The following is a 60,948-nucleotide window of genomic DNA, read 5'->3' on the forward strand; positions in this document are numbered from 1 at the left end:
ACTAAATTTGCCCAGTTTGTGACAACTAGAAAATTGAGAACGAAAAACAACTTCTCAATTGTAATCTATACATGGAGGAACGAAATAATCATGATTAAAATATTAAATACAATAAAATCAACTTTAGGACGGACGATGAACACCTAACAGATATACTAAGAAGTTAAAATGACAAAATAATCATTGAGCTAGGAAAATTCGTCCACATCTGTTTCAGGTTACGACAAGAAAAAAAAACTAAAATACCAGATGTCTAAACCAATCACAAAATAATTTGTTTTTCTTTACATTCAAATGTTTGTGATTTTATTATTGTTACACATTGCTTATTTTTGTTACTTTATTGTATATAATCTTATAGCTGAAGACTGAATTTGCTCAGTTTGTGACAACTAGAAAATTGTGAACGAAAAACAATATCTTCTCATTTGTAATCTATACAATAAGAAACAAAAAAAAATCATGATTAAAATATTAAATACAATAAAATCAACTTTAGGACAGATGATGAACACCTAACAGGTATACTAAAAAAGTTAAAATGACAAAACAGTGAACGAAAAACAATATCTTCTCATTTGTAATCTATACAATAAGAAACAAAAAAAATCATGATTAAAATATTAAATACAATAAAATCAACTTTAGGACAGATGATGAACACCTAACAGGTATACTAAAAAGTTAAAATGACAAAACAATCATTGAGCTAGGAACATTCGTCCACATCTGATTCAGGGCACGATAAGAAAAAAAAAATCCTAAAATGCCAAATGCCTAAACCAACCACCAAATATTTTTTTTTTGCTTTACATTCACATGTTTGTGATTTTATTATTGTTACACTTTGCTGGTTTTTTGTTACTTCGTTGTATTTCCAACCAAGATCCCACGCATGAATACGGTTTCAATTTTAATTATTATTGTGCAAATTAGATGGTTGGATATTGACATCATGGTCAGTTTACCACCTCAGTTATCACATCGTGCTTTGTAAATATTTGAAAAGCTCAGTGGTCACAGATAGTGTTGCTAACGCAGCACACGCACGCACTCTTTCGAAGGGGGAACTAGCCATGTTGTGTACGGCCGCAGTGAGTTGAATTGAAAAGCCCGCTTCAAGTTGTGTACGTAGAGTAATAGATTATTATAAATTATATTAGACATAATCATAATCGCAATCAAGAAGCAGATCTTTCCTCACCGATAAAATAGCTACTTATTGCTGACCCGTGTTTACCATGTTGTTAGGACAATTTGATTCATGGCATTATTCAATACAGGAGTTATGAAACGCGATCAGACCCCATTAAAACAATATCACGCGTCGTGCGTTACTTCAATAATAACACCCAGCTGATTTGAAGACTATATAGTTGTGTCTTCAATTATTATTTCAAAGGCGAATATCTTTCACGTATACACTATAAACATTACAAACGGTAACATCGGTGTAAAGTATTTATTTCGAGAGCAAGTCAACACTGTTCATAATGAAAGAATCGACAAAAATGGCAAAATAAAAGAAATATCTAATCATTCGAACTACAACGTGCATACATACATACAGTATTTTGAGGATCGTCGATTGATATTACGCCATATTGCAAGTGATACTATTATGAATGAAAGTGTTAACGAAATGTAATGTGCACGCACGCATTTCTCGTCCACCGGTGCCCCAGTCACGTCAAACAGTCGATTTACGAGAGTTTAAACAATGCGGTCAGGATATTATAATTGTATAGTGGAATCTGTCTAATGGATATGCGAGTGCTCTCTGTACATCTTGGGAATAATCAAAACTTAGCGCATTTTATTAAACATGAATTAGCATACAAAGTGTATGCCATTATTACTGGTCGATGTTCGCCATTGAAAATGCGTACGTGTTTACCGTCAAAGAACAAACTACGCACCATCTCTATAATATGAAACATTTACGATTTCTTGACCCGCTTCCAGTTTGCTTATTGAATCTACAATGATAATAATAAAAATTCCACTCCTTCTTTCCAATATAACTGTTTATTTTAAATTAGTGGTAAAGACATAATCGAGTATAATTTATAAGCGGAGTCTGAATTTGTCAATGGTATACGTTATTATACGTACTGTGATTCAGTAGTTTGTTGGTAAAAATGACAAGTTTGGTATTAAAATATGTATAATTTCCAAATTTGGTTAATTTTGTCTTAGAAATATGGGTCAATTTCTCGAGCTAGTAACTACAATTGTCTCTTTGTAGCCAAGCCATGGCCGTTACCTCGAACAGGAGATCGCCTATAATGTTTCTTTTTTGTCGTTGATCGTGGAAATTTGAATCTGGTGGTGTGGTTAGTTGAGTGATTTCTTTTGCCAGGCTGCTAAGGATGTCAGCGTAATTTGTGACGAATCATAGTGCTTCATTTAATTTGGTTTTGAACCATTTGAAGAGAAACTCGTTGTTTGAAGCATCGGCTATGGCTCTCAATGTTTTTGAGGTTGACTCTGTTTTTCAAATGGGTCAATGTATTTAATACATTCTGTTGCACGTTCGAGCGGGGTCAGCCCCTTGTCATAGGACCTTTCAAATGTAACGTTCGTTCTTGCCTCTTCTAGTATTTCGAAATCGTGGATACTCGAAATGCTGTTTAAAAAAACGATGAATGATAGTTTGCTGAGTACTGCCATTTTATTAGTGAAGAGAGAATGAACTGAATACTTAGTTTTGATGTTTGACTGAGTAAAGATTGAATCCTAAAATTTCGCGATTTCGGTCGGTTTTCCAGTTATTGTAAAATAAACCTTCAAAACTAAACTATTGATTGATGCATTACATTCGAGCGGTACACTGAATTACCGATGATATAAAAACGATCAGAGTGGTGGAATGTTTCTCGTCTACATCGATCACAGATATAGATCGACGGCGTGCACAGTCTTTGATTCGGCCTGAATTGAGACAAGGCGTCATACACCCTTGAGGTGTGCCTTTTTAGACAAGTGAATTGGTGACGGACTGGAATCATCATACTGCCTGGGTCAGATTCATGTTGACTGAATCAAGTTGACCCAGTTTTTATCCCCCAAATAGTCAATTTCGAGTATAATCGTAACATTGACACGGAGAACGCGTCATTACGAGATTGAACGTGTTTTATTTCAAATCCCTCCGCTGCGGGCCATGTTTTTTTTAATGACGTGGAAAATGACGGTAGTATTTTAGCAAAGGCTAATTGATAAAAATAATTTAAGCACAGTCACTCTACTAGGAGTCACTCTACTAGGACGGTTAGGAAGCTCTATTGGTTAAAGGTGTGAACGAGCAGCTTCTGAGAACCTATGCTGGTCTCAAAAACTATGACGTATTTGTCATTGGAATGCACTATTTTTCACCATTATTTATTGCGTTCGATGTTGCTCGAGAAGACCCTCGAGAAGACCGTGAACTTTTTTAAATTGTGCTTTATTTTTACATCAAACTACAATCTCAACTGAACTGTGACTAGGAGTGATATTGTATTTTTCAGATGAGCATTCTTTTGCAATCTTGAAGATGCTTTACTCGAGAAAAACGGTGTTTTGTTGACAGTCTCTTTGTCTTGATCTCTAACAGTCTTTCGGTCCGTAAAATAAACCCCTCACTCAGTTTAGAAACAATTTTATCGCTAAAAACATTGATGTCTGCAAACCTTTACAATATTCCTTTGTCCATTCTCGTATTTTTTGTGTGTTTTTAGAGTCACTTTATGGCGAAGTTTTGCATGTTTTCGTCTATGGAGGTGGTCGCCGTGTTGCTTTATTGCATAGTTTTCATAGGAGGTAATTGGACAAAAGAGATTTTTGATTGTCGTGCTTTCATATCCCTCCATTCGCTTTATTTGACGACTGATACAAATCCCGTTCAACATGTTTTGATTCAGTCGAGACAGGGGCGACTTTTGGGGGAAATTCACTAATATAGTATTCTATTAACTATTTATAATTTCAGAATGCCATACAAGACAGCAAGATTTTCTCGCGAAAAACGTGTATATACAAAGCATGTTCATTTCCGCATTTGAGACTGCTCTTCGTTGAAAGGTCAAAGTGCCATGTATTGCAATGCTTTGTGGGGGAAAATGACGCAACTCTCGCACTGTCTCATGATTTATCGCGTGTTTTCCGTCGCCTGTTTAATGCTAATGACTTCTTAACTCGTTAACACCTCTCTTGTTTCAATGTTTATGGAGACAAGGGTGGGTACAATAGAATGACGCGGCGCTTCCTAACCGTCCTAGTAGAGTGACTGTGGTTTAAGTCAGTGAATTGACTGATAGTGTCGGGGTCAACAGAATGTCGAGTCATGTTATCAGTATCCCATACACGCAGGTCGAAATTCACGCTTTCAACTTGAAACTCGATATCCCTCAGGCTGTTTGTGAGTGTTCATGTTTTAGATAACATAAATATACCAACATCTGTTGTTTATCATCTACGTGGGAGGTCTATTTCACGTTGGGAACACTTAGGACTAGACACGCCTTACATTTAATCTTGTGATTGAGTTCAGACTGGCATTCACAAGTGTGCTTCGGAATGATACACATCGCTTATATCAAACACCGTTGATATTCGCGAGTGGAACGCGTTGGGCCACTTTCTGTCTGAAATACCCTTACCACGAAGACTATTATGACTCGTACGGTAGTCATGTCATGGAATTTATAAGATTTCTCGTACGTGGATCTACAATCATCAAATACTTTCAAGCCATGTGTTGCCAATACGTCCTGTATGACTCGTAGTGTCCATGAGATGAACTTTTCACGGAAGGTCAAACTTGGTCTACCGCCTTTGAATCTTTGGCAAGAAGCGAGGACATATTTTCTTCGTCGGGGGGGGGGGGGGGAAACGAAAATCGCTACGTTACACCGTAAACTCATTCCGTGTGATGATTATGTATGTCAAAAGTTATTCTGTGAAACGATCAGGTAATTATACATTTTAACTCATAGTAGCGTAGTCCGCCATTTTTTGAAAAACAAACTGTACGTCGATCAACCGATTTTGCATACTTTGCATTTTAGCGGATTGATGACCGCAGTTTTACGGGATAATTCATACTATTAAATTTTCAACACATAACTTATACTTTCTTTATATAACTATCGGTTTTTAATATTATCCTCTCTTTCTCTCTCTTTCTTGTACGACAGATGAGCGATTCTGATTATAGTGATGGAATAAAAAAAAAAGTGTACAGACTGCTTGACTCATTGAAAGGAAGTAAGAAATGTAAAAATAAACAACATATGTATATATAGAATGAATTATTTTTTATTGATCAATGTTTACTATTATTGGCTTTTCTCGTTTCTGTGTTTTAATCGAATCGTTTATGTACTCGTATTTTTTGTGGCATTAAAAATAAATTTAACCACGCCGCACATTTACATGTATCTACGTATTTTTCGAGGTGTTAACAAAGAAATATTTAATCACGCTAAACATTTATACACTACGCAACTATTTTCCTTACTCACATCGTATGTTTTTTTGTGACGTTAAAAAAATACTCAACCATGTCATAAATATATACTCCATGTCAATATTTCATTCTTGTTTACTTCTTTTGTGCAATAAACTCCATTAGTTTTCAAAATGACGTGTATTTATTAACGTGTGTGTGTGTGTGTGTGTGAGCGCCCTCTACGAAACATTCTGAAAAATCTTTCGTCCACGCCTGTCCAATTAAAAAATAATTAAAAATAATTAAAAATAATTAAAAATAATTAAAAAATAATTAAAAAAAATGATGGTAATTTATGCAAATGTATTCACGATGACCTCGACACGACCTCGTATTCACATCTATTTTATGTATGCAAATGTATTCACAATATCCCATTGTGACGTCATCCTCATTCAAATGATCCCCTTTAAGGCATTGCTCCTCATTTATGCTAATTTATGCACGAATTCCCATTGTGACGTCATTATTTATGCTAAAGCTGGACTATAGGGACGACCATGAGGGCGCTGTTCGTATGACGTCATCGCATCCGATTATGAACAGCGCCCTCATGGTCGTCCCTATAGTCCAACTTAAACTACTTATGGTTATAGTTTTTATTGTTTGCATCCTTGTAATCGTTTTAGAGGGTCTATGGTTTAACCATAGACAGTATAGTAGTATAGTAACACCAATGTCAAACGCCGTATGCCCAACGTAAGCAGGGCTGGAATATTATGATGAGCAAGTAAACAATGACGTCATATTTACTTCCATGCGATGTCACTAATTAATTGAATAAAATGAAAAGTTAGTTTCAGACGGCAGTAATGTTTCCGTACATGTTATATTCAGTCTGTACCCCGTTTTCGACAAAATATTTGAATATTTTTGTTTTCATAGTGCACGAATCTTATTATGTTATTGTTTACCGACTATGCTCGTTTTTTATTTTTCTCTGCCACGCATTTCTTTTCAAACAGACTTTGAATCCGTATGTTCTCTCGTCTGTCACCATCTTGACAATAGCTCACACTCTTTCAACCGGAATTCATGTTTAAGGTTGTACCCCGTTTTCGTCAAAATACTCGAATATTTTAGTATTCATGATGCATGAATCTTCTTATTATGTTATTTTCCACCGACGGCCATTTAGAATACCCATGGAATACCGTAGGTGACTCTCATCAACGAAATTACGCAGTCCGCTTCATTGATTGTTTAGTTTGATAATTTATAAACATATATTCAGTGTGAGACTGTTGCTTTCAAGTTGTGTGAATACAAAGATGATTTAAACTTGTCCCTTCCGTTACCAACGTATTCAATATACGGAAATAGCATGTGTGTGCGTTTGCGTGAGTGAAAGATGCAGGCGAAATTTCTCGTCAGTTCTATCATGGAACTATAAACCCCAGGAAGAACAACGAAACTAAGAGGATTAAAAAAACCTTTGTCTTAGTTTATCTTACAGTGCTTTCGCTTTTGTTTCCACGACATTAGTCATACTCCATGTTAGTTGCCGCCGATACGCCCGTATCAACCGCTTTGCTGGAAACGGAAAACTTGAAAAAAAAATGTCCTATCTGCGCAGTAAAATATTTCGTTCACTACGCATGCGCAAACAAGTCGGTCTGCAGGGTGACCTTCAGTGTACCGGAAATCATGCAACGGGTCGGAGTTTTAGCGAGTTTTCATAATTTTTAATGTCGTTTTTAGATTACTTCTTGTTTTTTTCAACCCTCGAAAAAATAAGGTTGCGAAAGTTTGCGAAACATGGGGTTTGGTGAGCTGTTTGTTGTTGCGATATCCCGACTAATTCCGTGTTTCCCTTCGATCGCCAGAAGTGGCAATGTGTTTTTTTTCCCGTTGAATGTCGATCATTTATCAGTGTTTTTGTCTTGGCGCCATTGTTTTTTTATGCTATAACCGGCACAACTCGGTCACGTGATCTCCCGGAGTCGTCCGATTGACTCCGAAAATGACCGATAGTCGGAGATAAACGTTCATTTGCGTAAATCGGCTTATTTTTTAATGCGACAAAATAAACAGTCAAAATAAACATTCGACATCGCGGCAACTATCATAGTTCAAAGGAAACGAAGTGGTTGTTCTTCCTGGGGTTTATAGTTCCATGGTTCTATTTATTTCGAACGCGCGTGGTCGGCGCCTTTGATTGCGTTTATTTTGTTCTTTCATTCGCGAAATCTATCACTGACACAGTTTATTTTGTCATGTCTCACAACTGAATGTCCAAGCTGACTATGTTTTGGCTGTATATAGTTTTGTGGACAAGGGAGGTCATCTTGGTTGCCTAATTAACTAATTAAAATACCTGTCAGGCATCTCTACCTTAACGAGAAATCGAAATAAATATTTAGTTTATGTTAACGGTTAGTTTAAAACAGCTTAACTTTTTTCCAGCCTACCCTGCTACAATAGAATCGCTGGAGTTGCTTGTCCTTCCTACTATATTGTCTATGGTTTAACTCCGGGGTTACGTCCAAACGCCACCCTCTTGACTGGAGATCTGTGTTAGAAAATAAACCTTTGTTGTTGCGGTGTACGCAAGAAGATGAACTACTTATGTTTTTAACATCACTTCATCTATTAACAATTCACCCCTAGACGTGATAATTTCATTTCAATAGTAAAAATCCGTTCTCAAAAATCCAAATAATCACAACCTCACCAAAATTCATTTTCTATTCTTACCCACAAGCCACACCCAGACCATTCATCAAAACGAGTGGTCTGTGGTATACTAGTACTATGACCCATGCCGAGGACTTCCTGTTTGTAATGCTATATGATAAATCACGTGAAATCAAAGACAATTGTCTTTGGTGAAACCAAATGAAAATCATTCTAAAATAACGTACTTATACCCAATTGATTCTGGGGAAAAATGACATTTGCAATAATAATCGACGGGTAGTAACGTTCGGTTGACAAAATAGACGATACAACAGTACTGATTGGACCTACATGAATGCTACTCTATTTCACATAACCAAATGTTGTTGTTTTTTGCTGTTGTACATTATCTTCGGTAATAACTCCGAAAGTGAAGTCTTATATCTTCAGCAGAACGTAGCCGTTAAAACTTGCAAAACGAGTCTGTTTCGATCCATCATCGCTTAAGCAGCATACAATTTATTTATTTTTTGACTCATTTTAAAAAATACGAACGGTGTCAATATTTAAAACTGCATTTTGTCTGTCTCTAGCGTGCCTCAGAATGATATAGATCTTGGCCGATCGTATTTTTACAAAGGACCTGAATGTACAGCACTAATTTCACCCAACCTCCTGCTCGCTTCTGCTTTTCGATTATCATTTTTAATCGCTTTTGCAACCGCCTGTTGAATAATTTTCGCTTATTTTTTCGAGCGCGCGAACCCAGAAATATCGCCCGTCTGCATGCTCGCATTTTAAATACATGGCCGTGGCATCAATATGTTCCTGGTGTATCTGCTCTCTGCCCTAAGGAGTTAGCATTGCCTGTATCACGTAATTGTCTCGATAATCATGTTGTTGAAACGATATAGCAGCCCTGGATTCAAACGGAACACAGTCCCGCTGTACGTTCGCGAACGAAACAAAGTATGATGGTTTGGAAGTGTCGTTCGAAATTAAATAATGGTTAATACTCATTGAATCCTCAAACTTTAGCACTAAAACAACCATTTCGACAACTCATGTGCCAGTGTTCAGTGTTTGAACAAGCGGTCAGTGTTTTTAATAAGCGAGTGAGAGAAAAAAGGGATAAAAACATGGTCGTGTTTCCGGTCGGAAATTAAGTGATATGTTATAAAATGTTATAAAAGCGAAATATTGGGCGAAATGAGTATTGATGCCCATTTATAGCTTGACATGCGTCACCAAATGGGGACATGGTTAGAGTTGGTAGTACCATTATAGTTCCATGGTAGTACCATGGAACTATTATAGTTCCATGGTAGTACCATGGAAGGTACTAAGCCATGGTAGTACCAGTACTAGTATACGCGGGGAGGGAGTCCAGAGAGGGAACAGCCAGCATCCCTTTTACGGGAAAACCTGAAATATCGACGGATTTGTTTCGTTCTCACATGTAATATTAGGTTTTGCGGGCTTCTGAGTTCAAAAATGATGACTAAATCAGCTAAAAAGCAAGCGTTTAGAAACATACCTATTCAGAAGTTGGTTTGCCAGTACTTAATCCATTTTTAACACCTAGGCTACTCTATTGACATTGGTTGTTTATTGCATGGATTTGGCACTTGAGGTAGCTGATAAGCCGTGTCGAAAACGTGCACAAAGCGACCATTCTGTGCACGTTTTCGACACGGATTAAAAACCAGTTGTAAGCACAAATTTTCATATGTACAACAAAAAGTCGTCCAAAATGCATAGGATAGTGCAATATTCAAAGATTTATGACGGGAAAGAATGTGTAAGCTTAACGATTAACTAATTTGAGTTTAATTCAATGTTTTTAATGACTTCTGATTTTAATTTGTCGTTTGTTAGGTTTCTTCCAAATCGAAACAAAATTTGGAACTGAACTCGAGTGAGAGCGCCCTCATGTGTTTGAAGTGTCTGTCTATTTATACACACTTTCGTCTGAATTTTGACTAAAAATAAGTGGTTAGATTTCTTAACCGCCAAACAGAATTTTTTTTTTTTTCAAAACCACAATATATTAATTCTTTTTCTTTGATATTCAGAGCTACAGGTGTGGTCATTTAAACAAAGTATATTTTCTTTTCTGAAAAATTTTGTTTTGTTCACATTTTTTATCACATTTCTGACCTCAATATGAAAAGGGCAAAAGTTGCAATACTTATTATTTATCTTATAACAGCCATCTCCAAAATGTGTACCCTCTAAAATAGTGTATATGCTATACATCAATGTTATACATTCAACAACTTTCAACTGAAAAAAAGATGGCCACAAGTTTGTATAGTTACCGAATTCTTAGATAGCAAATCTAGAGGGCAACATCTTTTGAAATCCAGCATTTCAGCAGTACTAAGGAAAGGTTAAAGGGTTAAAGTTGCAGCTATTACCCCTTTAAACGGTCTAACCATGATAAAAGTATAGACAGCAACATCATTCCATAGAAACTGGTTGGAACCTGCTCACTGTTAACTATGTGAATCAACTGAACGGATTAATTCATATCTAAAACGTTTATTGATATTAGGTACTCTTTTTTTTATTGTCAAAGTTTTGTTTATGACTAAACAAGTACTCATACATTTCACTCATACATCACACATTATATGAGACATGCACGTGCATTTGTTTCGTGGTCTGATTAACGATAGCCGAATGGCGGCCATTTTAAACCCGAAAATACATCAAAATCGCATATTTTCACCGTTCCGGAATCCAATCTCAGTTATGCATGGACGGAATTTGTTTAAATTTGGTAATACATAACAAAGTACATTAAACATAATAAGACGTTGATGCACGTCAATTTCTTTTCGGATCGGGTTCAAAATGGCCGATTGGCGGCCATTTTGTTTTAAAGAATTCAGTTCTGGATCCATATCTGAGGCGTGTCACACATGTGCATGTTCATTGTTTTCATGAATTGATTAATGATGATAGATAAATGAATTAGAAAAATATGTATTAGTTTTTAAGGAGGTGTAAATAGAAAACAGTTTAATGAAAATAAGAAAAATCATTCATTTCATTTATTAATTTGTATTCGCGGCGGGAAAGTTTACTCCATACGGTGTGTGGTGGCGCTGTACATTTGGTATGAATCAGTTGGCCGGGTTCAAGTTTGTATCGGGGTTTGTATGTAACTTTAATAAGTAACCATGGAAGTCCCTAGATCCAGTACGTCGATGATATATCAATGCATATTCTTTTATTTCAAAAATATTTTTAAAGTTAAATATTGAGAAAATTTGTATTGATCGACAACCTGTAACCTGACCTGCAACCTGACCTGTAACCTGCGTTTTGTTGCTGCCGTTATGGTTGTCGTTTGTTGAGCTACTGGATCTGCAAAATAGGTGAGAACAAACTTTTATTAATCTGTCACGATATGCTGGATGGCCACTCATCATATCAGTTTATATTTCTGTTCAAAGTTTGTTTTATGCCGACGGCTTGAATTCCGGAATATAATCTTTCGTTTTGGAATACTAGTAGATCTTAGAGATGTATTTCTATTTCGTGGCGTATGCCCGGCCATGGAGGCAAAACACTGTAACACAAGGTTTCATGTACTTACACTTGAATCACTAGCCTGAGTGCCAGTACTGTCCGGTGCCTCTACAATTACAAAACTGACTATCCCATGTGTCAACCGGATGGTAAGTGGGGGCTTATTATGGTAAATATTAGAGGTTAACACAGTCTGAGATGACTGTACACGGTCACTAAAATGACAGGGCACAATGTCTGCTCTGCATGACTGTGCATGTTCCATGGTATTTCTGTTCTGTTGTAACTAATGCCTTGATATAAAAACGTCTTTACTGTCTGTGCCAAAGGTCTCACCACTTGGTTTATATTCCCTGACCCTGGGTTAATTTATATTCTGCATATAATAAGCATATACCAATGAATTATTCCATGAATATAATATTATAAAAACTAAATTTAATACAATCTGCTGAAAATTTACAGTCAAAATATCATTCATGTTAATACCAAATGTTTTTTAGGGTCATTTTTGGTCCCAATGGAATGAAACTAATTACTGAAAGAATGAAATTTAATTTTTATTTGGTCCAAATTTTTGCAATGTAGTCAAAAATTTAAAATACATTATAATACTATGAACTAAATTCAGTATTCTCATTGGTAGATCAGTATCACATGCATACCTCACAGCGTTATATTGGAATTGGAGAAACGTCTTAAAGCGATTAATTGCGATTATCTTGCCATAGACTTTTTTGGGGGGGGGGGATTCATTATTGCTTAAATAACACGCCTCAGACTGTCACAGTTTCACCAATTATTGTGCACATCTCCATTCTTGCCCTGTTATCATGCAATAATTGGTGGAGTGTCTGCTTTTATTTCCTAATTGTATTAACGACTTATAATATATGCAATGCTGATCCCATGACGTGATTATGTCAGTATGGGTAAAACATTTGCAGTGCCTTCCCAGATCTCACCTGCTGATTCATCAAATAAGTTTGTCACAAGACTTATTCTACATTTTATAGTAAATACATGTATCACACAGACAGGAATAATTATATTTGTTAATGCCAAGCCAAGTTAATTCACCATAAAAAGTATATTGCTACGTATGATATTATTTTCTTTTTGACTCCCGTGTGCAAAGCACGAAAGGGAGTCTTTGCAGTTACCCTGTCTGTATGTCTGTATGTCTGTATGTATGTATGTCACTTTTTTTGTTCCACCGTTATCTCAAGAACCACTAATCAAATTTTGGTGAAACTTGGTACATAGATGCTCTGGGATAATGCGCAGAGTTGATTAGGTTTTGGTAAAAATCTATGAATATTAATTACCTAATTTGCATGATAATTAGCTGATTTTTAGCTGTTCCAAGACTGTTCCACTGATATCTGAAGAACCACTCATTGGATTTTGATGAAATTTGGCACATGAATGCTCTGAACTAGTGCGCAGATTTTGATTAGTTTGGGGTAACTATCTATGAATATTAATTACCTAATTTGCATGATAATTAACTGATTTTAAGCTGTTCTATGACTGTTCCACTGATTTTTGAAGAACCACTCATTGGATTTCAATGAAACTTGGCACATGGATGCTCTGAACTAATGCGCAGATTTGATTAGTTTTGGGTAAAAATCTGTTAATATTATTAATTACCTAATTTACATAATGATTAATCAATTTTTGGCTTTTCCACTGATATCTCAAGTACTAATCATAACATTTCAATAAAACTTGGTACATAGGTGTCATATGACACTGCACATACCTGATAGTTTTTAGGGTAATATCAGTACATATTATTTACCTAATTTGCATAATTAATTAATTTTCAGCTTTTGATATTTCGAGTAGTAATGATCACGTTTCAATGAAACTTGGTACATAGTTACTTGAGGACTGTGCAGAGATCTAATTAGTTTTTGGGTAAATATTTGTGCATATTAATCACCTTATTAGCATAATTAGTTAATTTTCAGCTTTTCACCTGATATCTCAAGTACTAATCATCACATTTCAATGAGACTTGCGACATAGATATTCTAGGACTATGCAGAGACCTGATTAATTTTGGGATAAATAATTGTGCCTATTGATTACCTAATTTGCATAATTAGTTAATTTTTTGCTGTTCTATGATGTCTAAAAACCACTCATTGGATTTCAATGAAACTTTTAAAGAGTACCCATCACATTTCAATGAACGTAAGACTATGCACCATATTAGTTTTTGGTAAATATTTATGCTTCTTAATCATCTAATTAACATAATTAATACTGATATCTCAAGTATCGATCATCACATTTGAATAAAACTTGGTACATAAATGCTCTAGGACAATAGACAGTCTGATTAATTTTGGGTTAAAATCTGTTCATATTAATTCTCTAATTAGCATAATAATTAATATTTTTTTGGTTCTTATCACATTTCAATGAAACTTGGTACATTGTGCAGACATTATTAGTTTTACACTTAAGGTAGCGAGACTATTATTTGTGTTGAAAATTACGATTTTCACATTTATTTATTAATTGATGAAATGCACTATAAACTTTCATATGATAAAGTGAACATAACATAGAATGTCATGTAAGTTGGTTAAAATGTATATTTTCTGAAGGGAAGCAAGGCAGACTCAGTAGTGTTTTCCAAAATCAACAACACAGGTTTAATCTGTGTGCCTATAAGTTTCAAAGATAAACTCAAGACAAAGCAATGTTAGGATGTGTTATCAGTAGCTATCTGACACACAATGAGTGTTTCCAAACATTCAAGTGGTTTGTCTCCGCCCCTGTTTGTTTCACAGATTAGTCATTTGCATATGAATGTGTCAGACACAAAGTCACACAGCCACTGAAAAAAATCATTGATTTTGGTGTTTTCATGTGCCGAATTTATCCAATTATAGCTATCCCATTCCTTTATTTTTTTGGTTTCTAATAGCCTTACACATTTGGATGCCCCTACACATGGTAAAACAGACCTTGATGGGAAAACAAATTGATTGTGCCGATAAACAAGCTTGAAAATCTTTGCTGTTACTTCATGGACGTTTTCTAGGAGTTTATGTTTTTCAAAATACAAGGTCTTTAACAAAAAATAACGTATACTTATTGTCGTCGGATTAACACCAAATTTTCACAGCTTTAAGGTGACAATGAGAGGAACTTGAATGTGTTCAGACAAACTATTTCATCGATTATTTCCCAACGAGTTGTGGTTTGAGTTGGGGGAAATATGACTAAAACAGTAATTGAAATTCAGCACACTATTTTTTAAAACGCGTTGCTTGAATAAAACTGACCAGACACATTCAATTTACCAGACTATTGAACAACTAGGAAAAGTGAAAAAAATACTTCTTATCGCCAGCATAAATGCGTAATTATTTTTTTTACAGAAAAAGTAATTTTTCACCTTTGATTGAGTAACGCGTCGTAGAATGCAGATACGGGCATGCAAAATACACTTGTGAAAAGCTTGAAGTCTGGCGATTCTAAAAATATATACTTTTCCGGGTCTATTTGTAGTCATTTAGTCATAATTAGAAGATGAAAACAAGTATGCAAATAATAGTCCCGCTACCTTAAATCTGTTCATATTAGTTACCTTATTTGCATAATTAGTTTTCAGCTATTCCATCAATATCTCAAGTATAAGTAATTTTGAATTAATTTTTAATGTGTCTCCAAAACTCTCAGCACACGGGAGTTCTTTCTAAGCTTTCTTTGATTATTTATTTAAAATTATCATTATGTAATATGTCCTTAATATAATATTTATTCCAACTATAAATTTATTTAAAACGTTTCCCAGCTTTTATCACTGTCCAAGGCAAATAAGGCAGAAATGTACAAACAAAATTGTAAAAATTGCTGTATAGATATTTAACTTTGCTATGACTAGGACAGCACTGCCAGAAATGAAGGAAAATCTCCTTTTCATGTGTTCAGTGTTTTAACACCATAATGTACATGATACAGGCACACATAAATTGGTGTAAAATTTCCCATTATTATTTCATTACATCACAGCACTTAAAGAGGGGGGAGGTCGTCGCACAGATGTTACCAAACATGTCATCCCAGTCATACTCATGATTCCATTAGAAGAGCGCATTGAATTGTGGGAAAATCAATGTTTATCAACACAAATGTTTAACAGGCTAAGCGCGACAATGACCACCCTTTAAAAAAAAAAAAATATGACCTTTGACACTGATATTAAGGAGACGCCACTGGAAATTAACCATGTTTTTATTATAACATGTAATATTTGACAGGATGATGAAAATAATAGGCCACCTTGCAAAATTCGTAAAAACATGAGTACAAAATGGAGAGAAAATTAATGTGTTTTTTTTCTACCAAATGTATGACATACTCTCTAGTATTAATGAAAATTACACGGATACTATTTGCTTTTTTAATTATCATGGTACTGTACAATGACTTCCTTTCAACCATCCCTGAATTCTCCAAAATTGGTTGGGACACTGTCTATTTTCCATTCTATGTCCATGTGTTTAATCAACATGTCAACACAACATAATAATTTCCATGATGTGTATGTTTATTATTTGACCTCAATTCATTTCATTACCATGAAGGACACAAACTCAAAACTCTACAGTATTTGCTCTATTAGTAGCACATACATTTATATGGTCAAAATAGGTAAACATTATTGATTTGTTTACGTTTTTATGTGCTTTCACTAGAGATGCTGTTCTAATAGAGCAAATGCGGTACATATACAGATAACTGAACTTGTTTCCATGGAAACAATGATAACCCCTTGACAGTCATTTTGAAATTGAATTGAAAATTAGTGAAAATGCATGCATTAAAAAAATCGTGAAAAGTTAATTACTACAATTTCTTCTTCAGATATTCATCTAGTTACAGAGAAAAAATTACCATACTTCCAGTATCAAAAGTGTTGGCTACTTCATCCTTCAGTGTATCTAAAAAGCAAAAATACTAATTCATAATATATGATCCATTGTAATGTGTATATGCACTCTAATGTCCTAGTTAATCACACATATTTTCACATTCATTCATTTACAGTGTCCAGTGGAGGTACAACAGATACACGTGTCAATAATAGTTGAATAATCAAGTACACAGGTATATTCAAAACTTTGAATATTAACATTAGGCCAAAAAAAAATTGTTTTGTTGCCTCAGCGACCGGCCGAAAAATATGAAATATCGGGCCGCGTTTTTTTTTTTTAATATGCCCAAATATTGAATTGAAAATTCACCATTTTAAGCAGTAAAAAAGTGTTTCCTCTAAAAATTAAGGATCCCGGACCATTGTTTGATCCCCAGAGTCCCCGTAAGTGGCGACTTTGAACCTTGGGTTGATCTGTATTTCTCTGACATGTTCCGACTACTATGAAGTCCATATACCTTGGCTATTTATGATACTCTTAGTTTTCACGAATTTAATCAGATTCTAATCAGATTCAATCTTATTGATATTAAAATATAATGTAGCTGTAAGCTCTATTTTTTAAGCTCCGCTGTCGACTTTGTCGAGCGGAGCTTATCATATAATTGTCCGCCAGCATCCGTCGTCCATGTAAACTTTTACATTTTTGACTTCTTCTTGAAAACTACAAGCCTGAATGCTTTGATACTTGGTGTATATGTACCTTGGGTAGACCTCTCTGAGGTTTGTTCATTTAATGGTGATATCTTCAATTCTCTAATTTTGGTGAATATTTTTGTAATTTTTGGAAAAAGTGATATTTTCGACTTCCTGTTAAAAACTGCAAGTCTGATTGCTTTGATATTACATATATAGGTACTACATGTGGACCTCTCTCAGATTTGTTCATGTAGTGATGATATCTTCAATTCTCTAATTTTGATGAATATTTTCGTCATTTTTGGTAAATAGTGATATTTTCGACTCATTGTTATTCTTGTTTATCTACGACTTTTTTTTTGTCATAAATGAATAGTTTTACTTGCTGTTACTAATATTTTTTATATCATATCTCTGCTGTCATTAAAAAATAAAAAATAAAATTTGAGCTATATACATGTACCTACCCCAACATCAAAGTTTAATCAGATTGGATCAGATTATATCTGATGCCAAGATCCAAGTACGCTATGGCTTTTGCCCATCCTATTCACACATTGATTCCATTATCATATTTGCATCACCCATCGTTTGTAATCACATTGTCAAGTTATCGTATTGCCATCTCAAAGTTATCGCACACTTCGCACGCTTCAATCGTGTTTTCACAGTTGTTTAAATAGATTATCCTGGCCATGGTAATTTTATTCTCATAATTTAAAGAGATGACCTTGTACACGTAACAATTACAAAAATTAGGCAGCATTTAAGGTTTCCTTTTTCTAGAGTAAGGCTAGATTGCTACTGATTAAGATGATTAAGATTTGCGATGCAAGCATCAAATAATGTGTGGTGCTAATGAGATCCATTGGCAGCACGCATGCAATAAATGCAGGACCCTTATGCGATATATGCACAACCCCAATGCGAAAATTACATTGTGCACATACAAAACAGTGACATGTTGCATGACATCTGTACTGTGTCGGTATATTCAATTTTAACCCAACATGATGAATCTTTTATCTGATAATTAGGTATAATATCATACATTTTATTTAATTAACATAATTTATTAAATATTTCAACTTTTTATCTGAAATATCTGATTAGATATAATTATTATACATTTTATTTAATTACCATAATTCATTAAATATTTCAACTTTTTATCTGAATATCTGATTGGATATAATTATTATACGTTTTATTTAATTAACATAATTTACTAAATATTTCAACTTCACTACCAGCAGATCTAGTAGCCAAATGGAGAGGAGAATGATGGCACCTCGACCTTTAATGGTTGCAATAGCAGTCACTTCTGTTATCAGCTTTTTCAGTTATTTAGCTGCATGGTTGCTGAGGAAATCAAAAAAGGAAAAACCAAGATTTGGGCAAGAAATTCGAGATGAGGAATTTCTGCTAGGCGATGATGTCATCCAATGTAACCATGGTTCCTATGGTACTGTGCCAAAACGAGTGCTTCATGCAAGAGGAGAGTAGGTGATATTTTGTTGTTTTTTATTACTTACTGGTTCAAACCAAAATGGTCTTCATACTTGTAACAGTACATGTTAATGTCATTAGTTATAAAGGTTTGAGCTGAATTAAAGATTAAGTTTTGGGAGAAAAAGTGTTTGAATTGCCCTGGAAAATGGCACAAATTTTTTTTTTTTTAAATCCATATATTATTATTAATATGAATCCTAATACTGTTGAAGCATTTTGAAAAATTTATATTTAATTTATAATAGTGAGTTTTCATATGTGATAATAGTTTTCCATTACTGTAAAAACACTTTATTTTCACTTGGAATTAATTTTTCGCTATTTTCGCTGAAGGAATGATTCAGTGAAAATAAAATCAAGCGAATATTCTTTTTTTCCTATATTTTACTAAATGTAAAATCATCATCAAAAATCAGTGAAAATAAAATCCATACAAAACACCCAAAAAGTCTTTTCAGCAAAAATTAATTGCAGCTAAAATAAAGTATTTCACAGTATATACAATGGGTAGTTCTATCCCATAATGCATTGCATATATCTGCAGTAACATGCTCAGTCAAAAATTTGAATTTGATCCTAACACCAAATTATTGAACATTTGTATCATTCTCATTTTTTAATTTGTTTTGGTTTCTATGGTAACAGTACTTATTTAGATGTATATGATTTATTTAATGACATGAACTGAAATTTCAGTATGCCAGTGTCCCATAATGCAACAGGATTTTCTACTCCTCAAATAAGATTTGGTTCCATACACTGATATAAACTGTTATTTTTATAATATATCATTGTCCATATATGGGCAATGCATTATGTCATTGGCATACATTATTTATACAATAATGAATCCCCCACAATGCCTTATTGGACAAGGAAAAGGGTCTACGGCAAGATAATGATATTAACTATAGTGACCATGATAGTGACCCTTCTCCGAATCCAATATGACACCGTATTGGGGGGGGGGGGGTCATTAATGTTATTATAAATCACTATCGCTAGAATGCATTTTTTTATGATCCAATTCATTATGGCCAAAAATGCATGAAAATTACACATTTTCACTATTCTGAATCTTTGTAATGTGTGGACAGATTCTATCGAAACTTAATTAGTACATGCGTTGAACATAATTGGACCTTGACTCTCATCATTATATTTTCGGATTGGGTTAAAATGGCAGTTCAGGATCCATATATCTGAACACATGCATGCATTATAACAGATATTACGGTATTATCTTTTGATGTAGATTCCTTCATGAGATTGAAGAGTCCTATTTATTATGAGGAAGCACTTCTCAGTGTCGGTGATTTTGTTGGTGCTAACATTGAACATATGGTGTTTGTAGAGAACACAACAACAGGTATAATTATTACAAAAATTGTCAGAGAATTTATTCCTGCATTTACTCTATTAGTAGCACAAATATATAAATAAGTCATATTGGCTTTAGTGTGATGTATGTGACAGAAAAAAAGTTAATTCAATCGAAAATAGTGTTGTACCCCCCATCACCATAGAATTTAATAGGTGAATTGTACACCTATATAAGTACTAGGTATATAGGCCACCCGCCTCTTTATGTTCTGCGTTTGTGCACCGTGATTCATTGGCAAGAAGCAGTGTTTTGTACTCGAAGATAAAATATTGGTGTAATTTCAAAGCTGTTAATTTCAATATACATGAATGTTAATTTATGGCTATTGTTGATTAGCTAGCAACATTTGTTATTACACTTTGGCATTCTGATTGGCAAAAATGTATGTGAATTCATAGTGCAACGGCCTATGGCCTAGGTACCCTATGTCATTTCAATCTAGACAATAAGTTCTGGGTCTGGGTTATTGTTAAGGAAGGCCTTAGTAGATAATAACCATCAATGAATATCATAGGTTAGAGGTCAATGAACTCAGAATTCCTAGTAGCATGCGTCTAACCCTGTCAAAACATTATCAAAATGATGATTTGCTTCCACTATGTTCTACACAAATGTTCACAAAAAATACAAACATTTCATTACAATATTATTTCCTCCATGTGTAGCTGTATGATTTGACCTGCAACAATGTCTTTTCACCTGATTGGTCATTAGTCTGATTTTATAACCAATCAGATATCAATATGGCATTTTAAGGTACTATATTCTAATTATCTTAGCGCCAACAAGGCCTGGTCTGAGACAAGTACCTGTGGTTTTTCTTTATTTAATTGTATAATGGCAATCATACAAATTAATTATTGACAAGAAATAAATTTATATTTCAAAATATGTATGAAAATATAAATGAAGAGGGTGTCAATAGATAATATAACCACTATATAATAATGTGATGGGGATTTATTTATATTATTATTATAATAATATTTATATACATACAAACTTATTAGGTTATTCACATTTGATCTTTGATTAAAAAACACTTAAATAGAGCTAATGAGTTAATGATTTGGCTGTGAATGTTATCCAAGGTTTCCTCAAAGTTGCATTTGTCACATTAAAAATATTGAAACTTATGAGTATAAAAAAAACAACACTAAATCCAAATCAATCTTTGTGGGGATTCACCTCTTTGCATGGCTCAATCATGTTTACACATTTTGGATAATTCTCAAAATGCATAAAATCAAACATTTCTGCAATTCTAGAACAAGCTCTTGGTTGTGTGTTTTATTTAATTTTGGTAAAAATACATTTGACATTAGAGGACCTTGATATACATCACTTTGTTTTACAGATAAACATTTGAACAAAAAGTTATAAAAAACAAAGTAGAAAAAGTGCGCCCTCACATGGCAGAATGTTATTTTCCTTGTTTGAACAAAGAAATTGCAGTTCTGGAGGGAAAAAAAGCCAAAACTAGCACTTTCTTGGCAGGCTGGCAAAAACAAAAAAATTGAGGATGATATCCTTACTGTGTTATATAAATGTGATTATCGGTATCTAAAAAAGTCAGGTTTTATGATTGGACAGTCAAATTTGGGGCATTTTAGAGGGAATGGCCACTTAGCCAAATGTGAACCCGAAAAAGGAAATGTCTTAAAATTTATGGGGTGTGCGCTTAGCTGGGCATGGGACCAGACAGACAAAATGTGACATTCTTTCTAGTTATTGATCAAAAAATTTACAACTTTCCACATTTCATGTGGGAAATTGCAGACTATAAATGAAACTATTTTTTAAATGGTGCCTGAAGCTGCACCTCAATGGGTTAATATATGCAGATTGACTGTTGATAAGTTTCCTGTATGCTGATTGGTTACCATGCTGTTTATATCTTTTCAAGGCATTAATACAGTCTTAAAGTCAATGAAGTTCAAGAAAGGAGAGAGTATCTTGATAAGTAATTTGACGTATCCTGCTGTAATTAATACAGTGAGAGATGTTTGCAGTGATCCAGAATTAGGTGAACCTTTATTTTTAACTTATTTATTAGAAAATACATTTGATACTATTGATTTATTTTTTGCTAATTTACATTTAATTTGCAAAAACAAAGTGTAAGTGAATATAAATTGTATTTTTCATCAGAAGATGAGATGCTTCTGTTAATAATTGCCAAGCATTTATAAGACAAAGATTTAGGCAAATATTCTGATATGAGATGAAGATTCCATTTGAAGTTACATGAATTGCGAGATGGTCACAAAGTTGCAAACAATAATTGTATATTTCTTGAAAATACTAACTGCAAATGAGTCTGCAAAAATAATTAGTGTGTGTTTCAGTTTTTTACCTTGCCCGTACCATCAAAGATGGAAGGGAAAGGTATATTAAGGGAAAAATTTTGTCTGGCGTTGTCGTTGTCGTCGTCGTTGTTGTTGTCGTTAATAATTGTTATTGTGTGCATGATAACTTTACTAATTCTATTCCAAACTTCATCAAACTTGGTCACCTTGTTCATCAGTATAAAGTCTTCCCTGAGTTTGAACAACAGATGTCCTGTATGAAAATATCATGCAAAAATTGAGAAAAACTGATAAAATATTTTGACTGTTTCTACTTGACTGATCACTGGTGATACACATCAAAGGTCACTGATCTCAGTGGAAATATGCATTGTTGTATGTGTTCAATGAAGCAAATGATTTATCTTGTAATAATATCCTTGGTAATGTATCTCAGAATCCCTTACTGGGTTTCAAAACCAACTCATGGAGAGATTGCACAGTCTGATACACATTTGCAAACCTACCAATAAATCTTTACAGAAAACAAGATGTCAGAAAATCAATATAAGCACTCCTATGAACTGGGTGCCAAACTTTGATCAAGATCTGAAGCTAATAGAAAATCTGTTTAGTTCAAAATTATCAAATCAAAAACAATACATAAAAAATACATAAAAAGCAAAACATTTCATCCACATTTTAAAAAGAAAATTGTTCTAAAATATATGTATTCTGTATTTGACAAACAGTTCATTCGACAAATGAAAACTCACAGGAATATGTTTCAGCTATTAGAACAGATTGATAGTCTTTAAGAGTTCTTATAATACTAGTTTAAAAACTCACTTCAAACAAAGATTGCAGTGTTTGAAGATGTAGGTTCTCAGGGGGCAACAGTACTGTTGACTTCTCCCTCCACTGGACACCAACTAACTATTTAAGTTGATTTACATACAAAGCAGAGCTTGCAACATGATAGCTATTCATAAAGGGTGTTTTTTGTTTTTTACTGTTCATATAATACAGTAGTCACACAATGAGGCAGTTCATATTTGTCTCAGTGAATCATTAATTTTTGACAGACACCTGTACAAAATACTTGGACAAAAGCCAGCTAAGATTTTCTGTTATGTTGCATGTTTTATGAATCTATTCACGTCTAAATGCAGCACTTTTTTTTGCAATGAGGCATTTGTTTTTATACTAAAATATCTGAATTACTTTGAATAAAGCTGGAAATTATGTCCCTTAAAATAATTAAACAAATAAGGCACAAATGTTTTTGTAAGATATTTACATCTTTAAAGGACATTCGGTAGACTGATTCCCCACTGTTAGTTCAACCCCAAAACTTTTTTATATTCAAAATTAATTATGACAATGTATATTTATATTGAAACAAACTATGTTAAAGGGAATTATATTATATAACAAAGGTCACCAGAGTTCAACTATGTTTTTCTTCTGGTTTTGATTCACATATAGCGCGAGTTGGATGATAACACACAATCTATTCTGTTAACACAATTAAACCTTTCCAAGTGTCCACTGTGCTCTATAACTCCATTAGTCACAAATATTGAATGTGATAATGAAATTTGTTTTGGGAGATTATTGTCAGGATATTCATCAACAATTTCATCTGCGACTAATATTAGTGGGTTAATTATTAGCATATGTTGGCTAATGTAGAATCCTTGTACATTCCACTTGATTTATACCGGATGCTTTCCTCAGACTGTATTGTATTGATAATGCTGTAAAACCATTTATTCACCAGTACCGTATTTTGATGCTTTTATCGTTATGTTCACTTGAATTTATTTCAGCAGATTTTACTTATCGCCAAAAATAAGGAAATTAAAAACCAGCAAATTTATAGTATTGTGAATACAACACGTGTTGCCACTAGAGGGGGCTATAGCAACAGGTTTTAATTTTTATTTTGATTAAAAGAGCGATGGTCGTCATGCCATGCATGTGTGACATAGATCTTATAAAAACCAGTACAAACTGAGACGTTAGTACTAGCTTTAACTATGTAATTGCTTTGCTGATTGAAAGGTATCGAAGGAGCCACCAACGATAATTAGTGTATGTCACGCCCAGGTTAAAACTTGTACTTGCGATTTTGAAGAAGAGTGCATTAGATTGGAAAAACAATCATCAATACTAATGTCGCGCATACATGGCACGACGAACACCGCCCTTTTTAAAACAAGTCTATCAAGATTTAAATCCAGTTATGCTGTGTTTAAGTAAACTTCCTGCATCAGTGGCCATGATGCACCTGTCATTCTTAGGTATTTTCACTATGCCATTGGGTATTTCACAAGTTTTTTAGTCTGTTTATGGTCAAGAATTTTACATACTTAAAATAAATGTTGAATTTCCCTGTTTATTTGGTACTCCCCCACCCAGTGGAAAACATTGATAAATGTATAACTACCGGTATATACATAATGTGTTAGCGAAAAATGTTACATCCCTGATTGAAAATATTTTGATATGTATGTTGTGTATCTTTCATCATAACAGGAATGTCGGTTGTCACACTAGACATGAAATTCCCAATTCGCAGCAAAGAAGAAATTATACAACAATATAGAGATATCTTGGAAGACAATCCATCTGTCAAAGTTGCAGTCATTGATCACATCGCCAGTTCATCTGCCATGGTAATGCCAATTAAAGAACTCATAGTAGTTTGTCAAAGTAGAGGTGTACAAGTGGTAATAGACGGGGCACATGCACCTGGACAACTACGACTAAATCTGGAAGAGCTTGGTGCTGATTATTACATCGGTGAGTTAAATAAGAATATTTGGTCTGAATTAAAGAGGACATATGTCGTCTTCAACTTTTCATTATTGTGGGTTGATGCCATTAAGAAATCGAAAATGCAAAAAAAAAAAATTGTGATATTGAACAATTTGCTGAGAAACAATGTGCCACAAATTTGGTTACTGTGGTGAAATTACTTCTTCATCTAAATTTAGCTGGGTGACTTTGGATGACAAATTGTTACCGTAATTGCTCTATTATTTCTTCATATATACATGTACCAAAAATCATTAAAATATTACTTATTTTGACCATAGACACACCCATCATTTATGTAAGCTCAGGCACTACTAATAGAGCATTTTGAAATGAAAAAAATATGTCGAGTTTTCAGTGTGATGATATACATGTGAAATGAGAAGTTCTCTCCCATAATGCAATGCATGCCTTTATTCGACTCGTAGTGTCTACAATCAATATACAAGGTTAATTTTATATATTTTTTTCATGGCCAATCTTTAGCATCTAGATTTTCTGCTTTTTCAATAATATTAACATATTCAAATTATATTCAAAATGTGTCACATGGGACTCACACTTAACATTATGTCCTGTGATGACTGGTGCATAAAGCTTGGAGAGTCGTCACCTGTGCATGTGAGAGATGACCATAGTGTGTCATTGTTTACAACCAAATATCTACCCATGATCCTTTGTACGGTTAGTGACATTGTTATTGTTGATTGGAACATACATGTATGCACAGGTGACAGGTAACGACTGCCGCTTTAAGTCGTGCTGAAATTAAAGTTGAGGTGCGATTCAACAGTACTTCAGAGATATATAGCACCTGTATGACACAGCAAAGTATGCTTAAATTTTTATGGCCATTACATTTTTTCTTATTTGCTTCTCTAATTTCTTGTCTTTGTATAAATATTTAAATATATATGCAACTCACACTAGTGACATTCATGATGACATCTTGAGACAGATGTTAATTGGCCATGTGGAGCCAAAGCTGAGGCTACATAGATACTCCACATTCTCCAAACAAAAAAGGGGGAATTGGTGGGGTTTTTTTAAACACAGAATGTCACAGAGTAATTTGGTCGTTTCATTCCTGCTTACTGAGGTTGGATGCTTGTATCATTTGTGGATTCCGGATTTGCTATTTGTTGCATGTAATTATAAGCTGACCTGTGTTACATATTCATTACTGTGTCACTCGCCTGCATTTGTTGCATTAGCGGTACTCCACCAATATTCACGCACTGAACTGGAGGAACTGTGCCTACTACCGGTAGTTTATCTGTTCACTAGTAAACTCTCACAATAATTACATTCTCACCATTTCTGCCTCAGTTTCCATACTATGTATGGAACTGTAATTGTATAAAAAAAATTGTAGATTTGGGCTTTATCTTTACCTACTGGTATATCTATAAATCTTTTCCAAATAGAGGGTGGTCTTCGCTTCTGATCTAGTGGCTAAGTACAAATTCGACCTGGAGAAGGTGTAAAACCCAATTGGTTAGCATTGTTACCATAGTGACGAGAGAACAGAGAACTAGCAGAAGCAGTTCTACTGGTTCAGTGTGTGAACATTGGTAGAGAGAGATAATTATATGAATGTAAACAGATCTCGCCTTTTCTCCCAGATCATCTGCTTATATTTTCTTCTCTTTCACTTCATCAATCCGCTTGAAACACAGCAGTATCTGTTTCTCAGATCATCAATGCACCTGTTTATATTTTTACATACCAGGTAATTTGCATAAGTGGATGTTTGCTGTCCGAGGAAGTGCGATATTATGGGTACATCCAAAACACTACAAGTCTATCAAACCACTGATTACAGGTCACAATTATCAGCAAAGTTTGTTCAATCAGTTCTTCAATCAGGGAACACGCGATTCAACTCCTTATTTCTGTGTGCCAGCTGCTATACAGTTCTACGAGGAGATTGGTGGATTTGTAAGTTCACATTACTTTTCTTCTCCATCACATATATTTACAGCCATAAAATTAATTTTAGTTCTAAACTTTAACATGTTTTTACTTGGGTAAAATGAAAAATTGAAAAACAAACCCCTGATGAGAATGGTTGTGTCCAGAAGCACCAGTTGTTAGGATTGAAAGTACCAAAACAACACCGCTTTGTTCTAGTCTAATTATATCGAACAAAATTTATTTTGGGTTCTACAGTAAAGTGCTAGTCAACAAAATTTTGTTTGAAGCTCTTGACTTGTCCTGTAAATTACTTTATTTTCACTTGGAATTTATTTTCGCTGAAGGAATGAATCTGTGCGGATCAAATACATTTTTGTGATGTTTCATTCAGTTTATCAAAAATCAGTAAAAACTAAAAGTATTTTACAGTATGTGTACTGTAACAACTACGCATTCTCAAAATATCTGTATCAGAAGTTACTTGCTAATAGTCAAACATCAATGAAGCAGTTCTGTGGATTATAGTTGTGATTGAGTTTTCACCATCTTCAGTAATACTTTGTGTTTGGTGATTGAAGATGGACTATATTACAAAATTAATATTTAATGTAAAGCATTTCCATTAAGATTAGTCTGAGATGCACTTCAGAATCTTGTTTCCTGTACAGCCCTTTCAACTCTGGTTACCGCTGCATTTGGGCAAACATTGAACCAGTCACTGGTAGCATAGTGGTTGTCGCTTCAGACTCATGATCAATAGACCCAAGTTCAAATCCTACCTTAGGCTGAATATCAAAGGATCGACCCCTACCCTGGGTGAGTGTGCCACAGACTCAATGGGAAGGCCAATTCACTGGCCGAGATTCATTCACTAGTGAATGTGACTTTGGGGGAAGCTTGGTTAAGGTCTGCAGGTGCTTGTGTTCGACCGAGCCTGTTTGACGCCAGGATAGCGCATTAAGATTGACGCACAGCCCTGTCATGTAGTCCCAAACATGAATACGACTTCTGTGGCAAAAATGCACTATGTGTCAGCACTAGCACTTGCAATTTGCACATACAAAAAAAGGCAGGAGAGACAAGTGACACTCAATGTCCAGAAAAATATTTAAAAAAAACATTGAACGTTATATGATTCCCTAAGTTAGTGAAGTTAAATTCAGCGAACTCTCGTACCAGAATATAAACAGCAATGCATGATGGGATTTGTTAGGGAAGATTTTTTATATTTGATTTTTGGTGAATTTACAAAGAAATGGGTGGAGGGCCTAATACTGTTAACAGTACAGCTGTAAGATGCTTATATGTAACCTTGTATTTCTAAATATATTATATTTTTGTAGGAGAAAATCACCAAATACAATACAGAATTACTTCACTGGGCAATGGAGTTATTGAAGGAATCATGGAAGACAGAAAGTTTTCCAATACCTGACAGCATGAGGGCGCCCTTTATGGGAATTATTGCTTTGCCAGAGACCAGTAAGGGACCTATAATGAATACAGATTCCAGGGGAATTGCTCAGCTAGTGGACAAAATTTATGAAAAATACAAAGTTCATGTTGTTATTGTATATCACCAGGAACGTCTCTGGTGTCGTTTGTCAGCCCAGGTTCACAATACTAAAAAAGATTACCTGAAACTGAGAGATGCTGTATTAGACATGTTATAGACAGTCTAATCTCTTTTCATTGTATGCCTAATATGGCAGGGTTTCTGAATCACATGATCAACTATATGCCTAATATGGTAGGGTTTCTGAATCACATGATCAACTATATGCCTAATATGGCAGGGTTTCTGAATCACATGATCGACTATATGCCTAATATGGTAGGGTTTCTGAATCACATGATCAACTATATGTCTCAGGAATTTTTTTAAACAAGGGAACAGGGGCGCAGCGCCCCCTTACCCTGGGGAGCATATCCTCTGGCAACCATAAAATTCTGATTGACCAGGGATCAGTGGCCAGTTTTCAACTGTGACCTGTCTGATAGTAATTTTGGCCCCGAGAAAGCCATAGAATGCTCCATTTTAACTTAGAATTATCAAAAACTCCACACCCTGGTAGGGAGAACCCTATCTCTCCCACTTGGTGGCGCCGCTATTATTTACCCAATAATAAGAACAATAAGAAACACTGAAAAATAATAACAAAAGTAAGCCACACACAAAAACAAATATGGAGAAAAACAAATGGTAAGAAAGAAGGGTAAAAAGGAAATCAGAAAATAGCTTAGTGCTAGTAGTTTGATTTCCAATATACACTGGAAGTAAATTATAATGTATAAAGTAGTGGGCCAACAATAAGTATATTAATATGAAGATTAACTAACCAAATTAATAAATAACAAAATAAATAAATATGTAAATTAATACAAATCTGTGATAAATAAACATATAGCTTATTAGTCAATAAATGAACAAATATGTCTGTATGGCATCACGCTTTGCCGTCATCACCACCACGGAAACACTGACAGCACTCGATGGCCGGGGATGGTGAACCACAAATTGCTTAATTAATATCTAATTTTGAATAATAACGTGATTCGTTGGGTTTGTTGATGGCCTATGCTGCTGAGAATTCACTCACAGCTGAATCTACATATTAAATACTTGCCAATGTTCAGTTGTTTGCCGGGTTTTTGATGCAATATGCTTGTTTTATAAGATGTACTGTTAGCTGCTTAATTTTTACACTGCTAGAGATATTCATGATTTGATATTATGGCATTCATATTTCATAAAGACAAAATATCACCAAAATCAAATTCAAAAAATATTTGATTACCATAAAATTTGAACATACACTCAAAACAAGTGAACAGTATAAAACTCATATAAAGCAGCCGGGAAAACAAAAATACTGAAGCAGACTAAGAATCTGCTGCCACAAGATACTGGTAGCTACAACAGAGAAAACTGAACAGGCAAATCTATCTGCAGCAATTAACCAAATTTAACACCATTATTTATAAGGAACTCTATGAGTATTTTGCTTATCCAAAATAACAGAGAAAAGTGTTAGCTCTTAAGTGACACAACATTTCATAGTATACATACATGCATTGTTGAAAAAATTGCGAAATACACACTAAATATTATTTTTAGCTACAATTAATCTTTATTTAGTCACTTAATTTATCAATTCTCAAATGCAAGTTATTTCACCACTTGCCAGGTAAAAAAGTGCCGTGAAAGTGACTGGAATGACTTTCTCATGAACGTACCACACCTTCTATTCACAAGTCACTCAGCTTAGAAAGTTCTTGGTGAGCATCGGTGTAGAACATGTAAATATGCTCACATAGTAGAACTCAATGCAGTGGTCCCTGATGCAATATTCGCTGTGGTTCGCTGTCTGTTTTGGATGGCTCAAGCTTCTCCGAAACCTTGAAAGCAACTCCATGTAATATCCACTTGCCGTGCAATATACAATGTAATATCCATTTTTATTCAGTGTCATGTGACTGAGTCTCAACCAATCACACTATGCGTAACAACAGTTTTGATGGCTGTGTCCCACATAAATTCATCAACATTCAAATTACAGGAACTGTCCGGAAAGTTTTCTCTGTCGTGTCAAATCAAACTGATCTGCTTTATACCTGTCAATGCTCGGTGGCCCACTCTCCTACAAAACAAATGAGAAACTTATAATATTGTAATCACACTAATTTGTCATGTATAACAGAAGACAATGGACTACGCGTGAAAGAAAACAATTTCATGCAATTTCAGAAGAAAGCAATGTACTATTTAAATGTGTCGACTGAAGTGGTTAGTATGATGGTAGATTACACCAGTGGGGTAACAGTTCTTGCTGGTGGTATGACAAATGATAAAAACATTCATGACAAACGCACATTTATTTGTGTTGAGATACGGTCAAGGCATGTCAGTGAGGCGATATCATAGAACAGCATTGATTTGAATCTTATCTGAGGAAAAAATGACGTGCATTGATCAAGATCCCACCATGTTCAATGTACATACCAAATTTATCTGAAATAAGCCATGTACTACTGAGATTGAGTTCCAAAATGGCAGAAATGCTTGATTTTCTTCATGATTTAGTTAAAACATTTTGTAGCTTTGTACCAAGTGAGAGATGAAAATTGAAGGAGAGGGTGGAAGAGCGGGAAGAGGCATTTCTCATATTTAGTTTTTGAGTGTGAAATCTTCAGTTGTGGATTGTTATGCATGTGCGGTGGGTGAATGTGATTGTCATTGTTTTTAGATTCTACATATACATATTGATACTATACTTATTGTATACTTAACATGAAAAATAATGTACCTGAACAGCAATAGTGGCGTGGTTTCTTCTGAGAAATAATCTAATTCTCTGTATCTACAAGAACAAATTTTAATTATACTGGTCAATAATGTTGATCAAATATCAAACACTGTATTCGCTATATGTGTATTATTAATAAAAGCATGAAAACCATAAATTGATCATTATCGTATATCTAACAACCACCCATCCTATACCCAGCCCATGGGTGATGTTTCGGCAGGTGGGCGTACTTTTGGTTGCAAAAAAAAACATTCTTTTACTTACGAGTCACAGAATCAGATCAAAGTTTCAGAAATTTATATATGCTGGAAATTTTGGGGTAGTCAGGAGAGTCTCAGCAACTAGCCCAAAGTATTTTTTTGAGAGTTTTCAACAGTTGTGGTTGCCAGCGGGTGAAAGTACTCCAGAGAAGAGGTCAATTCCATTTGACAATGCGCTTTTTATTACTGTTAAATGTTACTTCTTCAATGATCAGTTTATCTCCCGAAAAACCCAATTTCATGTTTGTTTGTTAAACAAAATTGTGATATGTCATTGAAATAAATACCAAAAAATACTAATAAAATGCAACACTTATATTTATAAATAACCGTGTTGTGTTGCCTACACTGGATATTATTGAATACATCGGCATCCCCAAACAGCTTTCTTTTTGGCTAACAATCATCTTGACCTATGAGGTCCTATGACACATATTTGTGACACGCATTTTAAAACTAATTGAAGATCTTTCAGTCTTTTCTGATATCTTAATACGAATGCCGATGGCAATATTCTTATGACTATATTTAGGCTATAATGGATTGAAATAGCAATTAAAATCAAAGAAAGCTTAGAAAGAACTGAGAGTATTGGAGACACATTAAATATAATTCAAAATTACTTGTACTTGATTGAGATAGTGATGGAAAAGCTGAAAACTAATAATGCAAATCAGAAAATTAATATGAACAGATTTGAGTGTAAAACTAATGAGGTCTACGCAATGTAACAGACCATCTATGTACCAAGTTTTATTGGAACCGCAAAAAATTATGAATTATTATGCTAATTAGGGAATTAATATAAACAGATTTTAACCCCAAACTAATTAGGTTTGTACATTGTCCTAGAGCATCTTTGTACCAAGTTTCATTGAAATGGAATAATTAGTACTTTACATATCAGTGTGATAGCTTAAAAGTGGTTAATTATGCAAATTTGTTATTAATATGTACAGATTTTAACCCACAATTAGCCAGGTCTGTCTATTGTCCTACAGCATCCATGTACAATGTTTCATTGAAATGTGATGATTAGTACTTGAGAAATCAGTGTGAAAACTGAAAATTAATTAATTATGCAAATTAGGTAATTATTATGCACAATTATTTACCCTAAAACTAATCAGGTCTCTCGATAGTCCTAAAGGATCTATGTACCAAGTTTCATTGAAATGTGATGATTAGTACTTGAGATATCTGTGGAAACGCTGAAAATTAACTAATTATGCAAATTAGGTGATTAATATGCACAATTATTTATCCCAAAAAATGAATCTGCACCGTCCTTGAGTATCTATGTACCAAGTTTCATTGAAATGTAATGCTTACTACTTGAAACATCAAAAGCTGAAAATTAATTAATTATGCAAATTAGGTAATTAATATGCACTGATATTACCCTAAAAACTATCAGGTCTGTGCAGTGTTCTATAACATTTATGTACCAAGTTTCATTGAAATGTGATGATTAGTACTTGAGATATCTGTGGAAACGCTGAAAATTAACTAATTATGCAAATTAGGTGATTAATATGCACAATTATTTATCCCAAAAAATGAATCTGCACCGTCCTTGAGTATCTATGTACCAAGTTTCATTGAAATGTAATGCTTACTACTTGAAACATCAAAAGCTGAAAATTAATTAATTATGCAAATTAGGTAATTAATATGCACTGATATTACCCTAAAAACTATCAGGTCTGTGCAGTGTTCTATAACATTTATGTACCAAGTTTCATTGAAATGTGATGATTAGTACTTGATCAGTGGAAAAACCGAAAATTCGCTAATTATTATGCAAATTAGGTAATTAGTAATTAGGCAATTTTTACCAAAAACTAATCAAAACCTACCATTAGTTCAGAGCATCTATGTATTAAGTTTCATCAAAAACCAATGAGTGGTTGTTTAGATATCAGTGGAACAGTCATGGAACAGCTAAAAATTAGCTAATTATCATGCAAATTAAGTAATTAATATGCATGGATTTTTACCAAAAACTAATCAAATCTGTGCACAAGTTCAGAGCATCTATATACCAAGTTTTATCAAAATCCAATGAGTGGTTATTTAGATATAAATGGAACAGTCATGAAACAGCTAAAAAATAGCTTATCATGCAAATTAGGTAATTAATATGCATGGAATTTCACCAAAACCTAATCAAATCTGCGCATTGGCCCAGAGCATCTATGCACCAAGTTTCATAAAAAACTGATGCATGGTTCTTGAGATATCAGTGGAACAGACGGACACACATACACACACATACACACACACACACACACACATACAGACACACCAACTGCAAAGACTCCCATTTTGTGCTTCGCACATGGGAGTCAAAAAGTAAAAAAAAGATCACTCTGATAGATGCTCAATGCAGAACAAATACTGGAAATTCACTGGGTTTAAATTTTTCTATTTTCACTATTTATGAAATCCAGTGAATTAAATTTACATGAACACAAGAAATCCATGAATCTGAAACCAAGCGAGTATTCCTAAAATACCAAAATTAGTACTTTTCCAGTATATATTTTGACTTACCATATAACGTCCCAATCTTGCCAAAATATGGAATGGTTGTGAGATTCGATCCATCTCTCATATCTGTAAAAAAAACCATAATAAATCAAAGAAAGAACTCCCGTGTGCTGAGGGAATAAGGATCATGATGTAATATTCGGGAATATTTGAAAATGATAAACAAATTATGAATAATCTATTAAATAAGGAGCCACCAGTAGTCATCTACACACATAGACATCGTATACCTACAATAAGCCTACTTAAAAATATGCATAAAAAGTCTACACAAAATTGCAACATTAAAAAGAAAACTGAAATAATTCATAAAACATTGGGGAAAATGAAATGCAACGAAAATAGTAAACAAATAAATGCCCAAAATAAACTTATAGGGCATTTAAAAATATTTTAGAAATTTAGTTAACACGGAAAACGTGAAGTAGCAAGAACAACTATATAAATTTCTGACAAACAATCACAATCTAAATATCTAAAATTCAAACCACTATCTTAATATCAATATGTGTGTCAACAAGTCATTGTCAATGACACGTCCCCGTTCCGTTCATATTTGAGTGACATATACATTCAAAGCAGATCATGACCGAAATGCACCTGCATATGTACAACACATTGTGCTAAATTTGAACAAAATCCATCCATGCATGACTGAGATCCGGTTCTGGAATTGTGAAAATATGTGATTTTGATGCATTTTCGGCCTTAAAATGGCCATCATTCCGCTATTGTTAAGCAGATCATGAAACAAATGCACATATCTATTTGTGACATGATGTACCATGTGTGTGTGAAGTTTGAACTTGATCAATCCAGACATGTCTTGGATACGGATCCAGAACTGAATTCTTTAACAAAATGGCCGCCAGTCGGCCATTTCGAACTTGATCCGAAAAAAAAAAAAGATGTGCATCAAGGTCCTATTATGTTTAATGTATGTACCAAATTTGAACAAAATCCATCCATGCATAACTGAGATACGGGTCCGGAATGGTGAAAATGTGCGATTTCAATGCATTTTCGGCCTTAAAGCGGCCCCCATTTGGCTATCGTTAATGAGATCATGAAACAAATGCACATACATATTTGTGATATGATGTACCTTGTGTGTGTGAAGTTTGAACTTGATCAATCCAGACATGTCTCGGATACGGATCCAGAACTGAATTCTTTAAAACAAAATGGCCGCCAGTCGGCTATTTCGAACTTGATCTGAAAAAAAAAATGACGTGCATCAAGGTCCTATTATGTTTAATGTATGTACCAAATTTGAACAAAATCCATCCATGCATAACTGAGATACGGGTCCGGAATGGTGAAAATGTGCGATTTCAATGCATTTTCGGCCTTAAAGCGGCCCCCATTTGGCTATCGTTAATGAGATCATGAAACAAATGCACATACATATTTGTGATATGATGTACCTTGTGTGTGTGAAGTTTGAACTTGATCAATCCAGACATGTCTCGGATACGGATCCAGAACTGAATTCTTTAAAACAAAATGGCCGCCAGTCGGCTATTTCGAACTTGATCTGAAAAAAAAAATGACGTGCATCAAGGTCCTATTATGTTTAATGTATGTACCAAATTTGAATGAAATCCGTCCATGCATAACTGAGATCCGGGTCCGGAATGGTGAAAATGTGCGATTTCAATGCATTTTCGGCCTTAAAGCGTCCGCCATTTGGCTATTGTTAATGAGATCATGAAACAAATGCACATACATATTTGTGACATGATGTACCTTGTGTGTGTGAAGTTTGAACTCGATCAATCCAAGCATGTCTCAGATACGGATCCAGAACTGAATTCTTTAAAACAAAATGGCCGCCAGTCGGCCATTTCGAACCCGATCCAAAAAAAAAAAATGACGTGCATCAAGGTCCTATTATGTTTAATGTATGTACCAAATTTGAACAAAATCCGTCCATGCATAACTGAGATCCGGGTCCGGAATGGTGAAAATGTGCGATTTTGATGCATTTTCGGCCTTAAAATGGCCGCTATTCGGCTATCGTTAATCGGATCATGAAAAAAATGCATGTGCATATGTCCCATATAATGTGTGATGTATGAGTGAAGTTTGAACTTAATCGGTCCATGCATGTTCGAGATACAGGTGATCACGGACGCATGGACGCACACAGGGCAAAACATAAGTCCCCGTTTTCGGACTGCGTCCGAACGGGGACTAATAAATATTATATTTATTTATTTATTTTCAGTTACGTATATTAATAAGGAAGGCATCACAATCTTTTAGATTGGTTTGTAAATCCCGAAAATCTACATGGTAAAATTACAACCATCGTACAGCTCAGTACCATAACAAATATTAATAATTTACGGCAGACGTACTTCTCGGTACATAAAATTCAAAGTAATCCCCATCGCGTCTCATTTGTTACTGCGTATAAATTGACACTATCTGGGGCACGTGATGAGTACCAATCAAAAATACACACAGGACATTTAAAGTGGCTCGAAACAAAACCTATTCGCTAATTTTCGTTTCGAAAACATCTACGATGGATTAAATACCATCCCGCATGTTTTTTTTTTTACCAGGCAGGAGACGCCGGTCAGCGTGGCGTTGCCCCAGTGGTTTCCACTGTGCATCCAGTAGTTAATGCCGACGTCACGGTCTATACATTCCACATGAAGCATGGTATTCAGCTTAACCATATTTTCTTTTTTGCTCCATGGCTTAACTTAATAGGAACAGTAACTCGAGCAATAAATGTGCCTTCCGATTTGAGGGATATCGTGCGGTGTAATATTCAACGAAAAAATAGTGAAACACGAGGCTCACGCTGGGGGGCCCACATAAGGTGTTGCAATAGTGTAAATATAACAAAGCCAAACACCGATTGTTTCCTTTGCTAGGTAAAATCAATGTACAGAATAATCGGATGAAACAACTAAAGTAAACTAGGATATATTAGAGCTAATGAATTCGTAATTTCCGACGAAAAGGGCCGGGAAAAAATACCGCTCATAACAAACCACCGTCATAACAAATCACCGTGTTGAGGGGGCGGTGAACAAATGAGACACCGATTGTCAAATTGTTTTGGTAATCATCGCATGTCGATTCACGTCATTTGAACAGGGTACCCTGATACAAAAATAAGGTAAACCAGCTTACTTAGTGATAATGATTTTGTGATTTCCCACACGAAGAACGTTCTCAGAAATAATCCGACATGCTGCATGATCAGCCCACCAACAATGGGCACCAAAATTGATCACTCCTGTCACGGTAAATTCGGTATGTTTCACGAGCTTTTTTTCTCCAAATCCCAACATATATTTACACATGCAGGCGAATTTTGTCAGCCCTGTGTAAATAGATATTTTTACTTGGAATGTGCCCCATTTTACGTACGAGAAGCCCTTACACAACGACATAGTCATCAACACACAGACATCCTATACCTACTAATCGACATGATAGCTTCGTAATTTGGGGAAGGTGGGGGTGAAAGTGCACCATGCAAGTTTCCAAATGTGTAAAGGAAAATAAAGGAAAGAAGTACAATACAATGTTGGTAAGCGATACAAAGGAATTATCTCCTTACGGCAGCAACTTGATACAACTACATTGATGCTGGAGGGTACCATATTTGTTCTCGCGTTCAATAATACGGTGATAAATCAGGATTCACAAGTACAACGAATTTACACAACATTTTACCATGAAATCGAACCTACCAACCATTTTCATATCTTCAACACTGCCATGGTTTTGGCGATGATGAATCTCACATTCATTATTTTCTTGACTGGGCTCACACAGGGTTCAATGTTCCGTGGCTTGAATGTAATTGTACACCACACGTGAATGTAAACTAGCTTGCACAGTAATTCGTTTCACAGTCATTGTGGTTATACATTTGTTCAATTACTTATTTATTTCCTTATACGATAATAAAAAATCATACATGTAATTTCTTAGACCTTTTCATAATGTAAACTGATACATTTCATCTCCCGAGCGCTTGCTTCGTTTTTGTACAACACACTGGAAATAACAAAATGGCCAACACCATCATAAATTGCTGGTCATAAAAATTAGAATACTCATGCGCATCATTATGCAAATTAGTCCACTCACCGATTCGTATTAGTTGTATTCATGCAATTGGGCATAAAAAACTTTAAAAAAAAATAATAAAAAAATACATAAAAAATGCTAAATTTTAATTAAAATGTAAAATACAACAATGAATTGCAGCAGCCAATCATTAGGAACATTCTTACCAAGTTACATAAAAATCGTTTTAATGCTTTTTGAGATATAACTGAACTAGCTTAAAATTCACACATTATTATGCAGATGAGCTCATTAATATGCATGGATGTCAACCAAAAACTAATCAAATCTGTGCATTGCCCCAGACAAGCTATATACCAAGTTTCATTGAAATTCGAACATTGGTTCTTGAGATATCAATGGAACAGACACACACACACACACACAGACAGACAGACACACTAACTGCAAAGACTCCCTTTTTGTGCTTCGCACACGGGAGTCAAAAAGCAGTCATTAATAAATTTGAGTTAGCTGTGATTTCACTAAAAAATAAATGTTTGAAAGGAAGTCGGTCAAAGGGCTATTTCGCATAGATGGCAAACATCGATTCTTAAAAAAAATGTTTCAGTTCAAAATATCATACTCGTATGTATGGGGGGGGGTGTAATCCTACGCAAAGTACCTAGTTTCCTTTTATGTTGAACTTTGCCACTTTGAGAACACCTCTTTTATGTTGAACTTTGCCACTTTGAGAACACCTCTTTTATGATTCTGCATAAATTGTAAAAATTTGAAAAATGGTGAAATACCACATTCCAATACATACTACCTTTGGATAATAAATAAAGACTAGCCGGAAGCAATATGGTGCAGCTAGCAATACAAATTTTTTTTTTAAATTAATATTTCTTAATATTTTGTTATTATGCTTATCAGTAGTGGTCAGAATACTTTTGCAATTTTTTATAAAAAAAATTAATGCTAATTTCGCAATTCTGATTGATCATCAAGATACAGCAATACCATTAACAGGTTTTTTTGTAGAAAAAAAACTGCCATAGGGTTTTCCCAACCAGCCAGATTGGAAATATGAAAAGATAAAGGCAAGGCAAAATCATTGGGCATCAAGTCTTCCAAGCCCTGTTAACTGCACATATCAGCAATACATTATGGGGCAAAGCTCCCATTACATAATAAAAATATATTCAGTGGCGGATCGGGGGGGGGGGGTTCTTGGGGTCCAGGACCCCTCCTATTGGAAAATTTATTGGGTTTGTTTTTGTATAATATAAAAAAATCATTACCTTAGTCTGGCGATTTTAAAGTTTGGACCCCACTCCCCCATAAAAAAATCCTGTATCCGCCCCTGATATTATAACTTTTGAATGGTTCACATAATACCGCTGAAAAACGAAATACTAGTACTAGTAGTAAATAAAATACAGAATTGACCAAAAATTACAAAAATATTCATCAAAAATAGAGAATTATTATACTCATAGAATTATAGTACTCGTAGAGGCGCATAACAAATATTTGAAGATACGTTTCGTTTGTACCCCGTTTTACCGCCACCGCCCAGACAGAACATCGGTACGACATTTCCAAAACTCAAACCCCACCCCACGCGTGTGGCTTTCCCACGTCACGACACTCTACTACCTACCGCCGAGTAAGAGAAACATAAATAGTTAGAACATTACCCCTAAAGCTCACATGGAAGTTGAAAAAAACGGGAGTTTAAACTGCACATGGGGAGTGTGCCCAAACATGGCGCCAAGTTGTGTCGACTCCGTCAAATACACAAGTAAAATCACTTGTTGATGTTAATACAGACCCTGAATTGAAATGCCCCTTTGTTTATCTACTACATGAGCGATTTAGAAAACGTTAAAACTCACTTTTTTGTCGATTTGACTGTGGATTCTGGATTTTGCAACGTAGCGAATGTCGTTGCAAAGCCAACTGTCTGTCAAACTCTTGAATATGGCGGGAAATGCAGACGAATCTACGACCCCGCGTTATAAAAAAAAAAAAGTTCTCCTCTTTGTTATTCGCGAGATCATTTTATGCTACATATATGTGGAAAAATTGAAACAGCACCCCAAAAAATCACTGATACTTCAACAAATTGTCAATTACCCAATTGTCCATAAATATCACGATAATAAAAGAGGAGCAAATGAATCTAACTCTAAACAGAAAAAGTACTCCGCCATAAAAAAAGTTCCCTGTAATAATTTAGCTATACAAGCGAACCAAGCAAGGGACACCGGGAACGTAAACATCAGTCTCATTAATTATTCGACATGAATGTGGCGTTCTTAACATTATTATCATTTTACAAAGTGTATTTCGAAGTCAACACGTTATAAACATGAAATCAAATTATAGAGTGGTAGCAGCTCTGTAAAATACGTGAAACGCATGAAGAAGATCCCATTATATGTATACGCTAGTACATTTCATACTGCGATCAAAACTCGCCAGCCTGTAACTATGTACTTACATTACAGTCGTTAGAGATATCATGAATATGTTGTCTGCCACATACTGACTGGATAGCTACCGTGACTGTACCGCGGAGCGTAGGATAGTTGGATAGGTCCCACCGATATTGAAGGGGCTTCACCCGTCTGCCATTACAGTAAAGTCCATTGTCAATGTTACTGTCCATTATGTTCGATATTACAGCATAAATACTCGACTACACTGTACATAAATTAAGTCAGTCGTTGGGCTCACAGTCGTTAGATGATATATTGATCAGTGTATTGATTACTAGTATCGAAGATCCGTCATTGTGGCGTGGGGGGGGGGTCAGCTCATGGGGCATGCTTCTTCATTATTGGTAAAACAAATTTCATCGTTTCATAAATAAAATATAACAGACCGTTTATTTAATCAATCGCTTAGCTTATTACAATTTTTGAAGGGTCAATTATTCTATAAAACGCAATTCCGGATATATGTGTTCGCCCTATATGATAATCGACGTTTCCGTCACGTGTCCACTTCCTATAGAATGAATAATGGACACGTAATGCTAATGACGCAGTAAAACAAAAGACAACACCCCCTATATGTGTGGAGCTCCGTCTATAAAAACACGGGCAACAAAACAAATATGTCGCCTATTTAAGTGATAATATGACATGTGAATCATTTAATTAGCAAGAAATATAGGTTTATCCTTTTGAGTACAGCTGAAAAAATCCCCTGTTACACCTCGGAGGAGTAATAGATTATACCATGGAGCTAAAAAAAACTCCATGATTATACAAAGGTGGTTGCCATTCCCGATGATAATAGACATCGGGTTTTGCAAACAGCGCCACCAGCGATTAAACTTTGTAAGCTGCGTTCACGACTAACGTTGGTACATGGTGACTGATTTTGCTTCCACTTTATAATACCTTGTCTGTACCAATACAGTCTGCACCACTACACACACATATGCAGGAATGTGACGTTTTGGGTAGGCAGAAAGCGTTGTTGTTTCGCTTGGAATTTTGCCAAAAAAAAACACACCTTTGTTTTCACCAGTCTCGGCGCAGTAAATACATGTATTGTTAAGCACGCCGAGTCTAGCCGCTTTCTCTATTGTATTATAAATAAAAAAAAATGCTACGCCTTTGAGATATTTTTAGAATTAAATTCTCGCGATGTCACCAATACCACGATAACAATCACAACCTTTGAGTCTACCAGTAACCCAAGGACTCCTCTATGCTTGGACATGAATATCGCCATAATTCAATAACAGCAGATAAGCCAGATTTGACAGCTTTATCACAGTGTCACGGAAAATAAGTTACACTGCAAGCTATAACAGGGTGATCGAAACTGAAATGATACCTTGTTAACCTGATGTGCACCGCGAAGGAAAAACATGAGATAAAAATACCTCATTATGGGAAATTCTCTGAAAACCTGTACCAGAAAGCAATACATACGGCATGACGCGGAATGGCGTTGGAATACACGTGAATTTCTCGCACAAAAAAAAGAACTTTAAGTGAACTTGAATCTATAAGACAACAACGTTGTGCGTTGCCGTGCTACAGTTCCATATCCGTTGGACTCTAACCCATTGCCTCCGCCTACCAATGTGACAGTAATCACTGTCGCATTACATGTATTTTCATATTATATTTCGTACTACGGGGAAAAGACACCTCATTCTCACAATGTATTATGTATAACATTTATATATCATTTCATCCGCTTGGTATTTGTATTTGTAATCAATGTCCTTATCCCCGCTGATTTGCATAGGGCATTGTTTTCTATGGGCACTCAGTTAATCAGTGAAAATTGATTGAAACATGTTTAAATATGAAGATTACTTTCATCTGTAACATTTCACGTTACACAATGTGAGTTTCCCTGAGCATGAAGTCGAGTTCACCGTATCTTCACCGTGACAACTTCAGGAATTTTTTTTATTTTTATTCTGACCACGCCCTCCTATAAGCTGCACATTTCCTCTCGATAAATGTGAGTGTCGATTCGCTTAATCAATTCGGTGGTTTGTGTCGAAGCTATGTGCAAATATGGTAGCAGCCACCAAACTGGAATACGCCATATTAATTTCTCTGTTGAATTGACGATTTCGGAGATCTTTGTAAAGAAGAAAGTTTATTTCATTTCCATCGTAAATGGGCACACGCAGTTGGGTCAGCACACTTCCGGTCTACAAGAATGTATGAGAACATATTTTAAAAAATTGTATCATTCCACACTAAGTATATCACAATAAATATATTCTTTTTTCTAATTTAAATAAATATCCGTGTAAGTATCTTGAAAACAATATATAGTTAGAAAGTATTATTTTTTAAGGTCATATTGGTACATTTCCACGAATATCAAAACACGGTTACTTTGTTGTCCTCGCAAAACCTAACATTGAAGAGCGGCAAAATTAGTCATTCTCGTATTTTATTATTTATGCCAATTAACACTACGCTGTCTCTGTATACTTATGGGACATTTTGACAAGTCATGTCGAATTTGCACCATGCATTTTATTATTTTTAATTTTTACACAAAGTGACATTAAGTCCTGGGACATTCACATTGATTTTAGACAGTTTTGTGTGAAACGTGTCAAATGAACGAGTTTCAAGTGATGACGTTGCGATTCAGTTATTTCACATACATCAATGTAGCCGCTTGATATTGATTCTGTACGCGTACGCGAGCGAATGACGTATTTGCAGCGCCCTCACGCGACAGAATGAAACGTTTTAAGGAACCTCAGAAAAAGTCAATTTAAAAAACAGTTTTCAGTTTTTTGATCGAAAGAGTTGCATACGCTATCAAAACCAGGGTTTGAACCGCGCTTTTTCGAAATTGAAATTTTTTCAGTTCATTCTTGAAAGTATATTCTTGCAATGTATCTTATTTTATGATACTTCAGCGTCCTAAGTACTGTCTTATTTCAGATAATATTTTTTCTCCGTTTTAAAGCAAACATAGATTGTTTTTTAACCAGTTTCACAACTTAAGAATTTTCAGACATTAAATGCTCCAAAATCGTAACATTTAATAAGTAGGTGCAGCTTTTTAATCTTCATGATTTTATCGTCGCTGAGTGTTAAATTACAGCTTCGTCCCACATTATATTTGGGACTCTCACATTCTTTGCCAAGACTCGAGTTTTGATAGCCAGTAATTCGGTACCAACACTGTATGTTAAAATACAAACACATTTTCTGAGGCTGCTAAATATGCAAAATATCGCGAAACATTCCTACTCATGTTGATCTTGTACTGGCAACTTTGTTAATTACAATCCATATTTTTGTTTGCAATAGCCTGCTAACTATTATTTCATATCCGGAGACTTATAGGACGCCAGAAATCGCACACAAATGAGACGGTATGAATACATGTATGTATTATCGCCATTGTCATTCGTCCCCTTTAAATTCACCTCCATTTGCGTCCCATTATTCTCCCTAGTGGACTCAGCTTGTTCCTGACTGCATTGTTTTTAGTGTCGTCTCCAAGAGAATTGAACAATGTCGTGCAATGTTTCCTTTTCCCCTACATTTGAACCCTTCCCTACGACTGAAAGCAAATTGAAAGTTTCTCTATGTATGACCTAATAGTTGACAGATTCTGCACATATAATTAGGACAGTCCTGAACCACGTGGCTGCCACTTAGACAGTTGTTAATACTTTAAGCTGCTTGTTATGTAATAGGCGTCTATATGGTCCAAAGCGAGTATCATTTCCAAAACGAGTATCATTTCCAAAGCGAGTATCATTTCCAAAGCGAGTATCATTTCCAAAGCGAGTATCATTTTCGATAGTAGGGGCTTCTCTGTAGTATTTATGTAACACTGAGTTCTAATAATACATCCAAAGTGTTCCAAACGGCATTTAATAGCGTCATCTGAATATAAGCCGGGACATTGAAAAAGGATACTGACAGGAAAATACAACTGACACCGTGTACTTTATACTCCAAAAAGAAAATTCAACATATTCAGTGGAGACTAGATTTACTTGCCAAACATCATTAATTAATAATACAGGCTAACACAGATCTAGTTCCATATGCTTCATGTACTGACTCGATGACATTTACACGAGGGCGGCCAAAATGGCCTAACCTCTCACGCAGCGTTAAAATAAAACTAATCACTGCAGGCCAATGTACAACTAAATAAAGAGAGAAAATGTCCTGCAGTAAAAACATTGCTAGATATCACGGAGTTAACAGTGGATGGCTACCACGTAGCATGATGTTCAGAAAATGCTGGAGCACCAGTTTTACACGTCCAGTCTTTCAAATGTCTGTTTTTCCTTCTATTTGCCTTTCCTTTCGTATGTCCGACCATATACGTATCTGTGTCAAATTGTATTCCACTGATATTTCAAGAACCTCTGTTTGTATTGAAATGAAATTTTTGTTAACAAAATTATCAGTTTTAGGATGCTTACTGTGTATCTTGGTACGTAGTTGCTGTTTGTGTAGAATAAAAGCGTCTAATTATGTACATATTTTTTTTAGCTAGTTTGGGAACGCCAGATCTTCATTAGCATATTTTGTAAGCGCATGCGTGACCGTTAGACGTAAGTCAGTGGCATACATATTCTCGAGGCGGAAACTTCTTAACTAAGCCGTGGTGAAGTATATTGGCGTCTTAATATTTCAAAGCTCAATCTTCGGTTGCGTTTATGTATGTTAAAGTGAACATCATGCTTAAAAAATCCTTATTGTTCACCTAGCTACTTCGTTCAGAAGAAAAAAGTTATTTTCTGAGCTTCATGAGGACGCATAAACCACGAATGCCGTGACAAATGATCACCTGCTGTAAGCAGAAACAACTTCTTATGGTTTCTATTTCTTTAAAAAAAATAGGATGTTCAAAGTTAGTTACTCCTAAGCTTAAGGCGCCGACAAATCTCCCCCAGGCGTCACAGACCTGCGCAAGCCATCCTATTTCATTCTAGGTCCCTGCTGCCTTCAACTCCTCTTCCACAGTCCTTCCCCAGATGCCCAGAGGCCTGCCTCTCTTTCTTTTCCCAGGTGGTGCCCATCTCAATGCAGTGTGAGGATGTCTGGTTCTGTCCATTCTTAGCACATGCCCCAGCCATCTCCAGCGTCTCTGCTTCACCTCAGCTGTGATGCTGGTGCGCCTGTAGAGTTGTTGACATGCTGTTCCAAGCGGATCTTGAGAATGCGGCGGAGGCAGCGTCCTTCAAACCCCCTCAGCTTGCTTTCAATCTTCTTGTTGGTTCTCCATGTCTCTGGAGCATAGCGAAGGATGGATCGGACGTTGGACTTGGTCCCGGTCTGGAGATCCTTGGACTTCCAAACATTCCGCAGTCTGTTCCAAACCGACCTTGAAAACATTCACAGAAATGTAAATAAACATAGACTATCATTTTATAGTTAAAAGGCTCTGTTCAATGAATGCTCTCAGTACTAATGTGTGGCAACAACTGTAATAGTATTCAAGTATTAGCTAAGGCGCTGTAGTTCCTACTGTCAGAAATATAATGTATACTTTTCACTTTCAAGGATTTTATATCTGTCGCTTTATTCCACTGACAGATTTACATATTAAACATATACATTTACGTATTTTTAATGACTACTACCGCGTAAATCTCCTCCCTCAACACCCTTAATGCAGTTTTCATCAGGTAATATTAAACAACCCATGTCCACTTCAGTGGACTTTTCCCACAAAATTCTACTTCTGGTTCAATAACTATTGGTACATGCATAACCTTTGCATAGTTAGTGTCTCTTATTAGTTTAGTAATGATAATAGTAATTCATATATATGATACATGACAAAACAAAATTAAGAATAAATATGAAAAGACTGAAAAATAGATGTCAAACAACTTATCTAGTCCATTTTTCAGGCTCACAATTATAATAAACAAAAATACTTAATGAATATCACTTTTCTGTGAAATATTAAGTGTATAGAAACAAACTATTTAAATACAAGTGCTAATATAAACTTAGTAGGTATCTATATATTTTTTTTAATATCTAAAATTATTTCAAATCTGCGTACTAATTACCTTTTTCATTGTGTATTATACTTAGTACTCGAATATACATGTATAGTTGAATGTTTAATCCTAGTTTTTAATTAATGTTTACATATTAATTACATAATTTGCTTATCAAATAACTAATTGAAGTATGCTTCGTTTATATTATAACAGTTTACTCGTATGAATTGAAACTTGGTACACATGTATGTAATGTCATGACTGAATCGAACTGTGATCTGTTTTTATTTTTATTTGACTTTATCATGCTCTTTGTATATAATTATAACAGTTTATTTAAATGAATTAAAATATTGTATATGGTTGTTTATGTAGAACATTATGTAACAGCTTCTGCTTAATCAGTGCTAAATGTGCATAATTAATTAGTAAACAGTTTACTCAAATGGATTGAAACTTTCTACATACTTTCTATTTGGGTACAAATATTCAATGACCATTCGTATCATGCTGTGAACATTATTTAGCTAATTTGCATTAATCGTTTACATGCAGATTTGTGTAGAAAAATCGATAAATGATAAATTTCATTGCTTAGTTTTGTAATAATCTACTCAATTAATTTGTTTAGTTAGCAAATATTTAACACACGGGAGCACATTCAGTTGATGTCTGGTTCTACACATCAGTCTATTGAAACCTACAGGTTTTTTCAATGGGTAGTCAAAAAACCCACATCTTGGCCTAATTTCATATAAATGGCAGTATCCAGAACTCGCGATTTCTTTGCTGTTGTCTTGCAATTAAACATTTTCGTGATATACTGAAACTCCTGTTTGTAGCAAACTAACCATTGAATGTGAAGACGAGATACGTTTTATTTATTGCGAAAATAAACCATAGTTTAAGCTGCCTCGTACTGGATTCCTTAGACTGGAAGTATATGTATATGTACACGGTCCATAACTAAATGGTGACAATTTTTGTTGAAAATTATTTTTTTAACTTGACTACTGAATCTAACATTTAGAGTCACGCTAACAAACAAGGCGAACAAATTTTATTTTAGATAATAGTAGTTTAAGATGGACTATAGGGACGACCATGAGGGCGCTGTTCATAATCGGATGCGATGACGTCATACGAACAGCGCCCTCATGGTCGTCCCTATAGTCCAGCTTTAGCATAAATAATGACGTCACAATGGGAATTCGTGCATAAATTAGCATAAATGAGCGTCCATGGCCATAAAGGGGATAATTTGAATGAGGATGACGTCACAATGGGGTATTTTAATACATTTGCATAAATTACGATCAATTTTTTGTAATTATTTTGTTTAATTATTTTTAATTATTTTTAATTATTTTTAATTGTTTTTTTAATTGGACAGGCGTGGACGAAAGATTTTTCATGAGGATGACGTCACAATGGGATATTGTGAATACATTTGCATACATAAAATAGATGTGAATACGAGGTCGTGTCGAGGTCATCGTGAATACATTTGCATAAATTACCATCATTTTTTTTTAATTATTTTTTAATTATTTTTAATTATTTTTAATTATTTTTTAATTGGACAGGCGTGGACGAAAGATTTTTCAGAATGTTTCGTAGAGGGCGCTCACACACACACACACACACACACGTTAATAAATACACGTCATTTTGAAAACTAATGGAGTTTATTGCACAAAAGAAGTAAACAAGAATGAAATATTGACATGGAGTATATATTTATGACATGGTTGAGTATTTTTTTAACGTCACAAAAAAAACATACGATGTGAGTAAGGAAAATAGTTGCGTAGTGTATAAATGTTTAGCGTGATTAAATATTTCTTTGTTAACACCTCGAAAAATACGTAGATACATGTAAATGTGCGGCGTGGTTAAATTTATTTTTAATGCCACAAAAAATACGAGTACATAAACGATTCGATTAAAACACAGAAACGAGAAAAGCCAATAATAGTAAACATTGATCAATAAAAAATAATTCATTCTATATATACATATGTTGTTTATTTTTACATTTCTTACTTCCTTTCAATGAGTCAAGCAGTCTGTACACTTTTTTTTTATTCCATCACTATAATCAGAATCGCTCATCTGTCGTACAAGAAAGAGAGAGAAAGAGAGGATAATATTAAAAACCGATAGTTATATAAAGAAAGTATAAGTTATGTGTTGAAAATTTAATAGTATGAATTATCCCGTAAAACTGCGGTCATCAATCCGCTAAAATGCAAAGTATGCAAAATCGGTTGATCGACGTACAGTTTGTTTTTCAAAAAATGGCGGACTACGCTACTATGAGTTAAAATGTATAATTACCTGATCGTTTCACAGAATAACTTTTGACATACATAATCATCACACGGAATGAGTTTACGGTGTAACGTAGCGATTTTCGTTTTTCCCCCCGACGAAGAAAATATGTCCTCGCTTCTTGCCAAAAATTCAAAGGCGGTAGACCAAGTTTGACCTTCCGTGAAAAGTTCATCTCATGGACACTACGAGTCATACAGGACGTATTGGCAACACATGGCTTGAAAGTATTTGATGATTGTAGATCCACGTACGAGAAATCTTATAAATTCCATGACATGACTACCGTACGAGTCATAATAGTCTTCGTGGTAAGGGTATTTCAGACAGAAAGTGGCCCAACGCGTTCCACTCGCGAATATCAACGGTGTTTGATATAAGCGATGTGTATCATTCCGAAGCACACTTGTGAATGCCAGTCTGAACTCAATCACAAGATTAAATGTAAGGCGTGTCTAGTCCTAAGTGTTCCCAACGTGAAATAGACCTCCCACGTAGATGATAAACAACAGATGTTGGTATATTTATGTTATCTAAAACATGAACACTCACAAACAGCCTGAGGGATATCGAGTTTCAAGTTGAAAGCGTGAATTTCGACCTGCGTGTATGGGATACTGATAACATGACTCGACATTCTGTTGACCCCGGCACTATCAGTCAATTCACTGACTTAAACCACAGTCACTCTACTAGGACGGTTAGGAAGCGCCGCGTCATTCTATTGTACCCACCCTTGTCTCCATAAACATTGAAACAAGAGAGGTGTTAACGAGTTAAGAAGTCATTAGCATTAAACAGGCGACGGAAAACACGCGATAAATCATGAGACAGTGCGAGAGTTGCGTCATTTTCCCCCACAAAGCATTGCAATACATGGCACTTTGACCTTTCAACGAAGAGCAGTCTCAAATGCGGAAATGAACATGGTTTGTATATACACGTTTTTCGCGAGAAAATCTTGCTGTCTTGTATGGCATTCTGAAATTATAAATAGTTAATAGAATACTATATTAGTGAATTTCCCCCAAAAGTCGCCCCTGTCTCGACTGAATCAAAACATGTTGAACGGGATTTGTATCAGTCGTCAAATAAAGCGAATGGAGGGATATGAAAGCACGACAATCAAAAATCTCTTTTGTCCAATTACCTCCTATGAAAACTATGCAATAAAGCAACACGGCGACCACCTCCATAGACGAAAACATGCAAAACTTCGCCATAAAGTGACTCTAAAAACACACAAAAAATACGAGAATGGACAAAGGAATATTGTAAAGGTTTGCAGACATCAATGTTTTTAGCGATAAAATTGTTTCTAAACTGAGTGAGGGGTTTATTTTACGGACCGAAAGACTGTTAGAGATCAAGACAAAGAGACTGTCAACAAAACACCGTTTTTCTCGAGTAAAGCATCTTCAAGATTGCAAAAGAATGCTCATCTGAAAAATACAATATTACTCCTAGTCACAGTTCAGTTGAGATTGTAGTTTGATGTAAAAATAAAGCACAATTTAAAAAAGTTCACGGTCTTCTCGAGGGTCTTCTCAAGCAACATCGAACGCAATAAATAATGGTGAAAAATAGTGCATTCCAATGACAAATACGTCATAGTTTTGAGACCAGCATAGGTTCTCAGAAGCTGCTCGTTCACACCTTTAACCAATAGAGCTTCCTAACCGTCCTAGTAGAGTGACTCCTAGTAGAGTGACTGTGCTTAAATTATTTTTATCAATTAGCCTTTGCTAAAATACTACCGTCATTTTCCACGTCATTAAAAAAAACATGGCCCGCAGCGGAGGGATTTGAAATAAAACACGTTCAATCTCGTAATGACGCGTTCTCCGTGTCAATGTTACGATTATACTCGAAATTGACTATTTGGGGGATAAAAACTGGGTCAACTTGATTCAGTCAACATGAATCTGACCCAGGCAGTATGATGATTCCAGTCCGTCACCAATTCACTTGTCTGAAAAGGCACACCCCAAGGGTGTATGACGCCTTGTCTCAATTCAGGCCGAATCAAAGACTGTGCACGCCGTCGATCTATATCTGTGATCGATGTAGACGAGAAACATTCCACCACTCTGATCGTTTTTATATCATCGGTAATTCAGTGTACCGCTCGAATGTAATGCATCAATCAATAGTTTAGTTTTGAAGGTTTATTTTACAATAACTGGAAAACCGACCGAAATCGCGAAATTTTAGGATTCAATCTTTACTCAGTCAAACATCAAAACTAAGTATTCAGTTCATTCTCTCTTCACTAATAAAATGGCAGTACTCAGCAAACTATCATTCATCGTTTTTTTTAAACATCATTTCGAGTATCCACGATTTCGAAATACTAGAAGAGGCAAGAACGAACGTTACATTTGAATGGTCAAATGACAAGGGGCTGACCCCGCTCGAACGTGCAACAGAATGTATTAAATACATTGACCCATTTGAAAAACAGAGTCAACCTCAAAACATTGAGAGCCATAGCCGATGCTTCAAACAACGAGTTTCTCTTCAAATGATTCAAAACCAAATTAAATGAAGCACTATGATTCGTCACAAATTACGCTGACATCCTTAGCAGCCTGGCAAAAGAAATCACTCAACTAACCACACCACCAGATTCAAATTTCCACGATCAACGACAAAAAAGAAACATTATAGGCGATCTCCTGTTCGAGGTAACGGCCTTGGCTTGGCTACAAAGAGACAATTGTAGTTACTAGCTCGAGAAATTGACCCATATTTCTAAGACAAAATTAACCAAATTTTGAAATTATACATATTTTAATACCAAACTTGTTATTTTTACCAACAAACTACTGAATCACAGTACGTATAATAACGTATACCATTGACAAGTTCAGACTCCGCTTATAAATTATACTCGATTATGTCTTTACCACTAATTTAAAATAAACAGTTATATTGGAAAGAATGAGATGAAATTTTATTATTATCATTGTAGATTCAATAAGCAAACTGGAAGCGGGTCAAGAAATCGTAAATGTTTCATATTATAGAGATGGTGCGTAGTTTGTTCTTTGACGGTAAACACGTACGCATTTTCAATGGCGAACATCGACCAGTAATAATGGCATACACTTTGTATGCTAATTCATGTTTAATAAAATGCGCTAAGTTTTGATTATTCCCAAGATGTACAGAGAGCACTCGCTTATCCATTAGACAGATTCCACTATACAATTATAATATCCTGACCGCATTGTTTAAACTCTCGTAAATCGACTGTTTGACGTGACTGGGGCACCGGTGGACGAGAAATGCGTGCGTGCACATTACATTTCGTTAACACTTTCATTCATAATAGTATCACTTGCAATATGGCGTAATATCAATCGACGATCCTCAAAATACTGTATGTATGTATGCACGTTGTAGTTCGAATGATTAGATATTTCTTTTATTTTGCCATTTTTGTCGATTCTTTCATTATGAACAGTGTTGACTTGCTCTCGAAATAAATACTTTACACCGATGTTACCGTTTGTAATGTTTATAGTGTATACGTGAAAGATATTCGCCTTTGAAATAATAATTGAAGACACAACTATATAGTCTTCAAATCAGCTGGGTGTTATTATTGAAGTAACGCACGACGCGTGATATTGTTTTAATGGGGTCTGATCGCGTTTCATAACTCCTGTATTGAATAATGCCATGAATCAAATTGTCCTAACAACATGGTAAACACGGGTCAGCAATAAGTAGCTATTTTATCGGTGAGGAAAGATCTGCTTCTTGATTGCGATTATGATTATGTCTAATATAATTTATAATAATCTATTACTCTACGTACACAACTTGAAGCGGGCTTTTCAATTCAACTCACTGCGGCCGTACACAACATGGCTAGTTTCCCCTTCGAAAGAGTGCGTGCGTGTGCTGCGTTAGCAACACTATCTGTGACCACTGAGCTTTTCAAATATTTACAAAGCACGATGTGATAACTGAGGTGGTAAACTGACCATGATGTCAATATCCAACCATCTAATTTGCACAATAATAATTAAAATTGAAACCGTATTCATGCGTGGGATCTTGGTTGGAAATACAACGAAGTAACAAAAAACCAGCAAAGTGTAACAATAATAAAATCACAAACATGTGAATGTAAAGCAAAAAAAAAAAATATTTGGTGGTTGGTTTAGGCATTTGGCATTTTAGGATTTTTTTTTCTTATCGTGCCCTGAATCAGATGTGGACGAATGTTCCTAGCTCAATGATTGTTTTGTCATTTTAACTTTTTTAGTATACCTGTTAGGTGTTCATCATCTGTCCTAAAGTTGATTTTATTGTATTTAATATTTTAATCATGATTTTTTTTGTTTCTTATTGTATAGATTACAAATGAGAAGATATTGTTTTTCGTTCACTGTTTTGTCATTTTAACTTTTTTAGTATACCTGTTAGGTGTTCATCATCTGTCCTAAAGTTGATTTTATTGTATTTAATATTTTAATCATGATTTTTTTTTGTTTCTTATTGTATAGATTACAAATGAGAAGATATTGTTTTTCGTTCACAATTTTCTAGTTGTCACAAACTGAGCAAATTCAGTCTTCAGCTATAAGATTATATACAATAAAGTAACAAAAATAAGCAATGTGTAACAATAATAAAATCACAAACATTTGAATGTAAAGAAAAACAAATTATTTTGCGATTGGTTTAGACATCTGGTATTTTAGTTTTTTTTTCTTGTCGTAACCTGAAACAAATGTGGACGAATTTTCCTAGCTCAATGATTATTTTGTCATTTTAACTTCTTAGTATATCTGTTAGGTGTTCATCGTCCGTCCTAAAGTTGATTTTATTGTATTTAATATTTTAATCATGATTATTTCTTTCCTCCATGTATAAATTACAATTGAGAAGTTGTTTTTCGTTCTCAATTTTCTAGTTGTCACAAACTGGGCAAATTTAGTCTTCAGCTATAATGTTATTATATCTACCCCTTTCCATTTGAAGGGTATGAGCCCTTATTCCGAGTTTCGCCTTAGCGCAGCACTATGTTTTAGATTTTTGATTGTGGTGAGATATTTTTTATATGCAAATTCTGTTTTAATTTTCTGTAGGTTCGTAACTTGTTTTTATGATGTGTACTTTTATTTGCATCGTGTAATGTTTCTGTGCTATGAATTTCTAAAGGATTGTTCGAATTACCTGTCAATATTTCAATGATTTTCTTTTTTGTCATCCTGAGATTTATGTGTATTCCAAATATTATTTTTTCCATAGTCAAATTGTTTAAAATCTGATTCATGTCTTTTACAAGGATATTTTCTCAACTCTAGCAGGCTTGCCAAATTTCTTGGTTTGCTATTTACTTTGATCCATGCCTTTTACCCAGTTGTCTTTTCCCTTTTCGTCAATATGTATTCCAAGTTTGTGAGCTTCGTGAACTAGCGAGTTTGGGTTAGAATTATTTATTTTGATCCAATATTTCAATCTAGTTGCTATGGGGAAGGATATTTTCCCAACTCTAGCAGGCTAGCGAAATTTCTTGCTTTGCTATTTAATTTTAGAAGGTATTTGCAGTAATATATTTTCATTTTTTTTCCATTGGTCTAGACAGATTTGCCATAAGACGGGATTTTGTGTGTGGATGTTCTCCCTCGTACAAATTTCATTTTTATGAAGCAAAATTTTATGCTGATGGGGGAGAACTTGAATATACAAAAATCTACATATACCTGCATACTAAAAACACACAAATCAGGAATATTCATCGTAAAACAAGAATGGAATACATATTGACGAAAAGGGAAAAGACAACTGGGTAAAAGGCATGGATCAAAGTAAATAGCAAACCAAGAAATTTGGCAAGCCTGCTAGAGTTGAGAAAATATCCTTGTAAAAGACATGAATCAGATTTTAAACAATTTGACTATGGAAAAAATAATATTTGGAATACACATAAATCTCAGGATGACAAAAAAGAAAATCATTGAAATATTGACAGGTAATTCGAACAATCCTTTAGAAATTCATAGCACAGAAACATTACACGATGCAAATAAAAGTACACATCATAAAAACAAGTTACGAACCTACAGAAAATTAAAACAGAATTTGCATATAAAAAATATCTCACCACAATCAAAAATCTAAAACATAGTGCTGCGCTAAGGCGAAACTCGGAATAAGGGCTCATACCCTTCAAATGGAAAGGGATAGATATAATAACATTATAGCTGAAGACTAAATTTGCCCAGTTTGTGACAACTAGAAAATTGAGAACGAAAAACAACTTCTCAATTGTAATTTATACATGGAGGAAAGAAATAATCATGATTAAAATATTAAATACAATAAAATCAACTTTAGGACGGACGATGAACACCTAACAGATATACTAAGAAGTTAAAATGACAAAATAATCATTGAGCTAGGAAAATTCGTCCACATCTGTTTCAGGTTACGACAAGAAAAAAAACTAAAATACCAGATGTCTAAACCAATCACAAAATAATTTGTTTTTCTTTACATTCAAATGTTTGTGATTTTATTATTGTTACACATTGCTTATTTTTGTTACTTTATTGTATATAATCTTATAGCTGAAGACTGAATTTGCTCAGTTTGTGACAACTAGAAAATTGTGAACGAAAAACAATATCTTCTCATTTGTAATCTATACAATAAGAAACAAAAAAAAAATCATGATTAAAATATTAAATACAATAAAATCAACTTTAGGACAGATGATGAACACCTAACAGGTATACTAAAAAAGTTAAAATGACAAAACAGTGAACGAAAAACAATATCTTCTCATTTGTAATCTATACAATAAGAAACAAAAAAAATCATGATTAAAATATTAAATACAATAAAATCAACTTTAGGACAGATGATGAACACCTAACAGGTATACTAAAAAGTTAAAATGACAAAACAATCATTGAGCTAGGAACATTCGTCCACATCTGATTCAGGGCACGATAAGAAAAAAAAAATCCTAAAATGCCAAATGCCTAAACCAACCACCAAATATTTTTTTTTTTGCTTTACATTCACATGTTTGTGATTTTATTATTGTTACACTTTGCTGGTTTTTTGTTACTTCGTTGTATTTCCAACCAAGATCCCACGCATGAATACGGTTTCAATTTTAATTATTATTGTGCAAATTAGATGGTTGGATATTGACATCATGGTCAGTTTACCACCTCAGTTATCACATCGTGCTTTGTAAATATTTGAAAAGCTCAGTGGTCACAGATAGTGTTGCTAACGCAGCACACGCACGCACTCTTTCGAAGGGGGAACTAGCCATGTTGTGTACGGCCGCAGTGAGTTGAATTGAAAAGCCCGCTTCAAGTTGTGTACGTAGAGTAATAGATTATTATAAATTATATTAGACATAATCATAATCGCAATCAAGAAGCAGATCTTTCCTCACCGATAAAATAGCTACTTATTGCTGACCCGTGTTTACCATGTTGTTAGGACAATTTGATTCATGGCATTATTCAATACAGGAGTTATGAAACGCGATCAGACCCCATTAAAACAATATCACGCGTCGTGCGTTACTTCAATAATAACACCCAGCTGATTTGAAGACTATATAGTTGTGTCTTCAATTATTATTTCATAGGCGAATATCTTTCACGTATACACTATAAACATTACAAACGGTAACATCGGTGTAAAGTATTTATTTCGAGAGCAAGTCAACACTGTTCATAATGAAAGAATCGACAAAAATGGCAAAATAAAAGAAATATCTAATCATTCGAACTACAACGTGCATACATACATACAGTATTTTGAGGATCGTCGATTGATATTACGCCATATTGCAAGTGATACTATTATGAATGAAAGTGTTAACGAAATGTAATGTGCACGCACGCATTTCTCGTCCACCGGTGCCCCAGTCACGTCAAACAGTCGATTTACGAGAGTTTAAACAATGCGGTCAGGATATTATAATTGTATAGTGGAATCTGTCTAATGGATAAGCGAGTGCTCTCTGTACATTTTGGGAATAATCAAAACTTAGCGCATTTTATTAAACATGAATTAGCATACAAAGTGTATGCCATTATTACTGGTCGATGTTCGCCATTGAAAATGCGTACGTGTTTACCGTCAAAGAACAAACTACGCACCATCTCTATAATATGAAACATTTACGATTTCTTGACCCGCTTCCAGTTTGCTTATTGAATCTACAATGATAATAATAAAATTTCATCTCATTCTTTCCAATATAACTGTTTATTTTAAATTAGTGGTAAAGACATAATCGAGTATAATTTATAAGCGGAGTCTGAATTTGTCAATGGTATACGTTATTATACGTACTGTGATTCAGTAGTTTGTTGGTAAAAATAACAAGTTTGGTATTAAAATATGTATAATTTCAAAATTTGGTTAATTTTGTCTTAGAAATATGGGTCAATTTCTCGAGCTAGTAACTACAATTGTCTCTTTGTAGCCAAGCCAAGGCCGTTACCTCGAACAGGAGATCGCCTATAATGTTTCTTTTTTGTCGTTGATCGTGGAAATTTGAATCTGGTGGTGTGGTTAGTTGAGTGATTTCTTTTGCCAGGCTGCTAAGGATGTCAGCGTAATTTGTGACGAATCATAGTGCTTCATTTAATTTGGTTTTGAATCATTTGAAGAGAAACTCGTTGTTTGAAGCATCGGCTATGGCTCTCAATGTTTTGAGGTTGACTCTGTTTTTCAAATGGGTCAATGTATTTAATACATTCTGTTGCACGTTCGAGCGGGGTCAGCCCCTTGTCATTTGACCATTCAAATGTAACGTTCGTTCTTGCCTCTTCTAGTATTTCGAAATCGTGGATACTCGAAATGATGTTTAAAAAAAACGATGAATGATAGTTTGCTGAGTACTGCCATTTTATTAGTGAAGAGAGAATGAACTGAATACTTAGTTTTGATGTTTGACTGAGTAAAGATTGAATCCTAAAATTTCGCGATTTCGGTCGGTTTTCCAGTTATTGTAAAATAAACCTTCAAAACTAAACTATTGATTGATGCATTACATTCGAGCGGTACACTGAATTACCGATGATATAAAAACGATCAGAGTGGTGGAATGTTTCTCGTCTACATCGATCACAGATATAGATCGACGGCGTGCACAGTCTTTGATTCGGCCTGAATTGAGACAAGGCGTCATACACCCTTGGGGTGTGCCTTTTCAGACAAGTGAATTGGTGACGGACTGGAATCATCATACTGCCTGGGTCAGATTCATGTTGACTGAATCAAGTTGACCCAGTTTTTATCCCCCAAATAGTCAATTTCGAGTATAATCGTAACATTGACACGGAGAACGCGTCATTACGAGATTGAACGTGTTTTATTTCAAATCCCTCCGCTGCGGGCCATGTTTTTTTTAATGACGTGGAAAATGACGGTAGTATTTTAGCAAAGGCTAATTGATAAAAATAATTTAAGCACAGTCACTCTACTAGGAGTCACTCTACTAGGACGGTTAGGAAGCTCTATTGGTTAAAGGTGTGAACGAGCAGCTTCTGAGAACCTATGCTGGTCTCAAAACTATGACGTATTTGTCATTGGAATGCACTATTTGTCACCATTATTTATTGCGTTCGATGTTGCTTGAGAAGACCCTCGAGAAGACCGTGAACTTTTTTAAATTGTGCTTTATTTTTACATCAAACTACAATCTCAACTGAACTGTGACTAGGAGTGATATTGTATTTTTCAGATGAGCATTCTTTTGCAATCTTGAAGATGCTTTACTCGAGAAAAACGGTGTTTTGTTGACAGTCTCTTTGTCTTGATCTCTAACAGTCTTTCGGTCCGTAAAATAAACCCCTCACTCAGTTTAGAAACAATTTTATCGCTAAAAACATTGATGTCTGCAAACCTTTACAATATTCCTTTGTCCATTCTCGTATTTTTTGTGTGTTTTTAGAGTCACTTTATGGCGAAGTTTTGCATGTTTTCGTCTATGGAGGTGGTCGCCGTGTTGCTTTATTGCATAGTTTTCATAGGAGGTAATTGGACAAAAGAGATTTTTGATTGTCGTGCTTTCATATCCCTCCATTCGCTTTATTTGACGACTGATACAAATCCCGTTCAACATGTTTTGATTCAGTCGAGACAGGGGCGACTTTGGGGGGGAAATTCACTAATATAGTATTCTATTAACTATTTATAATTTCAGAATGCCATACAAGACAGCAAGATTTTCTCGCGAAAAACGTGTATATACAAACCATGTTCATTTCCGCATTTGAGACTGCTCTTCGTTGAAAGGTCAAAGTGCCATGTATTGCAATGCTTTGTGGGGGAAAATGACGCAACTCTCGCACTGTCTCATGATTTATCGCGTGTTTTCCGTCGCCTGTTTAATGCTAATGACTTCTTAACTCGTTAACACCTCTCTTGTTTCAATGTTTATGGAGACAAGGGTGGGTACAATAGAATGACGCGGCGCTTCCTAACCGTCCTAGTAGAGTGACTGTGGTTTAAGTCAGTGAATTGACTGATAGTGCCGGGGTCAACAGAATGTCGAGTCATGTTATCAGTATCCCATACACGCAGGTCGAAATTCACGCTTTCAACTTGAAACTCGATATCCCTCAGGCTGTTTGTGAGTGTTCATGTTTTAGATAACATAAATATACCAACATCTGTTGTTTATCATCTACGTGGGAGGTCTATTTCACGTTGGGAACACTTAGGACTAGACACGCCTTACATTTAATCTTGTGATTGAGTTCAGACTGGCATTCACAAGTGTGCTTCGGAATGATACACATCGCTTATATCAAACACCGTTGATATTCGCGAGTGGAACGCGTTGGGCCACTTTCTGTCTGAAATACCCTTACCACGAAGACTATTATGACTCGTACGGTAGTCATGTCATGGAATTTATAAGATTTCTCGTACGTGGATCTACAATCATCAAATACTTTCAAGCCATGTGTTGCCAATACGTCCTGTATGACTCGTAGTGTCCATGAGATGAACTTTTCACGGAAGGTCAAACTTGGTCTACCGCCTTTGAATTTTTGGCAAGAAGCGAGGACATATTTTCTTCGTCGGGGGGAAAAACGAAAATCGCTACGTTACACCGTAAACTCATTCCGTGTGATGATTATGTATGTCAAAAGTTATTCTGTGAAACGATCAGGTAATTATACATTTTAACTCATAGTAGCGTAGTCCGCCATTTTTTGAAAAACAAACTGTACGTCGATCAACCGATTTTGCATACTTTGCATTTTAGCGGATTGATGACCGCAGTTTTACGGGATAATTCATACTATTAAATTTTCAACACATAACTTATACTTTCTTTATATAACTATCGGTTTTTAATATTATCCTCTCTTTCTCTCTCTTTCTTGTACGACAGATGAGCGATTCTGATTATAGTGATGGAATAAAAAAAAAGTGTACAGACTGCTTGACTCATTGAAAGGAAGTAAGAAATGTAAAAATAAACAACATATGTATATATAGAATGAATTATTTTTTATTGATCAATGTTTACCATTATTGGCTTTTCTCGTTTCTGTGTTTTAATCGAATCGTTTATGTACTCGTATTTTTTGTGGCATTAAAAATAAATTTAACCACGCCGCACATTTACATGTATCTACGTATTTTTCGAGGTGTTAACAAAGAAATATTTAATCACGCTAAACATTTATACACTACGCAACTATTTTCCTTACTCACATCGTATGTTTTTTTTGTGACGTTAAAAAAATACTCAACCATGT

General features: G+C 34.9%; 1 protein-coding gene and 5 long non-coding RNA genes across 7 annotated transcripts; 4 read left to right on the forward strand and 2 right to left on the reverse strand.

Annotated features, from left to right (window-relative positions):
* The first annotated feature begins 4,855 nt into the window (after window positions 1–4,855).
* LOC146733284 (uncharacterized) lies at window positions 4,856–5,626 on the forward strand. Its single transcript, XR_014926780.1, has 2 exons — window positions 4,856–4,955; window positions 5,181–5,626. It is a non-coding gene; the product is annotated as an uncharacterized LOC146733284 (long non-coding RNA).
* Window positions 5,627–11,422: 5,796 nt separating this feature from the next.
* On the forward strand, window positions 11,423–18,641 carry LOC144346763 (uncharacterized). Of its 2 annotated transcripts, none has more exons than XR_014926886.1 (3): window positions 11,423–11,499; window positions 16,730–16,789; window positions 18,512–18,641. It is a non-coding gene; the product is annotated as an uncharacterized LOC144346763 (long non-coding RNA). The 2 variants fall into 2 exon arrangements; XR_014926885.1 differs by having other exon boundaries at window positions 18,590–18,641.
* A 67-nt stretch (window positions 18,642–18,708) lies between these two features.
* Window positions 18,709–31,643, forward strand: LOC146733285 (uncharacterized). Its single transcript, XM_085491983.1, has 6 exons — window positions 18,709–18,757; window positions 20,023–20,136; window positions 22,058–22,177; window positions 24,981–25,247; window positions 26,995–27,203; window positions 28,523–31,643. The coding sequence occupies exons 1-6, from the start codon at window positions 18,709–18,711 to the stop codon at window positions 28,850–28,852; spliced, it is 1,089 nt and encodes a 362-aa protein (XP_085348109.1). The 3' UTR covers window positions 28,853–31,643.
* On the reverse strand, window positions 30,288–41,092 carry LOC146733286 (uncharacterized). The gene is made up of 4 exons (XR_014926884.1): window positions 40,856–41,092; window positions 34,306–34,368; window positions 31,487–31,540; window positions 30,288–30,820 (listed from the first exon to the last, which is right to left on the reverse strand). It is a non-coding gene; the product is annotated as an uncharacterized LOC146733286 (long non-coding RNA).
* Window positions 41,093–48,725: 7,633 nt separating this feature from the next.
* Window positions 48,726–49,895, reverse strand: LOC146733287 (uncharacterized). The gene is made up of 2 exons (XR_014926781.1): window positions 49,181–49,895; window positions 48,726–48,955 (listed from the first exon to the last, which is right to left on the reverse strand). It is a non-coding gene; the product is annotated as an uncharacterized LOC146733287 (long non-coding RNA).
* Window positions 49,896–59,638: 9,743 nt separating this feature from the next.
* On the forward strand, window positions 59,639–60,687 carry LOC146733288 (uncharacterized). Its single transcript, XR_014926782.1, has 2 exons — window positions 59,639–60,353; window positions 60,579–60,687. It is a non-coding gene; the product is annotated as an uncharacterized LOC146733288 (long non-coding RNA).
* The last annotated feature ends 261 nt before the right edge of the window (window positions 60,688–60,948 follow it).

Source organism: Saccoglossus kowalevskii, chromosome 17 (genome assembly GCF_978046115.1).
Source record: "Saccoglossus kowalevskii chromosome 17, keSacKowa6.1, whole genome shotgun sequence".
Lineage (NCBI taxonomy): Eukaryota > Metazoa > Hemichordata > Enteropneusta > Harrimaniidae > Saccoglossus > Saccoglossus kowalevskii.

Bases quoted from the DNA above. Each gene is read 5' to 3' on its own strand.
- LOC146733285 (XM_085491983.1), top strand. From the start codon at position 18,709: ATGGTTCCTATGGTACTGTGCCAAAACGAGTGCTTCATGCAAGAGGAG. The intron at 18,758-20,022 runs GTAGGTGATATT...CTTTTGATGTAG, and splicing joins GTGCTTCATGCAAGAGGAGA to ATTCCTTCATGAGATTGAAG. The intron at 20,137-22,057 runs GTATAATTATTA...TATCTTTTCAAG, and splicing joins TGTAGAGAACACAACAACAG to GCATTAATACAGTCTTAAAG.